The following is a 72,089-nucleotide window of genomic DNA, read 5'->3' as shown; positions in this document are numbered from 1 at the left end:
AAAAACAAGAGTTCACAGAAAAGACACACAGCTATTGTGTGGTCTAACATAGTTGCAATTTGCACTAAAGCAACTCTGCACTTCTGGTGAAAATCAGCTGTGGTAGAGAAATGAGTAAAAAAATTGCTTTGTACAAGATCTAGACAATTTCATTCTCTGACAATTTCCCATTATTAAAACTATATTAAAACTTGTTTTTATACAAACAGAAAACACACGCCTCATAACATGAAATGTCCATAACATTGCAAAATGTTATGGACATTTCAGAACAGTAAAATTTAGGATTGGTGCAACACAGAATTAAAGAAAAAGACACTGGAGAGAGTTAAACAAACAGAACAACTACAAGTAGCTGTTGCAATTTCCAGCGCAGCAGATAGTGATTGTGAACTTTTGCAAAGTTCGTGTCTGTTTAATTGTTTTTTTTTTATTTTTTATTTTTTATTTTATTGTCTCAGGGGAGTCTACCTCTATACTCTAATTTGGAAAGCATTTTATGAAAGATCCTAATGTGTTTTTCTTAATTTTAAACCCTGCTCTCATGTGAACTGGGGGGTGGAAACGAGGGAGCAGGAAAAATGCATAAATGTGAAAAACAAAAATCAAACTTTGAAAGTGAAAACTTTTAATTTTTTTCTTTTTTTTTTTCTTGTAGCTCAGTACGACTCAACAATCTGGAATTCTGGTTACTGCTTTATAGGATCATAATATGTCCTGTGATTTTAGATTTTTGTATAATTGGTTTTACCTGTGTGGTTAAGGCACAAGGTTTATTTGTTAGTCTTAAATTTATGTTGGACAAAAGGTGCTGCAAGCACAGCGTGTAAATGCATGGCGATGCCTGTTTCCAGTCATTGGTGGGCGAGAGGTGGGGGTACACAGGACCAGCAGTTCATCCCAGGGCAACACACAGAGACATGCAATCTTTCACTAACATTCATACCAAAGGGCAAATTAAACTCTCCAATTAAACCAAGATGCATGTTTTGAGGCTCTGGGAGGAAACTAGATTACTAGGAAACAAACCCACAGATGCAAACAGAGACCACACAGCAAACAGTAAACCGATAAAACAACGGAGCTAACATTTGTGTTGCACTGTGTGTGGATCATATTTACTGATGTTGGGACTATTCGGTGTACAGTTTAAGTTAACGCCTGAACATTATTTTATATATATATATATTTCTTTTAAAACCGGTAAAACATGAAGCTAGACATATTTATAAATCTCCAAGGATTTTACTGAATTTTGAAACTAACCCATAAATCACGTTTGTGTGTCTTACCAATATTGATAGCTACTGTTTAATGTTGTGTGTCGTTATGAAATGAAACTTACTTTTTATATCTTTACTACTGTTAGTAACATCACCTTACCATGAATGCTTTATTATATTTTAACGCCTTAGATTTAAAGCGGAAGCATGACATATAAAACAAAACAGTGAAGCAATTTTGAAAAAAAAAAGAAAAAAAAGAAATTGACAATATTGTGAACTTACATGCTCTGTTTTCGTAGAAGCAATGACTGAAATGAATCAAGTCAATTAGTAACCTAAAACCTATACCTAATGCTCCCTGAAACCTTTGGACCTAACTGGTTGATAAGAATTTTAAGAAGTTGAGCAAAGTATTGTTTACATAATTTAGAGGCTGCTGTCACATGAGCCGTTTTCACCTCACATCACTCCAGAACTAGCTCGATAAGGTGAAGGTCCCTACTCTCCCACAGCGCTGAAGGCAGGTCACATCACATACAGAGGAAACAAAATGACTCAGTTATCAATAAAAGGCTCCAAGATACCTAATCAAAACCACAGTTGCTTGTTTTTGTTATTTAATCTTGGCCTAAGTGATGTCATATCCTTTAAGTATAGTTTGCGCTCTGTATACAAACTGTACCAGACTGTCAGGTTGCATAAAAAAAGAATAAGTTATGATGTTCTGAAGTTTCTATGTGGTCACAGCAGTGTTGATAATAAAGTGACTTTTTACCATCTTAAAACATGCAAACATCGAATGTTTCAAGTACAGACATTTTTGACCGTATTTTTATAAACCTTTAAACTGTCATAATGTTGGTATGATTGATCTTGTTGGCATAAAACGCTCCAGAAAAAATAACCCCCCACCTATTAGTAGTTTAACATTTGTGGATTCACCTGTCTACTGATTTTTCTGTGGAACAAGTTACAGGAGGAAATGACCTGGCTGTTTGCAGATTTTTCCTCAGAGCATGTCCAAAAGACCCCATGGAAAATGCAGCTTAGGAAGCTGAAATATTTCATTTGCAAAGCAGCCAATAAATCATAGGAACTGATTTTCCTCGGCACTGATTGGCTGCGGCACCAAATGCTGAAATAAGGAAGATTGTACATGTTAGCATCTAGGCTAAGATCTCAATTATTCATAGATTTGTGCTATTTCATCTATTTGGAGATTTACCCACTGTATGTGGAAAGGATCCCATGTCCATTTTTGTAAGATTTTTTTAAATACAAATCTGGTGATTTTAATAAGAAAACTGAAAAACAGTCATAACTTGGTATAGTTATGACAATAGTTAATACTTTTTTGTGTGTGTGTGTGTTTTAAAACGTATGACCTCAGCAGGTCATACATCATTTAGGCTAGATACCACATGTACTAATGTATGTTATTTACACAAAATTAGAACGTTTACCTTCTTTTCTTATTCTCTTTTCACACACTTCCATATTGGGTTGTGTTTCCCATAAAATTCCCCTCGCAGAGGCAGTGCTATTACATGACAGGGGTCAAAATAAATGCAAAGTATGCCTTGATTAACTGGGGATTTTCCCCTAAGAGAAAACAGCATTAAAAACTCATTAATATCACCTTATGTTACTACAGGGCTTTTCACCAGCTCAGACAAGAAGAGACCGTAGATGTGGGCAAACTAAACATGAATTTCCTGAGAAGTGTAATTAGTTTGTACATCAGAAAGCCACAAAACTTCAAAAAAGAAAAAAAAAGTTAGCCTGTTGCTATGTGTTTAACAACAATACCAAAAAGACTGAATAAGTGATAAGGAAGGTTTAAAAAAAAAATACGATCATGGGTCAAAAATCTTTATTAGGATTTTGCCTAGCAATGTCGCAAATACGGAGAATCTCCTCCCTTATTCTGAGACAACAAAACTGAAACAAGTCCAAACTACTTTGTTCCAGTCCATGAGAGAATGCAATGTGGGAAACAAGGCCAAAGAGTGTACCTGATGATATTCAGCAGGAAATATTGTTCGGCACGTAGGAAATATTCCTGACTTTCCAGTTTTGGGGTTGCAGTCGACACGGGCGCATAACTCACGCAAATCTCCCTGTGGGCGTCAGCTTTTGTCTGAATATTGGCAGGGAACGGATTGAAAGAGAGACTTCTGCGTTTTGTTTTTTCAAGGGAATGTTTTTATTGTTTGTTCTAAGAAAAGTAGAGGTTGGGCACCAGGTGACCAACGTAGGCCATGCACTGGGATGCAAGCAACTGAAACTGATTCTTGTGGTGGTTTTAAGAGATTACTCACTAGTGAATCAGATTTATGTGTCACCTGCTGCTGCTGAGTCATCTTACGTTGTGTGTAAGTATGATTTATTTATTTATGTCCCATTCTTTGTCCTAAGGTAAAGTAAGCTCCCTAAATGTACATATTTAATGGTATAAACTCACTGAACAGCTAATACACAGTTTTTAATTGAAAGATCTGGTAGCAGACTGAAAAACATTTTGAATTGGTTCATAAATTAATTAGTCTTGACACATTTTGTAAATAGACTGATTGTCTTTTACATGTTTTCAAATCTTGGATGTGCTTAGTCACAAGAACCCAGAATAGAAGATGTTTTCAAATAAAACAACTACAAAGAGAATATTGCAACAAAAAAAAAAAAAAAAAAAAAAAATTGTAAAAAACCCCAAACTGGAATCATGTGTAATTTATCAAAATTTGTTGAATTTCTTTGTTACTAGGGTTTGCTTCAAAGAGCAAAAACTACTAACAGGAGCATACGAGATGCTTGAGGGTACGTAGCCTTCCCTGGATCCTAATTACTAATAGCAGCACTCTCTTCTGTGTTTGATTTCAGCTCCTCTTATCAGATAAACTCTGATTCTTAACAATCTTTCTTTCAATGTTTCTTTTTTTTACTAACGTTGTGTCCCTGGCACGGTGCTGCCAGGTCAATTGTTTGGTACCTCGAGAAGATGCGAGGTGGGTGGCTGAATGGCTTGCTTCAATTTAGACCACACCAGGCCGGAGGGGGGATCATACTGTTACCATGAGGACATAACTCTTTGCTTTCCGTTATGTAATAAACCTCAAATGTGAGCTCATGCGGCGAAGATTTTGATGGTGGTTATTCCAATAACGGGGAGGAAGTCAGGAAAGATGTCTAAAAGTGGCAGCTTGGAGACCAAACAGATCAACACGAGGACTTACCGGCACCCAGTGGGGAGTCCCACCTGGCCGTTCAGGACAAATACGGCAAATGAAATACTTCAACGTTTGCCAGGATTCGGATGGATTTCTTGTCATTTCTGCAACTGCTCTGACTTGACCACGTTGTTTGTCTGATGTACAGTACAGACCAAAAGTTTGGACACAACTGTGTTTGGACACACTTTCTAATTGAATTCAATGAGAAGGTGTGTCCAGACCTTTGGTCTGTACTGTGCACCAGCAAATTTCTCCCTGCAACAGTATCATTAAAATACTTTATACCGGGGTGCGCTGTGGTGGCGCAGGGGGTTAGCACACCCCATGTTTGGAGGCCTTAGTCCTCGACGCGGACGTCGCGGGTTCAACTCCCGGTCCTGACGACCTTTGCCGCGTGTCCTCCCCCCTCTCCTCACCTGCCTTCTGTCACAAAAATACGAGCCACTAGCGCCTCAAAAACTCTTTGGAGAAAAAAGAAAATACTTTATACCAACGAGCCATTGTGTAAAAACTTTTTCTCCACAATGCTACTCCGAAGAACATCATCCAACATGCCACTCAAAATCTCTGAGTCCATTACATCTCACAGTGCCTCACAATCATTCCCACCAGGGGATATATGTGGCAGCTTGAAGGATGACAAAATTGCTAATAAATAATCTGCCGTTCATTTGGCTCAGACACAGAAGAATTAAAGCAATTGCGTGTTGCGGCTATTTATCATGGGTGAAAAATTCACAAAGATTGTTCGGTTGGAGTGGTTATTGATTTGATCTCACAAGTTTGATGAGTGCGACAGAGGGCAACAGAAAGTAGAAACAACTGAAAAAAATAAAGTAATTTTCCTTCCTTAGGAACCTAATACTCACGAATGAACTGGGAGAACTGATGGAAACTGCATTTTTACATGTTCTTGTCTTGTTTTTGTGGTTCTCTGAAAACACTGACATTCTTTTTGTTTTCATGACACCATCCACACAAAAAGAGAAATCCTACTGTGGGATTTTTCTGACACGCAGCAGAATTTGTGGTTCCACCAATTACTTTAAATCACCAAGATCCTGAAGCAGCTAAGCAGTCTCAGACCCTCACAAAATTACCCCAATATTTAACGATCTGCTTCTGAAATGCTGCATTAGTTTTATGACACATTCCAAAAAAGTTTCCTTTTTTATTTATTTATTTTTTTTATTTTTATTTGCTCTCAAACGTTTTTGGGGATCATCCAGAGAATTTCTGGCGACTGTGTTCCAGTGGCGGTCTTTACCTCTGTATTCTCCACGGACTTTTAAAGTGGAAAGAAAATTATTTGGTGAGGAAATAATACTTCACAGATAAATAAATATGAATAAATAAAAGTCATCTTCTCCGTATACGAGCATTCAGGAGGGATTACTTTTTCAACACAGAGCCAGGGTAAATTGTCTAGCTGTTTGGCTTGATGAGCAAATTATTTATTTTTGTAGCCATCTGTACAACCTTCTTTCGAGAAGAGGATTTCAGGACTTGCTGACCCTTAGCTGGATGAAATACAAATACGTATGTGACCTTCTGATCAGAGTGCAGGTATAAAACTGGTCGACTGGACAGAACCGATCATTTCAGCAGTGAAGAAACTTAAATGCAGGGCAAAGATTCACTAGTAGAGTGCATGCAGCAACTTGCACATCTTTATAAATGTCACATTTACAAAGAGATTGGTTTAAAATATTTCAGATCAACCCTCCTACCATTACCGCAGTTGGTCTGTGGTATTTTTATTTTTTTTCTTCTTTTTAAATTTTTTTTTTTGAGCTTGACCAATAGATTATCATTGGATCAAGGGTGTAAGTGTAAGCTGCAGAATGCCACCATGTGCTTTCACACTTAATCTAACACACATTATCGCATTTTATAAAGTAGGGGAAACTGAATGGTGTAATTTATAACATCCCGAGCGATTATGACACAAGTGAATAACTTTTTTGTCGCATTATGTAACAAATTATTGATCACAGTTTCGTTTTTAAGCAGAAACTGCAAAATGGAAGATAAAATGGATGCAAAAAAAAGAAGAAAAGTTTGTGTCCTTTGTCCTATTCTTTATAATGCTATCAAAGGAAAGCGGAAACACACACACACACACACACAGAGAGAGAGAGAGAGAGCCCTTTTCTTTTCATCCCGAGAGAAAACACTGAGCCAGAAAGAGTGGAGAAGGACTGGGGGTCATCCGAGGTGCCGGCGTCCCAGAGGAGCAGCGGCCGTGTTCATGACACGGCAGCAGCGTTGAGGCACATGTGGCTGAAAAGAAGTTAAAAGACGGAGCCAGGCCGGGCGTCACAGAATCAGTTGTTATTCAGTAAAAGGGCCAAATAGAAAGAGTGCTGCGATTTATAAGCCCAGATCTTATCAGAGGAAACGCTCCCAACTGCGCTGGCAGCCACACTGACGAAGTAATCAATACGCCTTTCCAGCACATTGCTGTGGAAAAGGGGCATTGGACACAGACAGACACAAAACCTTACACACAACAGAGCGATGAAACGTCAGAATGATGCCTTATCAGTGTTTATTTGACGAGATTAATAGAAATGTCCCTCATGAAACAGATGAATCCGTGACTTTAGATAATAGTGTTACATCAGCTTGAAGCAATGATTACGCACGGCTGTAACAAAGTAAGACCAGGAATGTATAAGTAAATATTAGATAAGAAATGCTTTCTGCTTTTCTATTTTTTTATCTTTTTTAGCAGTGAACCAATGATCATAATTATAAACGTATGAATCTCTGCGCAACACTGCAAACTCAACTGAGTTACCATGAGCTCATTTCAATGACTGCAAAATGTGTTCCACAAATGATGTGACAAATCTTTTACAAGGAGTACATAAAACCTGAAAAAGGTGCAACAACCTCATCGCTTAAGTGTGGAAACCCTTAACCTAATGGCTTGTCAGAGCACATTTGACTCAGCTGTAGCATTCAGTCTTCCTCTCTCAGCATCTCAGTGTAGTTTCTGTGTCAGACTCACCTTCATGAATTGTGTCTCAAAGTTCAACTTCAGTTTCAGCAAACCAAACCAAATTCTACCTGTGTGTGTTTTTTTTTTTTAAATTGCATTTCTGAAGAAAATACTTCTATTTTACAAAACCATCTAGTCTTTTTATATGTTTTTGGAAAAGTTTCCAGGCTTCGTAATATCACTGTTATCCCACATTATCTATAGTTTTTTATGTTTTATTTTTTATACAATTTTTTGACATCTTTCTCTATTGTGAGATGGGACATATCTCTAATGGAACAAGATTATTTTAGTTGTTTGTAGCCTTTCTGCAAACTATAGCTTTGACGTGCAAAAAGTGAGCAAATGTTAAGAGGTTTCTACGACTTCATTTCTAAATTCATTCCTTTGGTAATGACGCACGAACCGTAACAACTTAAGAAAAAAGTCTTAAACCTCAGCAACTGAAGCACATTTTTTTTTGTGACTGAAAATGTAGCGAAACCAACCTTGAATTACAGAATATTCATTCCACTTGAACTTCTCCACATTCTCTCAATGTACAGCCACATACCACATACTATTATTGTTGTGACAGGACAAAATGTTAAAAACTTACATGGTAAAGGGTTCAAAATCAGCACATATTTTAAAACTTAAAATGCAAACTCAATTGTGAAATGCGTTATTTTAACCTGCGCTGTAAGAAATAACACATGCAACGTCTTAATGAAGCAACGCAAATGACCAATTAGTATTTGTCAGATGTTTTAAAAGAGCAATGCCTCTTAACGTAACCCAAGACTTTGCTTTGACAAAGCAAAACCAATGCCACTGTAAGCTTTAGATAGCACACACACTGGGTAGAGATAAACAAATCTCTGCTCCTAACATTCAAAAGGCGGTGGGGGGTAAAATCTTGAGATCTCAACGGCCATGGGGATATAGTCTGATGGGACAGCCTTAGGTAACATGGCTGCATCAAGTGCAAAGTAATCTGACAGCCATTTAAAGCAAACCAATTGAAGCAGCAAGGTAGAGGTGACCCAGGACGGGGATTTCCCTGACAGAACTCCACGGACAGAGATCGCTACACTACACCAGCAGCTTTAGGTTGTTTTGGACCCAACTCAGGATGAGGCTGCAGCTGTGAATATTTCAGCTTTGTGTCAAGTTGATTGTCAACTTGGCAAATTTTCAGAATTTTGGAAATTCTGAAAATTTGTGATCATCAATTTTCAGAATGTTGCAACTAATTCTAAGTTAATTTCAGGTCTGGACTTTGACCTGCCGATCCCAACAGGTGATTATGATTTGATCGTAACCAATCCAATGTCGTCTCAGGTGTTCTTGCAACCTCTGACAGATTTTCTTCCAGGTTCCTCCTTCCACTTGGACCATTTTACTCTCTCCCACTGAAGAAAATCATCACCACAGCATTAATGTGTCATCACTGTGTTGTATCATTGGAAGGGTAAATGAAGAATGACACACGGTGTTAGTTTTGCGATTGGTGTTTGGTGTTAAAAGGTTATGCCAAAATCCAGATCTCTTTTAATTTACAAATCACTAAAGATTTCAATGGATGCTCTTAAAGACATGTACCATAAAAATGAGATAAAAACAACTGAGAGACTTGAAGTGACCTAAAAGAGGAGGTGGATATCAATCTCACAGATGACTTCTCACCATCTTGTAGGTAGTTTTCCCTACAGGAGAAACAAAAATCATGACACATTGTACAATGAGATATAAAATAACACTCTGGCCCACAAATACAACAGCTGTAGTAAGTGCTTTGTGTGTCAAAATGCAAGAATACCTGCAGTTTCTCTGGTACTCAGAATCATCTTATCTGACCCCAACATTCAAAATGACAAAATACCTTTTCTCTGCCATCGTAATGTCCAGTGTGCTGTGTGACTGACTGATGTGATGACAGGAAATTGAACAGATGTGCATAACAGAGTAGCCGGAACGTGTGATATTTATATTGGTGTTATGATTTTATTAACATAGAAAACCATATGAAAATATGTGTGGGCTTTTCTGAAAACATTAACCTCAAAAAACAGCTTTCCCATTTCGACTGTTAAACCGCTGAAGTGTTAATCAGTAACTATTACACAGAGAAGAACACGCAACTGGGTCATGCGTGTGCCATACATGTGGAAAAAGAGCAAAGCAACGACAATCTGTATGTGGAACATTGCTTCGTGAACTAATATGTGTCATTTTTTGTGTCATGTACTCTTAAACTAGGCCAATATAAATAATTATCGGGGCCAGGGATATCAGAGTCGAAGTGAACAGTGCACTGCACATGTTTAAATGTTAAAGGGTGAAGGAAGGAAATGCACCTTAGTATCATCAAACTAAATTCTTATCGTATTAAATCTTTCCCCGGGTAACTAAAACCAATTGGATTACACCTGCTAGTAAGGTAAACATGCTGTGCAAGAGTAGTATACAACCGTAATCCTGATCAACTCAGCAGAAATAGCCCAGACAATCCTGTCACCTTGCAAGTATTTACTAGAAAACGCATAATACTGCAAGGATTTGCAGCTGACCAGCTTAGGTGGAAGGAAACAGATCAAAAGGTTAGTTATGTGCCATTGATCAAAGCATGAAGAAGTTATGTCTCAACCGTGTTGGGTATCCCATATGTGGGTGCACTGACCTGCTGACATCAGAGCATGTTTTCACCCGACAAGCTTCTAAAGACTACACAAAACATGTGACTGAGAAGGTTTAGTATTGATTTAGACCAGGTCAGGCAAACCGAGGTCAACTGCACAGACTTGTTTATGTCAAAGTATCTGTGCGACCTTTTAAGAGATATCCAATCATGAGCAGGAAGGGCTTAAAAACTCAGTGCTTAATTGATCTAACTAGCTGGCAGTTTGAATTGTCAATGCTTAATATACAAGTGAGCCGATTCTCGTTTCCCGAAGTGTTTGGAAATTTGAAGGATTTCACAAGGTTTTGCAAACCAGGAGCAGAAGAAAAACCTAATCTAAGAAGAATGTTATTTTATTTCTAAGACAAATGTTATCTTCAAATATTTGCATTTTGCAACCTCTACTGTTTTAAGTTTTAATTCAGATTTGACTTTAACTCAAATCTGCACGCTTGTCAACAAGTTAATATCAACACTGAAGGAAATATAATTTATTATCTGCTCACAAGAAAATGTGGATAGCTGAATGTGTTAAAAGTTCTCCATCAACAGTGGCTGACTCAGTTATTTTGGTTTGATAAAAAGTTACAATCTCTCTTGCAGCCGCCAGAAAAAAAAATATGAACATCCCTATAAATAATAAGTCCTTCGTTCACAGTTTAGTAATTGTCGTACATTGCTTAGAAAGGAGATACTTCTAGATACTTCTACATTCATATGCTTTTTGTGTTTCCACCAGATCTTGTAATTCATCAACACTCCCATAAATTTCAGTGACTCTGCTCAAGTTGACATTATCAATAAAAAAAAAAAACATGTAACTCTCAATCAAAGTCTCAATATCTGCTAATATCAAAACACATTTTGAGATTGCACAACTAAGAGTTGATTTCTGCCAAGAGCCGCTGTAATTCAAGTGGGATTTTCACAAAACCAAATTCATAATTTTAATTGCATTAAATGCTTTTTTTTTTTGAAGTGAATGAATACCTTCATGAACACATACTTCTTTTTGTCTAATGAGCGGGAAACCTCTTCCATTCATTCAAGAGCTGCCGTTCATGTGGATCTTTGTGACCTAAAGTAACATAAAACAGTGGAGTCTAGTTTGTGGGAGCTGAACTTTGAGCTACTTCTTGGCAGGTGTTGCACAACACTTGGAATATCACTTGGGAAGGAGTTCAGTTACAGGCTTATCTTCTTGATTATAAGGATGTTGAGGTGAGGAATATTAGTCACCAACTGAAATGCTGTGGGGAAGACTCTTCTGACAGTTTATTGTCTTCGGTTTTACTCAGAACCGGAAAGAAACGAGATGTGCCGCTGTTAGACGGTAAATGTTTCTGTCGGCTTGTGTTTCAACAAGTGTGCCAAGAAAGAGAAAAGCTCGAGGCTCTCACAAGAAATGTTTATTTTATGCATACGCATTCTGACAAAAATATTTTACTTTTAATACCTTGGTTTTTTTTTTTTTTCTTTTCATATTCTTTCTTCCATGCATGTGTACGTCTGAGAGACGTCTCACTGTCTACGTGACAGCAGAACGGATTTCAGGGAATGGGGCAACGCTTCACCAAATGGTCAGCTAAAGCACTGTTAAATATTTCTACGATGACTGCGGTGTTACTCAAAATGCTCCGGATTTCCCTTTTGAAATGCTGCCAAGCGTTCAGTCTGGTGTGTCATTATAAATTGCATAAACTATGAGGCTTCGTCTGCAGTTTTTTTTTCTTCTTTTTTTTTTTTTTAAGCAGATGTTCCAAGAAGTTTGATTCATCCTCATTTGTGAATGAGTGGCCGTGTCCTTTTGATTTCGAGATGAGTGTTTGTACATTGTTTTCCAGCTCTGATCCCTCCGCCCCCTAACGCGCCTCATGGGGATTTTATGACCTAAACTGGTACATTTTGTTTGGAGCAGCGTTGCAAAATACTGTCCAGCCAGTAACTTCTCGAGCATCGTCACTGGTTGACTGGTGGTGTTGGGCTAATTGGCTTGTTTCGCATCTACCTGTGCCAACACGGATCAAACGGTTTACAGTGACTAACCTCAGCCAGCATGAGTCATGTGGAAGTAAAAGAGGAAGTAAAATACAAATTCATCCTGTTAGAAATTTCAAGCAGCAGCTATAGTTTAACCAGCTAAGCTACCCCCTCTGTTAACTGTGATTAATTGCTTGGCTCCATGTGCCATTAAGTTTATATGCTACCATTTGACTCATAACCTGGAGCTGTCTCAGCTTCACCTCTCTTAACCCCACGTCTAAAAGTGCATCTTATCAGCAGCAGCAATGTGCGGAACTTCAAAACAAGCAGGAAAGGGCAACGATTAGCAAAGTCTCTAAGTAGAGAAGAGAAAAAAAAACAAAAAAAAAAACCAAAAACCAAAGCGATCTTGTTGAATTACCCTCTTTAATTTGTTCCTGTCTCTACTGTTTGTCTGGCTCATGATGATACAAAACACATGGAAAGTCTGTAAATTACTTTAAAATGGGATTTTTGCAATTTGCTGCCGCCCTAGAGAGTCTTAGCTGAACTCCATCGCATATCGACAGAATTAGCCTTTTCTGCAAAATTATTCTAAAATATCATTTCTGATTCATGTAAGTGACAACAAATGCACCTCTAAACTTTGCCCTTACGGAGCATCAGCTTTGTAGAAGCTAATTTTAAGCCTTGTATGCCGTAGAAAGAGATGGCGAGGGCAGACGACCCGGCGTACAAACTTTGCACCATTGTTCAATGCTGCACAGCAACTAGCAGGTCAGAGAGGGACACGTTACATGATATACCCTGTGACTCATTCACCAACTTGTTCCAGTAAGCCAGATTCCAAGTTACCCCCATTAAGTAAGGTGCTAACAAGCCGCCCACATAGAAATAGCCGACCAGAGTCCATATTTTCGTCATGATGGTTTTCTGGGAATTTAAGATGGCATCAGTGAAAGTCACATGTGTGTTAAGACAAACAGGAAATTTGATATCATATTTGCGATGGGACTGTGTATTAACAAGACTTGTCAGCTATGTTTAGTTTTGCAGCTGAAACCAAGCCAAGTAGATTCATACGACACTCAATAGGCCAGAAGTTACAAATATGTATGCAATCTGACTGAAGCATTTAGGCAAATGTATTATTTGTAGAATACTTAATTAACCATTATCACTAGAAAGGGTCATGGCAGTGTCTTCTTCATCTTCTGAGAATAACAATAATAAAAGTGAATCTTAGCAGTGCTTGGTGCGGCAGGATTAATATGAATAGGATACATTGAAAGAAGTGAGTAAAACTCCAGTTTATGTCTCTGTCGTGCAAGCTTGTGTCAGAAATGCAGCCCAGCCATTCGTTACAAGAAGTCAAATAAATAGAAATCACAAACTCACATGAACCTTCACCTCAAACGTTGTGGGTTCCATTTATTCTGTTCACCACTTTGGACATATTTTAGGGGATAATTACTTTCCCCCACTCTGCTCAGAAAGTTCTTAAAATTGGCTCTCCACTTAAGGTTACTTTAATGTCTCTCTAATAGCAAGGACTGGTAATAAGGAATATATGTTTGCTGACAGCGTGGACAGACTTTGATGATCCATACTTTTTCAACTAAACTGTGTAGCAGACAGAGAAAGACACAGGCGTTCACAAAAGATAATAGGACAATAGAAAAGGTGTATCATTTTTTTTTGTTAATATTCCTAAATATGTGAAATAGAGATTTATTCTCAGTCAATGAAATGAGCATTTGTTGGCATTAGAGTAATTAGTGCAAACCAAAACTCCATCTACTTTCATCTCCTTGCGTTGTTGTCATAATTACATCAGATTGCAAATAAAATTAATCTTTAGTTCTTTCAGAACTAAAATTTTTGAGAATTATGTCATAAATTCCTCCACCATTTGTTGCAGAGGAAGTGCTACGATTGCCCAAAGCATTTCCAGGTAAGGTGGTCCTCCTACATGCGTGGACTTGTCTGTCATAGTAAAAAGAAAATTCTACCTACTTCACACCCGTGTTTTGTAATCCTCCCCCTCGGGGCAAACTACCTTGCATGCTTAAGATGTTTTTCACCGTCAACACAGCTAATGTAAACGGTACGCTGATTGTGGAGTTTCCACTGACTGTCCTGCGGTTCAGGTAAGCCAGTGTGTGTTGGATCGGGTGTGTTGAGTCGGGTGTGTTGGATCAGGATTTAAGATAGAGGATCCCGACGTCCAGGCTCGATTTACACCACTGTATAGCATGAAAACACAAGAAAAAAATCCCAAACCCCTTGTATTATGACTATCATTTCTGTTGTCTTTCAGTGATCCAGTTCGTCTTGTGGTCCAATGTGAGAAGTGTGAGCTGTTAGCGAGGGCAGCGTTTAATCTTTCACAATCTTTATTCCTTCTTGGACCTTTTCCAAGACGAACCGAGGCCCCTCCGGAGGCAGAATCAGGTCTTTATGTGCTCTCCAAAGAGCTCCTGCTGTGTTATAGCAACTTTAAAAAATTAGCTTGAAAATCAGGCCTGCTGCACATAGAAAAAAAAAAAAAAAAAGTAGATATCAAAGCTTTCCTGCAGTGTGCAACAACTTGTTTTGGAAATAAGGCAGCAAATGAGTCATGACATGTCAAACACATTACGGCACCCATCTCTCCCCCCTCCTGACCCTGTTTTTGTTTTGATCCTCATGAGGGCAGAGTGTCCTGGGTTTGAGGACGTCAGCTTATACCTTTATGACCGACTGACCTCAAATAACTCCGGGCTTGCTGCGCTTAAATATGTCACCCTGTTTGAACCGTGCATAGATCCCCTGGACCCGGAGGGCCCCACGCCGAAGGATCCATAGTCCTCCACCAGACAACAAACATGAAATTCTCATGGCAAGTCTCCATGGTGGAGGAGTGAGACTAAGCCAAAGGGGGTGGTAAAGGTTTTTATTTTCAGCGCAATCAGTGTTGAAACAGTAACAAGAACCACAACATGGCTGTAAAACCGCTCAAAGCTGAGGTCCTTTGTTCGGCTTCTGTAAAAGATAATTAACAGCATAGTTTAGGTACATGTGGAGACCTCTCTTGTTATGTAATTGTCCATTCCGTGTGTATAGGAGTGGAGGGGAGGGTGCTTATGCCAGGTGGTCTATGAATGTAATTAATTACTGTGGTATCCATGGTTCCACACAGGCAACATGGCTTTGCCTTTCCTGTCTTCTCGCCTCATCCTCTGTCCTCACCTCTCCCTTCCTCTCCCGCTCCTTTCATCTTGTGTCTGCTCACATTCTCTCCTTGCTTTCATTTCCTCTTGTCTTGTCCTCTCATGACCTTTCGCTTCTTATCCCGTCCCCGCACTGCTTTCCTTCCCCTTGGCTTCGGCCCCACAGTTGGTTGAAGAACTTGCTCTGCTTCCTTGAAATTCCTTCACACAACAAAGCGCACAAGATTCGGCACGCGTGTAATAGATTCCACGCACACAGGTATGGATCTTAGGGGAATAAGAACAACGTTCTGTGGTAAACAGCAGACAGATATCCTCTTGGATGCTTTTCTGATGTGTTGACAGGAGTCATTGAGAAGCGATGGTCTGTTACAAATGAAATAAGAACTTGCTCATACCCTCGCAAACCCGCAGTGCCGGTCTTTCGCACTCCAGTAATTCTCACGAATGGGCAGGAAGATTTTGGACCCAAAACGGGCTCTTTGAGCCAACAGAGAGGACATGACCCAGTTGTTAATTCACTTGTTGATACTGATTTCCCCCCCATTGATGCGTCTTTCAAGTAATGTCATCACGCCAGGCAAACAATTCACCTGAACTGACCCTGAAAAGTACACAAACAAGTGAAACACAGTCACACTGACTAAATACGTCACTGGGAGTTATTTGGAGCTACATTTTTCGATGCTCATTTGAAAGTAATGGTGAATTAAATTTTGTGGCTGAGCCAAATGATCACTTAATTGGTGACTAACAATGTGTGAAAAAACAGGGGGATCTGAGGTTGATGTGACAGTGAGTGTATTGTAATGGAGGGTGACTGGTGGCTGCCCTCTGTTGGATTGTCAGAGGAGTGTGATGTTGGGGACAACCAGTCGCAACGTTTGGAATTTATTTCACACCAAATCAATAGTCAGTGCTTAGCAAACTTTTCATTTGAGTCACAGTTTTCCGTAGATAAAAAGTTCACATGCAAATTTTGTTAACCCAAAATCACAGAAGCTTTGAAGTACAATTATTTCCATGGTATGGTACATGATGTGTTCCCTGAGGCTAAATATTTGGTTGAATGCCTATATTCATCCCATCCCAGTTTTCATCAAATTCTATTTTTTTCATTTTTGCTCTTACATTTTCTTGTCACTTATGTGTTTTGGCAAGCTTTGAGGTTTTTATATGCAGTGTTGTGAAAAGTATTTTCTTTCTTTCTTTCAGATTCCTCACAAGTAAATGTTTCAGATGAGGATTAAGGATTACCTTTTTGCGAAGGGAAAAAGAAATCCCAACCAAACAATCCAATCAGCAATCACCGGGAGGGACCACATGTTCGACTCCTGGTCTGATTACTGCCAGGCTGTAAAAAAAGAGAGAGCAAAAATCAACAGAAAACCTGCCTGACAATATGAAGTAGGCCCAAAAGCCAAATTAGAAACAACGGCTCTGACATTTTTCAGTCAGGAAAAAAAAATGACAAAGTCATTTCTTTCTGTGAACACGACTGGAGAGAACGTGGAACAAGCGTTGACCTTCCGACTGTTCCAGATGAGCGCATCATCTGGAAGAGATTAAAAGTAAAGAACATTTTAGTTTCCAACTCACCCAGTCAAATTCTGGACTTATCTGACTGAGCTGCCTGAAACAGGCTGGTCAAGACTGGAAGCATCCCAACATGGCTGAAAGAAAACAAGGTTTGGACCAAAATTCCTCCGCAGCAATGGAAAAGACTCGGCTTTCACAAGGGATCGGCGACAATCGGTGTCCTTCACTAGTTTTTCACAGTCCTGCTTAAAATAGTAAAAACAATTCAACTATACTGTGGGCATTAAAGAATAAGAAAAAGAAGAAATTCCTACTTTTAAACATTTATAAAAAAACAAGAAGCTATCATAAATGAACTGTTTTATGTGTATTTTCATTCGATTTTAGTGCTGAACATCCGCATAGAATGGCATAGATTTCTGCTTACCTACAGTAAAGTCTGGGCCGTAATACAAATCTTGACCTAAGTGGGAAATGCATTCACACTGAAGGACATGTGCAGCAGAGAGTGCTTTTAGCAGCACTCTCTGCTGCTAAAAGATCAACAAGTTATATCAGAACAGAAATCAAGCTCAGTTGTATTTTCACTGTCTTAGAGTTTAGTCTATTTTATTCCCGTCCAGCTATAAAAGAAAGGCACTATATTTATGAATACATAAATATAGTGCAATTTACACTATTCACCTGAACTGACCCTGAAAAGTACACAAACAAGTGAAACACAGTCACACTGACTAAATACGTCACTGGGAGTTATTTACAGGCTTTGTTTACTGTGTTGCTGCTTAGAGCAGATGTTAACTTTACTTTCATGATCAGTCAGTGCCGTCCAACATAACAAGATGTAAATAAAAGTGTAAAACCTACACATGCCTTGAATTTAAATTTATGCCCAAAGGAAAGACTCCCATCTGTCTCTTAGCGTTGATCAAAAAGCAAAACATCCAGTATGGAAAACATATGTTGAACATATAAACATATATATATTTTTGTTGTTGTTTGTTTGTTTTTCTGGGGGGGGAGATGCTACGGTGAAATGGAGAATCCGATGGTGTCTGATGCACAAGCATCAAAGAAATATTTGAAGAAAAGGATTATAAAAATATATAAGGTGAAAGAAGATGCAATGATGCTGGTTTGGCAGGAAGCAAAAGAACGTAAAAGCAGTTCAAAAACCCAAACTAAAGATAACCAAACACACAGACAATGATTGTAACTCACACAGAAGGGAGCACTTTATGCTCTGTGGGCTTGTAGTCAGTGGAAACTAAAAGAAATTATTGATTTGTTGAGAAAAACACAAGAAAAGATCAAAGCTGTTTCATGTTGCAGGAGCCACATAGCAATGCACTGGTCAGAGCTCAGCTAAATGTGGCTAATTCACAGCCATAAGCAGTGACCCAATTTATGTTTTGTTTTTTTTTTGTCAGTAAACACCTAAGCCTCAGACCTACATCCGCTTAACAAATGCTTTAATTGTGGGGATAAACCTATTTGCCCAGACATTTTGGTAACCCAAAAACCTTCCTTTTATTTACGTCTGCAAATTAGTCCTTTCGGTTTAGCAGCCATTAATCTAAACTGTTGTGACATTTACCGGCACGCCACCAAAACTCCGCACAATCTGGATTTTTATTTATTAATTAATTTTTTGCTTGCTCTATTTACATCCGAGTGTTGAAAACAGTAATAGGGGGACTTTTATTCAAACTCACCGCTAAGAATATCTCCCATTTTGGCCCCTTTGTGTTTCATTATTGATGCAGTTAGCAGTGCTGCAGCCAGGTTTCTGCAGTGACCTGACTCTGCTTTTTTTCCCTGCTAATAGTTAACATGAAACAGGAAAAAAAAAAATCCTTTCTGCAGAGATTGAAAGTTACACAGACAGTAGTAATTATGTAAAAATGGTACAAAATAAAACAAAATAAGTAAATACCAAAAAGAACACTGTAACCCAATGAGTATTTTTATTGACGACCTTCATCTGTGGTGTTATTCACAGTTGCCTTTGTTGCGGTTTTTAGGAATTTGTGATGTCAGTTTTTTCTGCACCATTCTTCCTTTTTACTGTCAGGTTCAACCAAATTTAGCCATTAATGTGCTGTTGCTGTTGTTGTTTCTGCTTTATCTTCTACTTCTACTATTTAGTCCAGTTACAGTTAGATTAACGGCTGATTATTTCCCTTTTAATAGAGCAACATCTGACCAACCTGATTCTGACATTTTTTTATATGAACGCCTGTCTTCCGGTCATGACCGGCAAACTCTTGAACCTTACACAAAACAAGCTTGGAAAATAGATGAGTAGTTCATTCACAAGAAAATAATGAATTTTAGGAAATAAATGTCCCCCTGAAAGTAGCATCTGATTCCTCAAAACTACCTTACTGCATGTCCTGCTTTATATTTCTTCTTCCACAGCAGGTCAGGGGATATAACAACATATCTCTGCACTTTATAGGTTCTGAACATATGTTTTTTTTTTAATGAGGCTTGGGTTGGTGGTCTTCTAATGGAAAAAAAATAAGTGGAGTCACATTGTTGGCAGAGTTCAAGCTTAGAAGTAAAAGCCCTGTAAGTTCAAATGCATCTGCTAGACAAGCAGCAACACAGAGGTTAAATGAGACAGAGGTTAAATGAGAGAATCTGATGCAAGCAAGCCTAACTAATAATTCAGTCTAAGTCAATGAGTGTTGCTTCTACTGTTTGTTGGTGCCAAAACAAAACGATGGCGACAGTTAAGATTCACCCCCATGTTTGTTCCCACGATCTTACAGATGGGAAGCTGAAATCTGTCGAAGCGGAGCGAGAAGTGGAAGGTTTGAGGTGATTGGCGGAGAAGAGACTTAGCTTAAAATTTGCTGCCCGTTTGTTTCCGTGCAAAGAAAAAAGCAGCGTCAGTTTTATGATGCAGGCCTGCTGCTTGGAGCCTCTGTGGGGGGAAAGTCTACTTGTCTGTCTTTGAAGACCAGCCGACCTGAACCTTTGTGTAACAATGTGCAGAACATGCTGCACATTATCCTTCGTATGTTTCTAATGAGTGTGTGTGGATAGGTCTTTTGTTTATTTTTATTTTATTTTTATTTTTTTTTACAAATTTTGCTTATCGTGATTGATTTGTAAAGCAATAGAAAGTGCAAAATGACCAAGGGGGTGAAAACTTTTCCTAGGGACTGTACATTAGAAGATTGATTTCTTTTAGGTTTATTAGGCATTTGTTTTTTACAAAGGGGTGCCAACATGTTTGTCAGTGTTTGTATTGAATTTAACGAGCCACAGTTACATTTGTTGCTATTGCAATAAATGTTGGTTTGTTATTATCATTGTATTTCTTGTGGTTTTAATCTTTCAGCTCCTCTCCTAGGCTGTCCTTCTCAGTCTTCATCCTTTTGAATATCTTTTCATATTTGCTTTACCTCACGATGAGCTTCAGAAGAGCCTGTTTGTGGCAGAACACAGAAAAGGCCTCTTCGTCCTCTCGAGATATTATTTCCTTCTCTGCTGTGCCAGACATAATCTTCTGACACACTCATATATATAAGATGCTTCACGCTCAGATGTCTTTTTATTCGGTCATTGTCTCCATCTCTTGCAAATTCAGCTTCAACATACACACTGGCTGTTTCGGTGTTTAACTGCCAGACATATTCAGTAAACTTATAATAAGGTAGAATTTTAATATGGTTTAATAAAACATGACCTAGTTCTCCATAAATCCCACCAATGGTAAGCTTTTGCAATACCGCAGGTTGCATTTGCAGGTCAGTATTTATGGTATTTTCTGTGGAACTGAACTCCCAATTATTTGTTTCTCAAATTGTTTCGTACAGCATATCTAGAATATTTGAAGATGTAAGATGTGCAGCTGAAAATACACATGCAGAAAACACAAAATTTATTTGTCTTTCAATTGTTTGTCACCTTGATCTCTGCTGGACCTACTTCATACTTTACTGCGAGATGCCATGATGTGTAAAGTTATTCAGGCAAAAATGAACAGCAGTAATATGGGCTATTTCATGTTACTTATTATTGTTTTTTCACAAATTCAAACAAAATATTTAATTTACAAGCCAAATTTTTAGCTATCTGCGAACAAAATATTTCATTTGAAGCCAAGTATTTAGACCAGAGCTAAATATTTAAGCAATGTGCAAATTCACTTGCCTGTGGGCAGAAGTGGACTACCAAAATAAAAGCTGGGTCTTGCAAACATCTTCATAAGCTGCTGGCAAGATTCAGGAACCTCTTTATGATAGTTTCTTTTGCTCTTTTCCCAGTCTCCAGAGCTAGATGCACACAGACGTGGCGGATGTTTTACACCAAAAGCCCTTCCTAAGACAGGTGATTATAAGGAAAGGGTTTCAAACCAGATAATAAAAATATCCCTCATCACCCTTTCCCACATTTGTAAGACATGAAGAGGCGTACCGGAACTTATTTTTTCCACTTTAACCACAGGGTATTACTAAGCATTAAGTTCTGTATTTAAAATGATCTTTTTAAGATATGATTTTATGAAACAAGTTTACATTACTAGGAAGTGTTTTTTTTTCTCTTAAGTGTGCTATCTGATGGGATTTGCCGTGGAAGCTAATCTAAAACGCTCTCCTTATAGAAATGCAACAAGTTAAATGATGCCAGCACTTTCTCTATAAAATAAATTGCCCCATTCTACAGTTCTTACAGGTTTAGTAAATGATCTCCGCACAAAATGGACGGATATCGCAAAGTTGTGACATCCTTTTTGTTGAGGAAGTCAGCTTCAAACGAAAGTCTGAAACTTCAGTGAAGCAAACAAAAGGCTTAGGCCTCAGTCAGCGTCTCAGTCGGATACAACACTTCCTTTCTAAAGAAGCCCAATATCCTCCTGAGCAGTGACAGAATTAGAGGGTTCATGTAAGTGCAGCAAAACAGCCCAAAAATACTTCCAGTCCTCCATGGTATTTCTGTTTTAATTATAACATTGCGCCCTGAGTCAAAATGTTTTCTTTTTTTTTCCCCGGTTTCTCTTGTAGCGGGGTTTTTTTTTTTAAACAAAGCATAAAATTCATTTATTGAAACAATGTTTTTCCAGTGTGGAATGATTTTTAAAAGACATGGAACTGAAATCTGCTGCGTTTTCTGCTTTAATTAGCATTTCTTGGTGATTCATGGTGTTATTTGTTATGAGTCAGAACTAGAAATAATTATGACATCGTTCGCCTGTTTAGCAAACCGCAGGAGTAAGATGTAAGTTTATTAATGCTACATGTTTGTCGAGTCAGTAACTTAAATAGAAACATTTTAATGCTTTAAGAAATTAATTTTACCTGAAGAGCTAGCTTATTTTTAGCTCGTTCATAACTAAGATCCATTGGAATATGTGGATGATTGAACTGAAAAGATTTTTTTTGTTGTTGTGAATTGGTGCTGTGTAAATAAAACCGAATTGAATTAAAGTCTGCACCTAAATAAGTCAGAGAGGGTTAAATCCAGATATCTAGATATACTGCCTGACAGTAAATCAGACAAAATTTGTCCTGTTTAAGAAAAATGAGGAGCTGATATTTTCTTTATGACTCTTTCAAATTCAGAAGTTTTCATACGTTTTGTTAATATTTGGTAGAATTGTTTTTCAAGCTCTTCGATTTAGGTCACAACCTTCTTACAATTGTTCGCTGGAATTTGATCCCACTGTCAATTTGAAACTCCCATTTGTGACCAGGCTTTAACTCCTTGACCAATATATCTAATGTCACAACATCTTATTTTTATTCATTTCTTATCAAGTAATTAATTTGGCGAAGAGCACCAATCTCTGAGCAGCACTCCTCAAAAGCATGATGCTGCAATGTTGCCAAACCTGTGTTTCCAAGCACCATTTATTTCACTCAGTTTCAAACAGAAAGACATGTTTTTCTTCAATTTAAAGGCATAATAAAAAAATCTAAATTTTCTTACTTTTAATTGACCTTAAAGGGGGCAGAAGGGTATTATATATTTTCCAGGGTGTCATTTTATAAAACAATCAAGTAACTCAGTTATATTCAGTAGTTATAAAATCTCTGTATATATCAAACGCAACTTAAAATAAATTTGACTTTGCAGTTTGATGACTTAAAATTGGCCTCTGTCTCTTTAAGAAGCTCCTACACCTTCTGTAGCAGGTCATTGCAACAAAGTTTATCCAGGAGGCCAATTATTGCCGTTCTCACAAGCGTTGGACTGAAAAGTAGTTTGCATGGTCCAAGATTTCTCAAAACAGCAGAAAATAATCAAAGCCACTCACCAGGTGTGTTTGTGATGAGGGAATAATACACAAAAAATAACACAAAACAAAACTCAAAAAATCTATGCAGTTTAAAACTGTGCATGTTTAAAACATTACGTAAAGTTGACTTTTTTGATCGTTACATTATGTTCTAGTGTCATTCCCTTATCAAAAAATAAAATAAAATAAATAAATACCTGGTGTGTTTTTTCACTCTTTTATCCATGTATGAAAAATCCTTTAATTTCCCATGGCAACCGTTTAGAGTTGCCTTAAGGTTTACTCTCACCAAACCTCCTCCTTGGAGCTGCAACCTCCAAACTCAGTCCAATTTCTTCTAAATGATGTTTGATAACAAACAGCATTTAATTAAAGGTGACATAGTTACTCGATTGTGTTATAAAATGACACTATGTGCCTGCAAAATGCATAATACGGGCCCCTTAGCATCTTCCTTAACCCAGATCAGCCTTGTTTTGAACAGCACAACTCTGGTTCAAGCACATACTGTTCAGACTTCATCACCATAAATGTATCATTGGATTCGACTCAATATAAGCAAATGCTGACGTTAATGCGTCTGATAAGTATCTGGAATTTAAAAAAAAAACAAAGAAAGCTGGATGATTGCAAATGAGCAGGTGCAGCCTTTAATGTTACTGAAAAGTTGATGGGGTGTTAAATACAAATACAGAGTGAGAAAAACTCTCTTATTCCAAAAGCTTTTAGTGTTATTACAGCCATAAAAATCCCAGAGCTGTTTGTGTCGGTGCATCACAGCTTGCACGGGTATATCCAGCTGTTTCGTATCAAAGCATAACAGCATATGCGCTTTTAACTCAGAGCAGATGCTGTTTGGTAAGTCGCGTACGCAATTGTTTGCTTGATTAATATGCTGACAGTGATTGATTGAAATGTTTATCGTCACCTTCTTGTATTTCAAATACTAACCAGGCTCTTCTCTCTATCGAGACCTTCATAGCGTTCTGCCTCTGGCAGCCGGTTGCATTATAAAACAAATGTTTGTTTTTGATTCCTGGCTCTCGCTGCCTAATTATAAACTCCTTTGATTCCTGCTTTTGCTCACATGTATTTTCTGAAAAGAGAAAAATATAGCCACATGTATTCCTGTCTTTTTTTTTCCTTTTTCTTTTTTTTTTTTGTGCAGCCTGTTTCTACGAAAGTCAAAACGTCCAAATTTAGCAAATACTAATTTGTGATTTAGAGCATTACAAACTGAAGTAGATGGTGTGTTTTCCTAATGATATGCACAGATTTATCCCCCCCATGTTTTCTCAGTCATATGGTTGAGGAGTGTTGTTCTTGTCAGTCTAATTATGGATGGCACACGTCCCTAAAAATGTGGATTGTACTTGTTTGCTTGAACAATTCACCCCTCCACAGTTTCCAGGCATAAATGCAGGCTTTTGACATTTCTAAATACTCCGAATATGTTTTGGAACATGACCTTTTGTTCCCGTCTTTGTTGTAAGGGAACTAAAGAGGTCTCTGCCTAAATACCATTTGATTAATAACTGTGTTGTGTAGAGGCTGTGCTGTACGCTATGTTGAACAACTCTTGCCACATTCTTTTTCTGCCTCGACTGCTCGTGCTCAATCTGTTTGCTAATCCTTTGGCTTGTTAGCTGCATACTTTTTCTGTTTTTTTTTTCTTTTTCAGCTTGACTCTAAACTCGGGGATAAATTGGGAAAAGTCTACGACGCAGTCAGTGTTTGGATTATTGTTTGTTTTTTAATGAGCGCCTGGAAAAGCTGAAATCTGAAAAGCTCACATTTGCTCTCGGAGATATTATGAGCAAATAGATGCACAATTTAGTCAGAGATGGTGAAATAAGGAGAAAAATAATTTTAGAAATTTTGAACCTACTGGCTAGTTGAAGACAAAGTGTGGATCCAGATTTTCTTGACCTGGATCCTGAAGTGAAAGGCTGGTTTGAGAGCCGTAAACCAACTCCAATTTCAAAATGTCTTAAATATTAACATTTAACATCCTGTTAAGATGATTTACATTTCCACGTAAAATAAAGATTGAAGATACCGGTGAGCTTCCTGAGAAGCTGCGGATTTATGTAATGCTTTTGTATTTTCTGTATTCATGATTTTCAAATCCTGAAATATCCATCTCCGTCTTTGCTGGCGGGTAAAATTTGTGGCATTTCTGAAATGTCGACTACATTTTGGACAGCCCTAGTTTATAGGTTCAGATTACGTGGGTTTCTGGAACTGCTTTGATGTTTTCGAGCCTGGCAGAAACCGCTGCTTTAAACTTCTTGTAAACTTCACCCTCCAGGACCAACTAATCCTAAATGATTACAGCAAGAGAGGTATTACCTGCAGGTAAGATGTTAACTGCTTATAAACTTTCAACAAAACCCCACTTCAAAACTCTTGCACCATCCCTTTAAAGCTAAACTTGTGCTCTCCTCCTGCACAGAACGTGCAACAATTTGATTTCCAGCTGATGAGGAAGGGGGCAGAACTTTGCATTCAAACGTCTTGTGTTTCCATCTCGTTGGGTTTTTCCTGATAAGATGGCATTAGAATCAGAAACTCGGTCATGTGTTTGTGGGTGGCTGACCCTGTCTGAACCCTCGCCTATTGCACCAGACTGTCAGAGTGAGCAGGCGATTACAGATGCTGTTATAAAACTTGTTGCCAGGCTCTCTTCTGTTGCAGGGCCACATTTTCCTCCACTCTCCCAAACACGCAGAGCATTGTGAACAGCATGAAGTCGGTGTTCGCTCCTCGTCAGAATGTCAGCTGGTTATTTTTTTACACGTTTTGTCTTATAAAATATATGCTCTGGGTGGCAAAAATATAAACTCCATGTTAAAACGTCGGGGGTAAATAAGTGCAAGTGTGGTTTACCTGAACTGCTTGCACGATGTTCTTTGGTTGGTTTTTGGGTTCGGATTCTTTGCAAAACCTAATTTAAGCAGCTTTAGCGAGGGAACTCCATCGCCCTATTTTATCCTGATTAGCGTAATACATTGTTTTGGCGTGAATAAAACTAATGATTGAGCATGTGAACTTAGACTCATGTGCATAAAGTTTCCCATAAAACAGGAAAGCTATGCTGAAATTATCTTGTCGTGACACGAGGTTTTCCATCCTGCAACATAATTTGTCCAGTCAAAGTCCTGCATTTGTCACATTATGGCATCAATATATATGGATACATAACTGACAAATCAAATTATTTTTTGTTAATCAGTGATCATATTTATTTATTAATCCCACTCATGATGTAATGTAAAAATACACAAACAAACCTGATCAAACAAAGAGGCTAACACAAATTCTGCAATCAAGTGTGGTGATGGAAAAGGAAGATATTTATTTTTAAGAAATTCTTTTTCAAACTATTATCTAAGCTGATTAAAGCTTAACATTATCAAAAGTTTTCTACTTTCTCAGGAGTTTTGGAAAAGGTTTTGACCGCTCAGAAATCTCGAGGTCTAATACCTCAGGGGCGGAGAGTTTGGGAAACTCAGGCAAAAACACAAGAAGGCAAATCAAAATGTCAAACCACCTCCACATTTCAATTTGGAAAACCACCTCAACATAAAAAATAAAATAAAAGAAAAGAAAAGAAAAACAGAATGGAGTGTCTTAGTCTTCTTCTTCTGCCTGAATCTCTTCTGGGCAACCTGGTGTCACAAGCTGCTGATCAGCCAATCAGAGGTGGACTTCAGAGAAACCACACTTACGTCCACACTGTGGTCGTAATTAAGTTCCAACATGTTGATAGAAATGGCATAATTAGCTTACCTCTTGGTTTACCCTGCTGTCATGTAATGTAATGCAAATGAAATTAACATCTAATAGATACTAAATTCTCATTATGTGTTTTGACGTCTTTGGGAACATTAAAAAAAAAAAAACACCTGGATGATAATGGATGATGTGTTCAGGATGCCTCTTTCTGTGGCCATACTATATTTTTCCAGAAGACAAAGAAAGGAAGTGCTGCTCTGATTTTAAGTGAACAAGTATTTTAATCAGTCACTAAGGACATCTTGTTCTTTAAGAAATGTTGTCATGGTTGTCGACTTAACAACTTCATAAGATCTGGTCCAAATTATGCTTCAGTCCCGTTCTGGGTTATTGTGGTTACCTTTAATTATTAGTGACCTTAACATCCAGACTCTGTTTATAATTAAAGGAAAGGACCCATATTTTTCTGTGAAATATACCCAACTTAACTAAGATGTAGTGTTTTTAGTTATAACACAACCGGTCACAGTCACTTTTTCTATTTGTCATGCTCATTTATGGTAAAGCATGATTTCACCAATTAAGGTGAATCTGCCGTTCTAAAATAACAAACTCCACCTGAACATGGCCTGGTCACATTACAGAGTTCTTTTCAATATGGCCATTTTTTTCAAATATATTTTAACCAAATATCTGTTTCAAAAGTATTTATTTATATTCCATATGGCTTCACCTGCAGCCAATACCATTAACAGCATTCAGGTGAAAAGAGGGACGTCATTATGGTTCGATAAAGGTTTTTTGAGTTGAGACGAAGCGATTGACACGATGCTTCTGTACTGGTAACTTATAACTATTTACGGTATATATGAGTAGAATATAGCCCTTTGTTTTTGTGTGTGATGAATATGGCCAGGGGCAAATCAGATTTGTTACGGTTCATGTCTTAGGTGTGGCCCCAGGACTCACAACAACTTGAAAGTTTCACAGTCGATGTCAAAATTTGTCAGAAGTCACTCAACCACCAGATAGTTTACAAATACCAGCTGATTAGCTTAATTGCTGGGCCTCTTGTGACGACATCAACCTAAGTAAACAAAACTGATTTAATTGTTTCCTCAGTGAGCTTTTAAAAACTTTGGATATTGAGAAATCCTGCTGTAGAACTGTATTAATCATTATATAGTTGTGTATTTATTTTGAATTAATTAATTTATTATTATTATTATGGGGCTGCACAGTGGCGCAGTTGGTAGAGCTGTTGCCTTGCAGCAAGAAGGTCCTGGGTTCGATTCCCGGTCCGGGATCTTTCTGCATGGAGTTTGCATGTTCTCCCTGTGCATGGTGGGTTCTCTCCGGGTTCTCCGGCTTCCTCCCACAGTCCAAAAACATGACTGTCAGGTTAATTGGTCTCTCTAAATTCTCCCTAGGTGTGAGTGTGTGTGTGGATGGTTGTTTGTCTTGTATGTCTTTGTGTTGCCCTGCGACAGACTGACGACCTGTCCAGGGTGAACCCGCCTCTCACCCGGAACATTAGCTGGAGAGGAACCAGCAACCCTCCTGACCCCATTAGGGAAGAAGGGTGTACAGAAAATGAATGGATGGATTATTATTATTATTATTATTATTATTATTATTATTATTATTATTATTATTATTATTATTATTATTATTATTATTATTATTATTATTATTTTCTACCAATAAAATCTGTGAAATAAATGGCATTATAATGTTCTGCTTTAAAATCACTCTGAACATATTTTCATACAACATTATGTATATTTTACACAGGAGTTAACTTGCTATTAATTACATTAAAATTTGATTATATGTACGTTCCTCTCCATCCATCATGTCCGCTGTTATTTTTCTTTTACTTCCCTCCATCTCCTCCTTTCCCTCCTCCTCCTTTTTTCCCCATGTTGATGCCATCTGAGGTTGCAGGCCCAGGCTATCGAAGCTGCAGATTTACCCAGCAGCACACGTCACTAAAAGGGGAGCGTGGAGCTCCCGAAATAGCCCACAACAGCAATTGGTAAAACAGGGTCCAAGTGGTTGTTACCGAGGACCGATTCTGATAAGAAAGTGAAGCCTTCCAGGAATTTGTCAAAACTAGTTCAGTGGTTCAGCCACACAGGTGGGCTGATTGATTGATTCGTTGTATGTTTCAACCACACCGTAGGCAGCCGTAAGAAATAAAGATTTTATTTGAAAGCAACATTTAGATAAAGATGTGCTGCCTTTACATTTTTCATTTTTCTATGAGTTACAACTTGCTCAGATTGTTTAGTTACTGGCACCGTGAGAAAATGAAATTGTTTTTCCTTGACCTAAAAATATAAGGCTTATGGCAATTAGGATCGAGTAAAATGATCATCTGGGATAAACCTGAGCACATTTAACGCCACGAAAGTAGGATGCAGCTCAAAATATTAGATCATTATAAAAGTAACAAAAACAGAGGTATGTACAAAAATAAAATGTGCTATTCAGTAAAAAAATGTGAACAAATACTTCATGAATGACTGACACGACTGCTTTTAGCATTAAAAGGTGGAGGAGCAATTTTGTTTCTGTTAATGAACCATCACATAAATAGTTTAAACTCCTCAGATCTAATCTTTAGCTTTGTGAAGGTACCTTCACTGAAGTTTTTATTTTTTTATTATTTTATTTTAGAAAACTCTCGTCATAACTTGAGATTAACTTCTTCTCTTGCAGACAGTGTTAGAAAACCCTCAAGATAAAAATGTTTTTAAGATTTTCCTGCTAAAATAGAAAAAAAAACCTGATTGTTTAGGTGTTTCTCAATATCTGTCAAAAGAGCCCTTTAACTATGCCTGATCCTATTTGTTTTTTAGAAGATGGCATTTGGCACACAAAGGTATTCCTCCTTTGAATCCTTCATTGTTTCTTCTATACCTTTTCCCCTAAAAGCTACAGTCAGATCCCATAACTCAATGTTGGGTTGTGAATCCTTTCTTTAAACCCAAAGAGAAACCAGAAATGCTTATAAAAGAAAATTGTCCAAACGTTATTGCGTTTTTGTCATTTCATACCGACCAAATTAATTTTTTTATTATTTCATTTTTCATTCCGAAGCAGGAGACAGTATTATTTGAAACGTCGCATTCTGGCAATATTCTGGCAATATTCTGGCAATATTCTGGCAATATCACGACAGTAATCAGAAAGATTGCGGCCATAAAATCTAAACACATGAGCGTCGCTTGTCTACAATCACTGCTCTTTCTTTTCTTTCTTTCTTTTTTTTTTTAATTCCCAGATTCCCTGGAATCGAACGCAACCAGAAATCTATTAAAAAACAACAGCAATGAGGTGTCTCTTAGTTCTGGTCATTTCACAAGCAGTGAGCCTGCAGCTTTATTGAATGAGATCTCTGGATGCTTGTATAATTGTGGGCTGTTTTGGATCCTGAGAAACGACATGGAGGGTTTAATTAAAAGCAGCTAACAAAGACAACATTGAAGCGTTTTTTCCCGTTTCACTGTATGCAGTGCTGTTCCTAGAATCTCAGCAAGTCTCCCATTGTGGAGAAGCCTGGTTTGTGGATCCCAGCGCTGACTTGGAACTGCAATAAAGGCGCACAACTCAGCAGACCCTGTTTCGCTTTATGTATGGCCAAACGATTAACCCTTGCACATGAAAGCCTGTGAACTACACATAACCTCCTATAATTGCTCTTTTAGGTCACTTCTAATTAACTGATGGCAACCATTATCTTTCTTACTTGTGAGCCATGTCTTGAAGTTGTGTTTACAGTAAGGCTAATGAGTTTTACATGTGTAAAAAGGAATTTGAATATGCACAGTATCAAACCATGAAAGACACTATGTTGTTTTTTTAAATTTATTTTATTTATTTATTTTTTTTACAACATTTAATCCAAAAAAAAAAACAAAAAAAACCCACCCCAGAACTAGAACTCCTGGGCTCTCTCCTGACATGACCCTACCTCATCCATTTGGTAAATCTGTCGTTCAATTAAATCATTACAGTTGACTTCTTTACAATAGATCTTTAAGGCTCCCAGGGTGGGATAAACCATGAGCCAATTACAGATGTAAAACAGATGAAATCCTCACTTTAACACATATTTCAGGAGACGTCTGTTCTCACGGGTTCTCTGAGAAAAAAAAAAAAGACAGATGAAGTTTTTGTTGCAGTAATAGTGTTTGTGGTGGCGGTTTCATTAAATCAGCTCTTAAAAATGTTTCCAGGATTCCCCTTGATGTTGCTTGTGCTACAGTGTGTTTGAGTTCAGTAAATAACAGGGTTGTTTGTCTCTCTGTCTCAGTTTGGGAGAAACTTGAAAAGATGACGGATGGTTCTAGGAAAGGTGAAACTGATGTGATATTTTTCAGCTGTGCAGTCCTAAGATAACTTAAAAGCTCAGCTCGGCATCCCCCCACATTATTGTTCTCCTGGTTAGGATGCAAGGGAGACTTAAAGTAGATTCCCATTGTCTCATAATTTCATCATCCTCACTGTGCAAATTGAACATGGCTCCATGTCCAGCCTTGTTTGTTCAGTCGTGTCAAACCTCTTATTTTTGTTTTTTGACTTTGGAGAAGCCTGGTCTGACTGCAGATGTAGGCATATCTTTGCAGGCTTCTCCTGATCTGATTAAAAATCCCTGGCAAAAGTATTTGGCTACATTTTCTCATGAAATAACCGTAGAATTTTACAGTTGGAACCAGAAGTTTACTTATATTAAATAAAAAGAAATAAAAAACACATTTAACTTTTTCCCCCCCTTATTTTCAGAAGTTAATTCAGACAAAATCTTTCTTGTTTTATGCCAACTGGGACCACCGGAATTATTTCTGTTTACTGAATGATTTAATAAGATTTATGAATGAACAACATCATGATAGGAACGTTTGCATACAGAATGATTGCTATCTCTTTAAACAATGAGGGAAAGTCCAGATAACGATGGCATGACTTTGGAAACTTTCCTGATTGGCATGGTGAGAAAATCAAAAGCAATCAGTCACAGAATCAGGAAGAGAGGTGAGTCTGGATGGGAGCAACATCCAGATGGCTGACGGTGATTCATTCATCTGTTTAAACAATTGTACCTAAGGATAGAGACAATGGGGACATCCAACCAGTTCTGTGTCTCAGAGATAAATGTGTTTTGATACAGCATCTTGATACAGGGAAGCTTTTCTTCAGCAGGCACAGGGAAAAAGGAGATTATTTGAGATAATGTGTTAGATGCTGCCAAAGACTGTAGACTGGGGTGTAGGGTCAGTTTAGATTATGTAGTCAAAGTCTAGACCAAAATCAAACTGGAAATGTGTGGCAAGACGTCATGTCAACATCACGTCTCTATTCAGTCTGAGAGATATACTCCACAAGACCTGCAGCTGCAAATATAAATACTTAACATAAACCAAATATAAACCCAATTGACATGGAAATGCATGTAAAACAAGTATTTATTTATTAGGCTGACTGGTTTGAAATGGCAGTAGCGCAAACAACCATTCACTGTTGAATACCAGCGTTGAATGCAAGTGCAACTTTTCTGAGGAAAACAAAAAACCCTGTCGGCCCAAACAGGTGAGAAAGCCATTGTCTTTTCCAAGGATAATTGTAGTTAATACCTGTGGAAAATTGTTGCATTATTAATTAAAAACGACTGATGTGTGCTATTTTTAGTGAACTATTTTATTCAAAAAGCCGGATAAAGTTAATCCATATCTGAAGCTCAGTGGCAGGCTTGTTACAACTAACAGACATCTTAAATGTTTCTTCAGACAAGACATGTGGCATAAGAAGAAAGATCACTAGTTTGATATGCAATTAACAAAGCAAAAATCCTTCATAAATGTATTAACTATGCTGTAGAATAAAATGAAAGCATGCAACCTGGAAAAACGCACTTCAGTCGCATTTCTTTCCATCATGGTTACTAATTGTGTGTTGGCGTGGCTCAGCTGCCTCTCCTTTTATCTTCTGACTGCAACATATTTGATATTCATAACTGCAGAATCTCCAAAGACAAACTAAGTGTTTCCCTGCTAAATATTTCAATTGCTGCTTGCTGACATTTTGAATGAAGTGTAAAACTTCAATGCATTCTTCCGATGCATTAATAAAGAGGTTCGCAAAGTATTGTCAAGCTTTATTGCACAAGACAAAATCAACATTCATTGTAGTAATAAAAAATAAATAACAAGTTACACATTTCCAACATTTAAAGAACCCTGGCTTGCCCCTACCTTTGTAACAGAGTCCATTCCCTTACACCAAATAATATATTACTAATGAAAATATTAATACATGAGTTTAATCCATTGATTACACCGCAGATTTCCTTATTAGGCTTAAAAAAGAGTAAAGATTTGCTGTTAAAGTAGAATATACGCTCCTAATTTTAATGTAGTTCAATTTATTACACCCAGTTTGAATATGTCTGAGTCACTTGTAACATTTTGTTTGCGAAACAGTAAACAGTAAAGCATAGGGCCTGTTTAGGGACGGATGTCTAATACTGTCCAAACAACGACAGCTGATTCAAGTCACTTAATGGTTGTGAATGAAGTTAAATATGTCTCAGGTTGTGGAAGATTGAGAACATGTGATGCTCTGCAGGCATAAAGCAAAAGAATATGTCGTAACAATCAGGCCGAGGGTGCCATCTAGTGGCCAGACGGAGACACATACACTCTGTCAACAGCAACACTACACTGATGGAATTTCCCAAAAACACATTAACTGATGTTTTTTGTTGTTGTTGTTGAAAGGATGATATGTAACAGTTTTAGTGATCATTGGGGAGACAGTCACTCGTGGAAAACTAAATATTGAGCACTGGATCAAAAGGAGGTTTTCCTATTCCAGCCTTACATGAGGCGAGTTGACACTTTCCGGTCCAGTCCGAAGAAAACCAGTGAGAACCTCGTACGTGAAAAACACCACCATGTTCACTGGGAATGCACGCAGGCAGTTGATGCCCAAGCTCTTGAAGAAAACCGCAGCTCCCTCGGTTCTCGCCGTCTCCACGATGCAGTGGAAGAAGCCCTTGTACTGCTTCGGCCCTCGCACTCCGTCCATCTGCAGACGAGCTTTTATCACATCCATGGGCGTTCCGACAGACCATCCTGCCATTCCTGCCACTCCTCCAGCCAGCATCACACCAGTCCAGTCTTAGGGAAACAAAATAATATCATTACATCTTGTTTTTTTTAAGCGTTCCTACATTTTGATGGGATTCTCGGATTTGAAATGCCTAACAAGGTTGGAAGAAGCTGCTGCCTTTCACTCACGTAATTTCTTATTGCTGCCGCCTGACATCCACTCAGAGACGGTCGCATAAGTCAAAAAGTAGGTGGCGTACGACGGGCCGTCTCTCAGCATGAGCGGCAGAGTTCCTCTGTAGAGCCCCTTGAGGCCCTCTTCTTTGACGATGCTCAGCAGGCAGTGAACCGGGCCGCGGTATTTTGGTCGGAGCTTGTTGGCTCCTTCCCGCGTCGACTCTGTCTGACACTGTAGACGTACTTTCACTATATCACCTGGAGACATGACTGACGTCTGTAGGAAACACATCGGAGGCACAAGCTTCAAACACCCAAATGAAGCTACATTTGTTCAGTTTGTGTAAGGATGAGTTTACTAGTAAGATCAATAAGACGCAAGGGAGGTTGGGAACCTGTTTTTTGTTTTCTTACCTGAGCTACACCGCCAACCATCCCAGCCAAGAAGATTTCCAGTTTGGTGTTTGGACTCCATTCAGCTCCCCTTGCCTGCTTCATGCACTGCAGGCAGTTCCTGTAGGTGCCAAACACCACTGAGGACGTCAGCGAGACTGTGGTCAGGGGAAGCAACATGCCTTTGAAGAAGCCGTGCACCTGATCGAACAACGGACGGAGAAGAAGTTTGTTTGCGCTGCTTTGGAATTTTGCTTAATCGGGGTTACAGCGATTTACTCCACTTACGATTCAAACTCAGAGGTTCACATACACTTCTTTGGTATTTTGGTAGAAATACATTTTAAGTTACACGACTTTGGTCGAATTGTTTTTGCAACTGTTTCAATATAAATTTTCTAAAAAAGATGGCCCACTCTTAATGACAAAACTGGCGTAGAGTAGCCAGAACCCGGCTTCATCTTCTTTACAATCAGTATCCCGTTTTCTCTCTCAGGATCTCTTGATACTTGATTGAATCCATTTTCCTCTTCATACGCTCGATGTTTTCAGGACAGAGCAAGTACAGCTGTCCCAAACGCTTCATAAAACAGAATCCACAAGTTGTTCTACTTCAAGCACACGTGATGTGCAAATGTGTGCTTTCAAAAAGGATTTACAAAATAACTTTGAGTCTCCAGGATTTAATGTTGAACTTGAAAAAAAAAAATCCTTGTAATTAAAGAGTTATTTTAGTTGTTAGTGTTACTTAAATATGCAGGTTCTTGTGTAAGTAGTTCAATTAAAACACCTCAATCTCATTTAGATTTTTTTCCAGCTTACCAAATTTGCAGTTTTAGGTTTAGGTCCAAGATCTTAAGGTGTAACTGCAAATGTAGTTGCTATAATCGATATCTACAATTAAGAAAATAATTGTTGCTTCTTTTCACAAGCAACAATTATTGCTTGTCGGTTTTAAATAAATAATTTGTACTGCTAATGAATCTACAGGGTGGGCCATAAGTTTCCATACAAAGGAGAATGTAAAATGTATATTTCTTTTATATTGCAGATACCAAAGAAGATGCGTTTGACAAAAGAGCAAAGAATTGAAATCATACTGATAGCTGGCTCGGGAAGCAGTCGCGTGGTGGCACGAAACTTTAACAGAAAGCATGGAACGAGAATCACACACATGACACTGTGGCAAAACTTATGTGCAAGTTTCAAAAACTGGAAATGTTGCAGATTAACCACGCAGCGATTACACAGAGTCCCACAAAAAATAAAAACTGTTGTCCAATATAAAATGTTTGTTTTTTCTATATATGGAAACTTATGGCCCACCCTGTATATAGGATTTTTGTGTAAATATTGCTATACAGTAAATTAACAATATTTCGGACTCAAAGAGAAAATCACATAATGGCCTACAGAGAACCTACAAATCCATGCCATTATCAGATCTACTTAGATTTACGCTAATCCAATCAATTTGTGTGTAAATGTCCTGGAAATAATATACTTACCCCTTCTTTTGATATGGTCTCCAATACACACTGATACACTCCTGTGAACTGTTTCTGGGTTTGGATTCTGACCTACAAAGGTTAAGAATAACATGAAAATGAAAAAGGTGTAATCTAGAAGTCATGCGTGTGCCATCCGTGACTGTTTCTGAGCCTTACTGTACCTTCACAGTGTCCAGAGGGAAGCCCACAGTGACCCCACATGCCCCTGTTGGTTCGGACCAAGGACAGCACACAGATGTATGAGCAAGGTCTTGTTTTTATTTCTAGTTTTCCAAACATCGCAATCATACGAAACAGATGCAAAGGAACGTGCACCCATAATGGCAGAAGCAACAAAGGTTTTCCATTTGGAATCAAGCTGTTATTAACTCAGCTTAACAGAAACAGAACGAAATGTTGACTGACAGATGTCTGCATTGTTATGTCTGCCTTTAGGTAGCGAAGCCAAACCTGCACAGGTTTAAAACTAGCTTTAACACGAAGAAAGTAATTTTAAAAAAGACGTCGAGTCATAACTAATCTGATCATTGCATATGTCGTTACATGTTTATCACACGCTGAAAGCGGCTAGCCATTTAGCAACTGCAATAAACGCTAACAAGCCAGCGTGGCGAGATTAGTTTTATCCATTACCTGCAACAGATCCGGACACGAAGTCCACGATATGCATCTTGTCGAGTGATCAAGCCATGTGTACACTGAAACTCGACCGGTAACCTTGACTGCTTTGCTGTTACGTGACAGCCGGTGTAGTGTCGCATCAAGCGTCGAGATGTTTCCAAAACCATTTGCGCTTCTTCGCGGTATTTTACGGTTACTTTTTAACACCATGGTGCATTCAAGTTACATTTTACAATCCAATCTCCGGACTTGATATCAAAAATAACCCCCAAATCAAATAAACTACTATTTAAATTGATATCACTGACCATCTAATTTGTAATTTATTTATTTATTTTTACCTGGACAAATTCAATCAGACCAGGTCAGCAAATTTCAAAGCATCCCTAGAAATGTGGATACAGTTGTCCAGGCATTTTGCATTCAGTTTGTTTTGTTGCTGCTGAATAGTACTTGACCAGATGCAAAGATTTAAACAACTGAATTGAATAAAAAAATGACGTTGTTATTAACTTGATATATTTCCTACTAATCATGACTAAAAAAATCTGTTTAGTTGGTCAGAAGGAATAAATAGCATTGTGTAGACTTTACATTGTTCATATCAAGTCTTCTGAAGACCTAACCTGACGATATCCATCCTAAAGAGGGCACAGTAGAGACTGTACTTCGTGGTGATTCTCAGGAAATACAATTTGAGTACTGAGCTCTTGCTGTACTGAATTGCTGCTCTATGGAGTCACTGTTGTTGAGTCCTGGTGAAGTCTGCTCTGCTTCACCAGGACCAGAACCAAACATGGAGAAGCAGTATTTAGCGATAGACATCGAAATATTAAAGTCTGTTCAATTGTTGATGGTGTCTTCTTTATAACTTGGTAACTTTCCGATTTTATTATGTGAAGCACCTTGAACTGCCTTGCTGCTGAGACGTGCTATACAAAGAAACTTGACTACACTGGCTCCTTAAGTTCAATGAACAATATATGGATGAAAATACAATCCAAGTTTAGCTCCTGATGTCACTGCTGATGTTTTCTGCAGGTGTTTGGTTTATATAAAGGCATTGGATCTCCCATGATGGGCCTGACATTCGCCTATGGAATTGTGTTTGGTGTCCAGGGCAATGCCATGCATCTGCTTGGAGAGGACACCCCTATGCACCAACTTATCACTGGTGCTGCTGCAGGTACCATGCAGTCCGTCATCTGCTGCCCCATGAAGCTAGGGTCTCCCGGGCATCAACCAAGGAATGGTCACCACGCTCGTCCGTGAAGCGCCTGCCTTCGCGTGTATTTCTGGACCTACGCTGTGCTGACACAGAGCCTGGGCAGTGAGCCCAGCGACAGCTACATGATCCCCAAACTGCTGTTTTCTGGCGGCATGGCCTGCCACATTGCCTCGTGGATCGTCAACTATCCAGTAGATGTGATCAACAGCCACCTTTGCCACCATCAGTCTGGTGCTGATGTACGCCCGCGGTGAGGAGGAGGGCCCTGAAGACTGAGCCGGCTCATCCCGACCAACACACACACACACTTCCAGGGTGTAACTGCAGAGGTTTAACCTTCAGCCAAGGCACCTTAAAGGGTTAGCATTACGTATTTTCTTCGCACATACTGCCATTGTATATCACAATAGCCCCATTGAGCCATTATGCAATAAAATAGCAGAAGTTGTTAAGGAGAACATTGCTCCTCTATTAATCCTTTACCAATCTTTTTACCAATGGTTCACTGGGTTTTTTTCACACCAGATAGGTTCGACTGAGGACCAAAACTGCAGCTTTTGTTACATTTTCAGCTGCTGTGGTTCACATTCACACTGCACTGTGTCAAACGATCCAAACTATCTGAAAAACCTCATCAAACCACGACTCATACACTTTATGAAATATGCCATCCTATTTGATGATTGTTATGAATATATATTCAAACAAACAAGCCAATTTGTCCAGTTTTTGTCACTTTTTAAAGGTTTAAAAATTACAGCAGCTGCAGTGGGCCACAGCAAAGAGAACAATATCTTGTCCATTAATAAAAAAAACAAAGTTCAGTGGAAAACTGTTACCAGATACATATTTATGCACAGCCACATCATCGTTAGCAGCTTTCAATTAGCTGCTCGGCAGGAAACGCTCCCCGAGTCCTCTCTCGGGTTATGTAAGCCTCCATATCATCCTGTTTTGTATCCGAAGGTCAACCTCTCAAGACAGAATAAAGAAGAAGCCCTCTCAGATATAAACATCTTTTTGAAAGCAGTTGGCCATCATCCTGAGAGAACAGCTGAATGCTGACCAGCACAGTTGAAGGTTGTTCAGTGTGGCTCGGAGAGCATTTACTTATTTGTCAAAACATGGTTCTGTAGATAGAGTTTGAAAATCCTTAAAAGACTGATGGGAGTATTCAGAGTATTAATAATTATCATTATTCAAAACAAATACAGACAAATCAGGTTGTGTTTTTAAAGTATCTTTGGACAGTTTGCAAGATAACATTTTCTATTCTCTAATGGGCTGTAGATTTGGTTTTGTTATCGTAAATAAAAGTTAAGTGAGAAACGTTGTAATTTGAGAAAGACTTAGCATTGTTTCTCATTTTGATCTTGAATGGAATCTGCGGGGATCAGTCCTTTAGAAAACGCATTATACACTAATTTAACTCCACGAATACAATAATAGAACTAGAACCTTTCGAAATTATGCCACAACTCTTTTGGATTGAAAAATCTACCGGAAGGAAAAAGCCTAATCGTAAATACTAAATCTGATCTTGAAGGCAATGTAATTGCAGTTAAAACTACATATTTAGAACATTGTTTTCTCACTGTCTGAAGTTATATCTGAAGTAATTATCTGAAGTAATTGAGAACATAATTAATCTGATGAGTAGTTAAGTATTTACCACAATATACAGTGGTTAGCTATTAAACAACAACTAGCTACTACAAATCAAATGCTAACAAACCAATGTGGCGAGATGACGTTTATCCATTTCATGGAACCGACACAAGTGCATCTTGTCTAGTGATCGAGTCATGTGTAGGCCTACACTGAAACTCGATCAGTAACCTTGACTGATCTGCTGTTACTTAACAGAAGGTGTCCTGACTACCTGTGTTAGCGTCAAAATGTTTCTAAATTATTTGCACTTCTCAATTGTATGTTACGGTTACTCTTTGATGGTGCATTCAATTTAGCTCGTACGTTTTAAATCCAAATTGAATTAACCCCCAAAATCGAATAAACTGCTATTTAAATTGTTATTACTGATCATTTCAAATTGTAAATTGTTTTCAACCTGACCAGGCCCACAAATTTTAACACATGCCTAAAAGTATGGATGCAGGCATTTTGAATTCAGTTTGTTTGTGTTGCTACTAAGTAGTAATTGACCAGATGCAGACTTAACGGGATTGAATATAAATTATATTTTGATTAACCTGATACGGTATATTTCTCTCATAAACATGGTTGCAACATTTGTTGAAATTTCCGGAAAGAATAAGTGTCTCGGTTAAGTTTGTCTGTCTGTCTTTGAAAGAAAATCTTAGAAGTATTTCATAATACTTCAGTATGTGAATGCACCATATAGTATTCTACAAGGTACTTTACGGTGACACGTTTCCATAAAACACCTTGTAGAAGCGCAATAGTGTGACAGCAACCGGTGCGGAAACATGTTTTCATATTAGAACTTACTACGACACAACACCATGAAGATTGTGAAACTTATTTTTCTCTCCATATAAATGTTGCACATTTTTTGTCATTCGAGCAAGAGATTTGAAAAATAAATAAAGTGTTTCAAATTTATTAGTTACCTCAAACCAAATTGGGCAGTACTAGACCACATCCTTTAGATAAGACGTGTGAGCCAATAGATGACAAGTAATACGCCTCGAGCGAGGTGTCAGCGTTTTCTCTTCGCTCTGATTGGACAGAAACTTTAACCTGTGTAATAAGATCCGCCCCTCTGGAGTTACCGCTTCCTGCAACAAAATCTCTGTAACTGAAACGATTCGCTTTGGCTACCAGCAGCACAGCTGTTTTTAGAGGCTGTACAGGTTATCATTTGGGCTTTATCTGAAAAATCTGAGGACAAGAGATCAGAAAACGTAGCTGTTATTGCGTCCGTAACCCATTAAAGTAAATCCTTAACCAACTCGCCGTTTTTGTTGGCTAACTGGCGGTGTCAGCTAACGTTGGTTCATTAGCTTTAATAAACATTCAGGTATCAGTACAGTAAGGTTAACATAATAGTTGTCAGTGTTTGATTAAAACATTATATTTAAAGGTTTTTGATAGTTTATGCCATTAGCAATAACTGACAACAACGTCCTCAATAAGCTGCAGAAAGATGATGGACTTCGTGGCTGGATGCATAGGAGGTAAGTTACTACAGCTAGGATCCATCCTTTGGGCTGTCAGCTGCTCCTGATGTAAAAGTGGGTTGAAACCACTGATTTTATTCATTAAGTTAACAGTAAAGTTACGGGGTCGAGTAAATTTTATTTTATATGACTCCTATCTGTTTCATGAAGTGCTTTATAGCCATGGATTGATAATTATTTGCTATTTTAATGGTCAAAAGTGAAATTAAACTCTTGGATAAATGCACTTGTTGGACACTTTTCTTAAAGTGACAGACAAAGCACCCTCCTCCTCTTGTTTTCTCAGCTCTTCATTAAGTTCAGGTCACTGTCCATTCATCAGTGTATCCAAATGAAAGAAACGTGTGTCCTGTACCTAGTTTACTGAAGAGACCCAACTCTGTGAGGCTTTCCTCTACAAATGTGTCACGTGACAAAACAGGTGATAAAATAGGATTAACTACTGTTTATTTACAGTGCGAGTCATGAGTGAGTCTGCCAAATAGTTGTGGTGCATATAAAGAGAAAATAATGCACACACAAAAAAAAAGACAATTAAGAGACCACAGTTTAGGTTGTGTACTGGAGTATTTAATATTTTTATTTTAATAACTTGAGGCATTATGTTGATGTATAAAGAGTTACTACTTCTTGTTTCATAATCATAGATGTTTGATACAATTTGTCACTAATAGTACTGTATAAAAGTACTTGCTATATGAGTACAGTTTTCTGTAGCTTCAAGCCTTTCATTTTGCCTTAAAAATATTTTTAAAGGGAAAGTAATCAAAGTTTTGTTTCATATATGTGAAAATTGAAACTGGAAAAAAAACAAAAAAAAAACAACCAAACAAAAAAACTTGTGTTATACCATTATCATATGGTGCACAGGTGTGTTTTAAGTAACATTAGAAGCTATGCAAATGAAACGTACAAAGAAAAACTTCCTCATATTTTTTCACTCTATGAAAATCTAAAGAGTTTATTTGGATACTATTTGACATATAATGTAATGCGAAGTGAAATATTTTTTTTTTAGTGTTTTTCTCTATTCTAGGATTTCGTTCTGACAGAAATGCCTTTAGAATCAAACGCTCCAAATCGTTAATTTCTTTATATATTGTCCTTAGGCGTTGCTGGAGTTTTGGTTGGACACCCGTTTGACACAGTAAAGGTAAGAAGTGCATCATTTTCTTTACATATATTTAAAAAAACAAAAAACAAACATGTACATCTCAAAACACCTAATTTCTTTATATTTAAAATAAATCCATAATGATATCTAGATATCACATGCTCTTGAATCACATTTTGTCCTTTTGTTAACTTAAAAGTAAAATTCTTCTCATCCAGGTCAGGCTGCAGGTCCAGAGCGTCGATAAGCCGCTTTATCGTGGAACGTTCCACTGTTTCCAGTCCATCATAAGACAAGAGTCGGTAAGTCAACTCAGTTCACTTTATTTCTCAAGTTCTCATGTAAAATACTGAAAAGCAATCATGGCTATGATAAGAACCACATGTGTTTCAGAGGTTTTACGTCCATGTTATCAAATTAGTTGAATTCTCTGGTTCAGGATAGGGAGTGTTCACAAATTGAATTATTTGGTTCTATAATTTCAATTAACAATATATGGATAAAAATACGATCCAAGTTTAGCTCCTGATGTCACTGCTGATGTTTTCTGCAGGTGTTTGGTTTATATAAAGGCATTGGATCTCCCATGATGGGCCTGACATTCATCAATGCCATAGTTTTTGGTGTTCAGGGCAACGCCATGCGCCTGCTTGGAGAGGACACTCCCACACACCAATTTCTGGCCGGTGCTGCTGCAGGTACTTTACAGTGCGTCATCTGCTGCCCCATGGAGCTAGCTAAAACCCGTATGCAAATGCAGGACACCGGGCAGAAGAAGTCGTCTTCTAAGAAGGTGTACAAGAACTCCCTGGATTGTTTGTTGCACATCTACAGACGAGAGGGTCTCCCGGGCATCAACAGAGGGATGGTCACCACGCTCGTCCGTGAAGCGCCCGGCTTCGGCGTGTATTTCTGGACCTACGCTGTGCTGACACAGAGCCTGGGCTGCGAGCCCAGCGACAGCTACATGATCCCCAAACTGCTGTTTTCTGGCGGCATGGCCGGCATCGCCTCGTGGCTCGTCACCTATCCTGCAGATGTGATCAAGTCTCGGCTGCAGGCGGACGGGGTGGGCGGAGTCAACCAGTACAGGAGCATCGCAGATTGCGTACGACAGAGCGTGAGGAAGGAGGGTTATATGGTGTTCACGCGAGGCCTCACCTCCACGGTGCTACGGGCCTTCCCCGTGAACGCAACCACCTTCGCCACCGTCACCCTGGTGCTGATGTACGCCCGCGGTGAGGACCTCTCGCCTGTAACTGCAGAGGTCTGACCCTTGGCTTGGGCACTTTAAAAACGCATGAAATGACAGGTGAAGACCCCATTAATGCTCTATGACTCCGTTACTGTAGATCAGCCATTCCCAGCTGCGAGTCTTGGAATATCTCATATAAATATGCACTCTTTTGAAGAAGGGACAGGGAGATGTATTTTATTTTTGTTAACTTATGTTCTTGTTTGTAACTCCAGAAATTAAGAAACAAACAGAATGAAATCCCCTCTAATGAGATTAGAGATATATATGTAACAGAGGTGTAGCTTATATTCTTATAAACTTAAAAAAATGCAAACTTGATGGTGTTTCTGGGTCGTTTGTACAGTTTGACGTCCCTTATATATTTAGCATATCTTGAGATGTGTGTTTTGCAATGTGTCTATATACCAATAATTCTACTATTTTTATTTATTTATTTTTATTTTCCATTTTTGGAAACATTTTCCTGCCTTATTGAATGTTTTTTATCTGGCTCAAGATGTTGCTCAAGTTTTACATGAGCTTTGAGAAACTGTAGCAAATAATAAATGTGTGGAACTACTTTTATCTAACCAGAACAACATCACAGCTGTAGTATCATCATCATCATCATCATCGTCATCATCATCGTCATCATCATCCCTGTGTCTCTGTTGACTCTACAGTAGTATCCACTGTAGACAATATCCCGCCTGGTATTAATGACCCTTCTGGGTTTGTTTTGATTTCCGTAGATGTTTGGTGTTTGTTACATTTTATGTTTCGTTCTACCTGAAAATGTGAAGATTTCTTACTGTAATTCAGCTGCTGTATCGAAGGTCCATATGTGAAATGTGGAACAATGCACTGTCCATATTTATTTTTTATTTTTTCATTTTGTTCAGTAAGTTTACAGTTTAAAATTTGCACACATGTTTATGTATTTATTTGTTGTTGGTAACCGTGGTGAAGATGTGCAGAGAAGCCTTTAAGAAAATGGATATTATGGAGGCTCAGTTTTGATTATCACATTTCCAGTTGTTCTTTTTTTTTTTTTTTTTTTAATTAATGATTTAATTTTATTCTTTTATTTTTATTGTTTTATTCCTGATTTGCAGATCTACACACATTCATGTTACTTGAGTTGCATGTTATTCGGTCTTTCCCTCTGTATCACATATTTATACCCCGGAGAAACGGGAAGTCCCAATTACTCACTGTAAATCATTCATCTTAAGAGGATTGTTTGGGTGCCATTGGAGATTTCTCTTTATGTTAAGGATTTTCACACCTCTTCATCAGGGCAAATAATCAATTCACTGCTTTTAAGATCTTTTACCTGTTTAACTTTGAAAAGTGTTGCATTTTTATTTTGTTTCTCCTATATATCCATGTCAGTTTTGACAGGCTTCCGTTCCCTGTTTTGTTCCCACAGCATGCCGCTGCTGCTACCATGTTTCAATGGGCGTCTTGTGTTCAAGGTGATGTACACTGTTTATTTCCTGCTATGCATCGCATTTTGCATGCAAGTCAAAAGCAAGAATGTTGTCAGAGTTTGATTCTAAGAGACAAGAAATAAGACGTGCAGTAACCCCTTATTTTGGGAGTTTTCTTCATTTAAAGGCTCTTAAAAGTCATTCCTGTGGGCTCAGATATAGTTCTGTTTTGGGTCATGACATATTCTGACAGGGAAAAAGGCAGGGAATGCCAAATCAAAAGGTTAAAAAATACTTGAAGTTTGAATTTTCAGCTATACAAAACTGCTGCACTTTATCTGGATCAGAGATTAAATCACATTGCAGTTTTTGATCTGTAACAAGCACCTGAAAGTTTCATTGAAGAATGGCAACTGGCTTCTATCTTTGTGTGCCCACTGTTGCATAAATTATTGTTTGTATTTAAAATGAGCAAATTTTCCTTTCAAAAGGCAGGCCAATGTGACTCTGTCAGATTGATGGACAATCTGCTTGCTGAAAAGGTTGTTTGAAGTTGTACGGTTTATGAAATGTAAAAGCACTGCTGCCACTTGTGTGTGAAACGCTCCTGTTTGGGGATTAGAAAGTCCCAGCTGCACTAAAACCTCAAGGATGTTGAATGTAAGTGACCTGTATTCACACACAGTTGGTCCTGGAGGGTGATGTGAATATTTGTACATTATTTTGTGAATTTCTGACCTCCGAGTAAAAATATTACTGTTTAATTTTCTTAAGTGCTGCTGAAATGCTTGATTTTTAATCCCAGCTCATTGTGTTAATGAGGACAATGAAGAAAGCCGTTTCTTCTTATTTCCACCTCTGTGACAATAATATGTTGGTATTGTCGCAATAATGACACAGAGCCAATCCAGCCGATGTGAGAGAAGCAATATGTACAGAATTAAATAGTAAAATATGAGACTTATTTTCAAGTACGACATATCATTTTCCATGAATGAGTTTGGTCAGTGTGAGCTTCCTCTTGTAGATGTTCTATTAGACACTGATGACATATTTTTGTCACCCAGAACCTGTTTGTCTCTGAAAGAGAATAAAAACAATTAACCTGCTTTTGGTGCCTCTTATTTCAACATTCATTTCATACAAAAAAAAAAAAAATTCTACCTTTTAGTTACCAGCACTAATTAGCAGAACATGTTGGTGTCGTCTCCAGTGTTCATACACAATATGGAAGATGTTTATAGAGTCAGGTGTTTTTCAGACATACAGTACCATGTTGGGTCGAAGTTACTTCTATATACATCTCGTATTAACTTTTACTGTGTACTACTCAGTGATGTAATTGTTGTTATGCATACAAATGTTTGTTGGTATGGTTCCTTTTTCTCTCTCTCTCTCTCTCTTTCTGCAGGTGTAGAAGCAGACTTTGTATTCTCAAGTGGGGCATCATGGCAAAAACCGTAACGCTCCACTTGTGAAAGTAAATTTGCTAGGCCCCAGTTTGACCCTCAGACAACGATGTCACACAGCTGCCAGGACATGTAAAAAAAAAAAAATGGACAAATGTGTATTTAAAAATTTATTGTTTTGTGCTCCCACCATCTTTTTTTGTACCATTTCTTTCTTCATTCCTTTATTTTCCGTGTGCCTTTCTTTCTTTCCTGCTCTTAGTGTTTGTCCTTTCAGTCCTTGTGTCACTTGTTCTTTTCTTGCTTGAATTAAACCTTTTTTCAGTGACCTCCTCATTTCCTTTGCTGTCTTGCATCCTTCTGGCCTTGCATTCTTGTTTCCCATCGCTTTCCTTCTGTAATGTCCTTTGTTTTTGCAGATTACACATTTAATACCCACCTGTTGTGCAAATATTTGCCATAAATGTATTGTTAATTTTAAGACTTTTATATTTTAAGTTGAATACAAACAACTGGGAATGACTAGGAATCTGCATAAAATAAATTTGTTTTACATAAAAATGTGTAGGAAAGCTAGAATAATATCACTGTACATTATGTTTTTATGTAGAGAACATATCTGGCAAAATTATAAGTTATTGATTAGATACAATAGACTTTTTATTATGACTTTTAGTCCTTTGTTGTTTTTAAACAAATTTTGCTTTGATACAAGTTCATTGAAAATGCTGAGTAAATTAAACTGTGAAAAAGTGAACAGCAGCTTGATTTTTTTTTTCAGCTAAATGCAAATAAATCTTAAAATAAAAGAAATTCTCATTAGATGAAGTGGAACTTTAAAGAACAGATTTTCATGCAAATATTTTTTATACAATATGTGAATCTTGAACGCCCTCCATAGATAAAAGATGGGAAATGAAAAACCACGTTTAAATACTAAATAAATAAAAAAAAAAAAATGCTGTTTGCAGTGTAAATGTAGGCAAAAATAACTTTATAAGTGTACAATTTAAATATTTATTTAATAATTTCCACATTTGGTTATTTTGATTTGTATTAAATCTAAAAGTCGATTGAAGTTTAAACTTAGTTTAAAACTTTTTAGTTTGAACTTTTATTAATAGACACCTGCCCACAGAATCTTTTAATAAAAAACAAAGTTCAATTAAAAACCGTCATCAGATGTATCTTGTTGCACAGCCAAAATCATCACCAACAAAACATCTTTTGATGGCAGGAAACGCAATCAATTGGATTTACTTACGTAACCCAAGTCCTCTCTCGGGTTATGTAAGCCTCCATATCATCCTGTTTTGTATCCGAAGGTCAACCTCTCAAGATGGAATAAAGAAGAAGCCCTCTCAGATATAAACATCTTTTTGAAAGCAGTTGGCCGTCATCCTGAGAGAACAGCTGAATGCTGATCAGCACAATTGAAGGTTGTTCAGAGTGTGGCTCGGAGAGCATTTACGTATTTGTCAATACAAAACGTGGTTCTGCAGATAGAGTTTGAAAATTCTTAGAAAAAGATAAGTAAGAGAGTATTCAGAGAAATTGAAAGGATTATTTTTTAACCTTTGTTGGTTTGCTTTCAACTAAATACACTTTTGATGGTTTGCAAAGTGAAGGAAACACATAGAGTCTAAGATATCAATTGCATTTTACAGATTGCACTTTTTCTGTGTTCCTTGGACGTCATGATTTTGTTTGTTGTTTTCAGAGTTAAAACAAGTGGAAAAGACGTATTCCCTTCTTTCCACGTCTCTCACATCAAACTGATAAGATGTAAACATGCTCAAAGAATATTATTACTTTAAATGAACACCAATAGGCATTCAATGTAGGACTTATTTTGATTTAGATTGATTATTTAGATTGTTTATCATCTACAGTTTTAATTGTGTCACACAGATGTTTTTTACTCTATGATTAGTACATATTTTATCTAAGAGTATCTATAAAAGCCAACAGAATGTGCCTTACTTACTCAGTGCCTGTTTTACAAGGATTAGAGGTAACAGAAAATTGCCTGGTCTAAAACATAGAGATCATGTTGTAGTCCTGAACCACTCCATCATAGAGCATGAGGGCAAAAAATGAAACACAATAAATTAATGATATCAGGTTTCGCCTGCTGCCAGTGCAGTCAGACCACTTGAGGCTGAACAAATTTGAGTATTTGATCAGTCTGGTCCGACAGCAATCTGTTGTTCAAGCATTTACAAAGCGGGCGGAGGGGGTTAAAGATTGCGGCATTGTTGTAAAACCAGACAGACTGAAAAGCACTGGACTGATTTCACAAAGGGCTCTCCTGAGAGTTGGGTCTTTAATCACAGTTTTCACTCTTACCGTCGTATGTGCTGCCAGGAATCAGGAGTAAGATGTTTGTTTACCAATCTGTTTGGCTCAAGTTTCATTCGGTGGTAAACACAAACCACTTCAGCAAATATGCCAAACTAACTTTAAACATGAAGTACACTCTTGGCTCCCGTCCTCACATCTGTTTGCTCTCCCCCCTGGACACACACACACGCACACACACACACACACACACCTGCGCACACACAAGCACAGAGCCACACACAGCCACAGCAGGTAAGAGACTGCCGGAGCCGGTCCCAGTGTTACCCTATTTGCATTTTAAATGCTTCCAGCAAGCCTACTACTGTGTTCACAGTGTAGCGCAGCACAGCTAATCTACACACCTAAGGTGAGTGATTGGCTATAGATAGGAGTCTGCGGGGGTTGAGGCGATGGAGCTGAGTCGGACAGAAACATGGGATGAACAGTACAGAAGATATATGCCTGGGTGAGTTTATGCGGAAAGCAGATTCTGGTGCTTTCGATTAATAACTGGAACATAAACTTCTTGGAAAGCAGCCAGGGAAGAATCAACGCAGACTGAACTTGTTGTTTAACAGAACATACCAAGAAGCTAGTGTTCAAAACAGCAGAAAAGTCTCCGTTGGATATCTCTGAAGTATTTTTAAGATTATCAATGATGTGAAGACAAGGAGCTTTTCCATATGAATTATGTAACTTTCTTATATCATTTAAACCTGTTTACATTTAAGCTTGCCACCTCAAACTGCACTGATCATCTGACACAAAGTGGAGAATGGAAAACCCATGTTTTTCAAAAGGTTCTATAAACAAGTATCTGATCTGGCAGTGCATTCAGGCCTCAATATTTTGATACCCTGAAATAAAACACAGTGTTAAACAGTTGCCCTTTCAAGTTAAAATAAAAGTAAATAAATCCATCACTTAATACGTGAAGGCTTCATCTACAGGTTAGTTAGGAAACATTAGGGAATAGGCACGATAAAGAACAGTTGCTCTTAAGCTTGTCAAAATTAAAGTGATGGAGAAGTTTGAAGCAAGTTTAGGTTATAAAAGAGCATTCCTTTAAACACAGAGCTCTGTTCAATCCATGATATACAAACAGCAAGAGTGTGACGCATCTGCAAATCTGCCGAGATCAAGTAGTAATCAAAGAGGGAGTAATCTCAGAAGAGGCTAAGGGTCCCGTGGCAACTCTGGAGGAGCTGCAGAGATCCAAGAATCCTGTTGACAAGATGACTATTAGTTGGACACCCCACAACTCTATGTGCTCATATAAGACTGTCAAGAAGACAGCTATTGTTGAAAGAAAGTCTGATGAAGTTTCATTTGCAACATATAAGGGGCAATCATATTAAAGAAGATTCTCAGATCAGATAAGACTATAAGTAAACTTTTTGGGCCACATGCATATGCTACGTGCCTCAGAATACCAACACTCCACATCATTCTGAAAACACCATCCTCATGGGGAAACATGGTGGTGGCAGTGTCATGATGCGGATAGGCAGCTGGTTACAAATGGGAATTTGGATGGAACTAAATACAGGGTAATTAAAAAAGAAAACATGCTGGAAGCTGCAAAGGACTTGAGAGTGAGGCTGACGTCCACCTTCGAGTTTACTTGTCAACTCAAATTATAGCTCAAATTATATAGCATCAATAATGGTTTGGATTGAAGCATATTAAAATGGCCCAGTCAAAGTTAGAACCTAAACACAATTAAGAAACTGTGGCAAGGTTGAAAATTGATGTTCCTTGACTAAATATTTTGCAAAGAAAAACAGGCAAAAATGTTAGATTCTAGGTATGCTTTAAAAGACTAAAAGTTGTTATGGGTGTAAGACAAACTAACTATCAAACATGCTAGCTATGTGTTTATGCTAATTTTGTAATTAGCATAAACACATACACAGGTTGGAGTAATAGTCATCATTTATGTGACTCAGATCTTTGGAACAGCTCAGAAAGATGTTAGAAGGATTCATTTGTAAAAAATGTTCTGACGCAGCTCAGAACAAAATTTTGGAAAAGACTCTTATGCTTCTTTTGTGAAGAAGCATAAGAGTCTTTTCCAAAATCTTTTCATTCATTTTAGAATGTAAAATGAATATATTTGCAAGATAAGGCGTACAAAATAATTGCCATCTTTTGAAGTCTGAGTAGGAACTGTGTTCAATCAAACCTCACAAACTTATCTTCCCCAAGGAAGATAAGAAAAAAACGACATCATCATTATCTCCAAAAGACAAAACCTTCATCCAGCAATTCCAAGTTTTTTATGAAGCCCAAGCAAAATCCGACAAGGGTGTTGCAGCAAAGCCTTGAACCCTCATGAACTCAGGCACCAGTTTGTCTGCCAAGGCCTTGGAGAGGGCCGATCAGTGGGGGCCAAATGTCCCTTTGAGTGTAAATGTGTGCGTGAGAGGGTCTATGGTGGGGGGCTGGGGAAAGAGTCGCTGGGATTGTTGTGCATGTGTGGAACAAAAGGCGTTGATTAGTGAAATCCTGCAAAAGGCAGGAGAGGAGGTGTCAAAAGTGATACAGTAGAGAAACCCTCTGAGCTGCAGCTCAGGTGCCTTCCTCTTGCTCTCATAAAGCTCGTGCCCACACCCCGTCTGCACATTCGTTCTTCTAATCAACAAACCGGCTTTCATGCAGCTTACTGAGAACAAACTAGAGACTGTGTTTAAAAGAAGTACTAACATTAAGATTATTATTTTTATCAATATTTGTGGTAATGTTCACTTTAATAGTCATAATAAGGGTTTATGTTTCTAACAGAAGCAGAGTCTGTTTTTAATGAGAGATGTGGCTTACCATCCAGGGGGCACAATTTAGAAAAAAATTACCTGACAGATTTGGCAGTGGTCACCTCTACCTACCTTGCTATCTGAACAGCATAATAACACTCCTAAACCTCTATTATGGCTCTTGGTTTTGGTCTCCTACTCTCACGATTTTAAGAGGCCCATGCTTTTAAAAACGTTCTGGAAGCACTATTGAATAAGACATTTAGAAACATTTGTAGAAACTCATAAAATTTCTTTCTTTTTTTTTGTGCTAATTTGAAGCTTTATAAATCACTGTACATTGAGATAAGTTTCGAAACTGTATATTTAGACTGGTCAGACTTAGAGTTCAGTAAAGTTACAGTCTCTTTAAGTTCATTTTCGTATTTATTTATTTATTTATTTATTTATTAAAAATAAATTACTACTTTGCTGTTTTGTTGATGAAAGAAAAAATTCCACATCATATGGCGTCCAGGGTCAGAATTGCCACTGAACACAAGTGAGCAGTGAGTGAACTCTGTTGCTGAGAATTTGGCAAACCTTGGAAGCGACCTGCTGACAGCTCTGAAACAGAACAAAAACAAAAGTGAGTTGATATAATCACCAAAAGCACCGATACCCAAACCCCCCCCCCCCCGTCTCCTTCCACCTCCTCTTGTTCCTGTGGCCCCTAACACATTCGCTTTTGTTAACACTTCACATTGATATTGACCCTAGTTCAACGTGAAGAGACGGGAAGGAGAAGGACATGCACGAGGAAGAGGGCGGAGGGAGGTGTTTCACATACAGAGGTAGAGAGAGAAAGGGCTGAAAAAAGTGGGACAGAAAATGCGAATCGGGGATTGACAATTTCCTGAGGTGAAGTTCCGCCTATCAGCCCGCCTGTCCACCTCGGTCAGGATTCCCCGGAGTTAGGCGCAGGCGATGGACTAGCTCACAGTGTCAGATCACCACGACTCGAACGGTGTAACCTTCCGCCGTGATTGAGCGTGACTTTGTTTGAGACTCATGTTGGTCTCAGGACGCCCAGGTAAGAAATTAAATTCTTTTACTAATGTTTTAACCTGTTAAATTACGTCGACTGATTCGGATTGAACAACCAAAATGTAAGCAGCTCCTGCAATAAAAACGATGATGATTGCCTTGCTATAGATTTGGATAAACATAATTACCCCACATAAAGTATCAATGAGTCTTCATTTACACAGCACTTTTCATATACAGGGGGAAAGACAGACGGCTTTATATCGAAATAAAACAGGAAATAAAGAAAAGAAATACAAAAAGGCAAAGAAACCAAAAAAAAAAAAAAAAAGAGTTAAAGGTAAATGTAAATGAAAAATGAAGCACTTAAATAACTCAGTTGTTCTAAAGAAGATGATTTTAATGATAATGATGATGAGGTAGCCTGGATAAGGATGTTAAAATTAATATAATAAATAAAGAAGAGGAATGAAAATAAATTACCATTTAAAGCTAAACTTTTAGTTACAGTAAGTTATTGGATTGGTATATAGGTTATCAATGAAATAAAGAATAAATAATATTGATCAATATGAAGCTAAAATCAAAAGTGAAAAAATATACACACGCCACACACACACACATATCTCAAGGCCTTGACAAGGAAATGATGCCTAGATGATTAGATCCCTAATGATTAGAAATCATTAGGGATCTGGGTGGTTTTTAAAATAAATATTGATCTGTTGAGTATACAAGACTGTGACCTACTTTTTTTTGTTTGTTTGGAAAAACAAGAAAGCAAGACTTCACTGCACTCTGTCTATATGTTCAGGTTAGACACATTCATTAAAGTCTGGACTGAAAGAGAAACTCTGGATTTGCTCTCCTGGTAATAAAATGTGTTTTTTAATTGCACGTTTTAGATGTGATAGAAAAGCTAAACTTTATTTATTATAAAACCCAGGTTGTCAATTTGACATGAAGAGTTCTGGATTAGTTTAAGTTTTTCATCTATGAAGGTCTTTACTAATTATTACAACTTTAGTTTTATCCTGTTAAGCTGAATAAAATCCTCTGCCAGTTGTGGAGATATAGCTGGGTGTCATTGTCATACCTTCAAAAATTTACGCCATCTATGACAGCAGCATAGTTTATGTCATAAAGTTAGGATTTGATAGGAGCATTTTTTTCTTGCTGTGTTTTGAGTGTACTTTCCATATTTATAGAAATTGTTCAATCAGATGTTGAACATGAGTTTATTTAGTAAAGCGTGGTAGTCAACTGCACCTTCTTATTTCAGGCAATGCCTCCAATATTAGTTGTGAGAGACACAAAAATGGTAAGGAAAAAGAATCCTTCAGTATACGTAATTGACTGTCTCAAATCCATTGATAAGTGATAAAAAAGTGCTGCAGTTGGTGCTTAAATTGTCATGTTGACAATGAAATACTGTCTCCTTTCTCCTTGCAGCTCTCCTCAAACCTGCAGGTATGATCCAAAGGAATGAGGTTGTGCTGTCCGTCCTGCGAGAGCTCCAGGAGGCCACAGAGAGCGCCGGCCTGGATGCTGTGACCAGAGTGGCTGTGGATGTAGAGCGGGCCCTCACTCCTTTTCAGCCCCCTAAGGCCCCCTGTCAGGATTTTGCAGAGTGGGCGCATGTGGACAAAGCAGCCCATGCTTTGTACCCTGCTGATGCACCTGGGGGACTCCTGCCTCTCAGCTGTAATGGAGAAGGCAACTTGCTGTTTGATGCTGTAAGTACACTGCTTGTGGGCAACACCGGACTCAGCTTGGAGCTGCAGGTTAGTAGGCAGAACTACATGCATATGATATAACCTGCTGTATTGAGTTTTTGTAGCTTTATAAAATCAGATTTAATAATATTACTCCCTCCCAGGTAAGGACTGTGGTGGAAATGGTGCTGTGGAAAAGATACTACTTATCAGGGATGATTGATTCTAAGATGATGCTACAAGCTGTTCGATTCAGTCTTAGTGCAGAAGAGTCTGAAGACATGCTGAACCTGCCTGTAGCTGTGCTGGAGGCCATCTTTGATGCAGATGTGAAAGCGTCCTGCTTCCCTGGCTCCTATGCCAACATGTGGCATGTTTACGCCCTGTCGTCTGTCCTCCGGTTCAACATCTATTCCATCTACCCCATGTTCAACCTCAAGATCAGACCCTATTTCAATCGACTGATACGCCCAAGAACCTGGCCTGAAGACTCGGAGCCACAAACCATTCACATAATGTGGTCTGGGGACATGCTGTCTGAGTGCTTGTTCAGGCCCAAATACTTTGTTTCCCTGGTTCAGGCGAATTTTCTCATGTGTAGAAGCCCTGAGAGTGAGGAGACGGTGTCTCCGCACAGGAGCGAGGACCAGCTGAAGCAGAAGTCGCAGTTTTCCTACCCAAGTCTGAAGGATAAGTACAACATCACCAAGAGGACCTTCTACCGCTGGAAGAGGCAGACGCAGGAAAACTGCAAAAAGTCCGCGGCGAGGTATGAGGCAAAATTCTTCCTCCAGGCCTGCTTCTTGGAGGGCAAGCTCATTCCTCTGCACCAGTTTAAAGAGTTTTTCCCCGAGATCTCAAGGTCCTCGTACTACAACTGGAAGCACGAGCTCCTGAAAACTGGAGGGCATTTCTCCACATCCTCCTCGACTGGAGAGATAAGTCCTGGAGAGAGCACGGAGCAGGAGGTGTGGTCCTCACCCGAAACCAAGCAAGACGAGCCGGACCACCACGACAGCGTGGCCAGCATGTTCGGCCTTAATCTGGGCAAGCTGGATGCGGAGAGGGCTCAGAATGTAGCACACATGCAGGAAGCTAAACGCTGCCTGCAGAACTGCATTGCCATGAACACTTCCTTCCCCTTCAGGATATTCAAGAGAAACTTCCCAGGAATTTCGCGATCAACCTACTACAATTGGAGAAGAGAAGCTCTGCTATTAAATCGGGGGTACAAAGGCACCGTCGGCAGCAGTGAAGAGAGCTCTGATGCCGACAAGAGCGAGAGCCCAAAAGGCCAGTTGCTGATGCTGCCTGGCTTTACTCAGCCCACCGTGCCGAAGATGAGGGTCTGGGGACAGAAGCACAGAAGATTCAGGCTGGCTTATCTGAGTAACAAACAGTTAAGAGAAGCTGCAAAGTTGTATGTTCAGAAGTCTAACTGGTCCTTGACAAAATTCAAGCTCAAGTTCCCCTCCATCTCCTCGTGCTTCTATTGGCTCTGGCGTGGGTGCCAAAACCACAAGACAAAGAAGGTGATGACCACCCAGGGTGCAGAGGTCAATGTCCCAGAGAGCACAGAAAGTAACGCCAACAAGACAACAGAGAAGCAGGGTGGGCTCCCATTTGTCCAAATCCCCCAGTACCTGCAATGTTCCGCCGTGCCTTCTTTTGACGCCCCGCAGCTGAAGCATCCCTTCCCCAGCAGGGCGCCCACGGAGGAGCAGATGTTTTCAGTGGATGTCGTAGCTCTCGCCAACTTCAAGGCCAAAGCCAAGCTGTTCCTTCAGCAGCGTTTCGAGGAGAAGTCCTTCCCCACATTCAAAGAATTTCGATCCTACTTCCCATTCACCGCACGCTCGACATACTACATGTGGAAGCGAGCTTTGTATCATGGCGTGTCACTGGTTCATGGGTAAATCAGTATAAGCTTGAAGTAATCTAAACTACCTGTAGTGTTAAATCCATGATAAGTAAAATGGCTTAGCCTTGCCTTGGATCATTTCTACCTCCTGGACATTTGCACGTGTGAAAAGAAACCAAGTTACGGGTCTGTTAAAACTCCGCATTTTGTCACTGAAGGCAAAAGGCAGTCCAGGCCCGTTGTTTGATCATTTTTGTTTTTTTTTATGAAGCTTTTTATCTTCTATTCCCTAGAATGTGACTTTTGTACTTTGGATTTTTTTTTTAAAGTAGCTTTTTATTGTTGTGTTTTTGCATGTAATCTCTGGACTGATGGCATCAGTTGCAGTTTGAAAATTGTATTTGTTTCTTTACAGCTAAAATGTAGCAGGTATTTGTTTGTGCAGATTATTCCTCTTCGTTCAAACATCCGAGCCCCATTTTTATCTTTAAGATGCAGAAGGCAAACATTCACATTGTGTGCGGAAAGCTTAACGGCTTTTTCCCTAGGTTTTTGGTGTTTGAATGCCTGTTTTTCAGGAAATCCTCACTTGGTTTTGTCACTAGATTTGCACTGAACTGATACCCATGACAGTACTGAATGTATAGTATTAACCATTATGCACAAGCTTGTTAAGTGGTTTCAATCTGTTTTTTGAGGGGAAGAAACTTGAATCTGACTGTAGTTGTTATTGTTTTTTTTTTTTTTTTTTTTTCTATTCTGTAGCATTTTAAAACTACCTATTTCACCTTGAAGGGTGAAAAATTTGTCTGTATAAGCTAAGCTTTTGTGCTGGCCTTTCCACAGATGGATGTTTTCTGCCAATTAATCAAACCTGAATTGTTTCATTTTATAGTTATAATGCATTGATTTATGTTTTTTGCTCATTGCATGTCCAAACCACTGACATTAATTTTTGATGGCTGGATGAGTGGTATGTAATCTTCAGCTGTTTGTCAATAAACAGTCGGCATGCATTAACATAACTGAATTTTTATTATTTTTTTTATTTACTTCTCTATAACATATGTTTAAGTATTGAAGCTGAGCGTTTCAGTTGCAAAAGCGCAGTATGTTTGATTTATTTCGACAAAGAAGAGCGGTGCAAAAAGAAAAAAAAACACATAAACAAAACAGTAAAATCATAACTGGACAACAAAATGTGGTGCATAACTGAAAAGAGCAAAATCCCGTGATAACCTCAGCCAAAGCAGGTCAAATGAAGCCACTGGCAACAGAATAGCTGTGAGGGCTTTTGAGTTTTTCTCACCGTCTCCTCTCTGTTAAACTATTGTGATTATGTTAATGGCCAGGAGCTGTAGGGAAAAGGGAGGAGGGGCTAATTGTATGTATGCATGAAGTTAGAAGTGAGATAAGGCCAAGAACATCCAAGAGTTTTGGAGGTGGAAGGAAGGAGGGAGGGAGGGGACTTTGAGGTATATAGAGCAGAAAAGGGGGCTGGGGCTGTGTGTGTCTTTTTGTCTTGATTCTGTTAGAAGTACTGGGGTAATTTAGTGGAAGGTATTGCATAGAAATTTCTAATAACAGTAAACAAATAATTCAGCGAGACTGAAATGATCTTCGATCTCTCAGGCTCACCAGTTTCAGTCATACCTGTCATTCCGGACATTTCTCATTAAAAGCTTTGATTGGGTCTGCTGAGGGCAATTTGGAATTTGTAGACCACATGTGTCAAACTCAAGGCCCGGGGGCCAAATCCGGCCCCCCATGGCTTGTTATGTGGCCCTCTAGACTGTGAAGGGACACAAGAGCTGTGCTTAAATAATAATAATAATAGTTATGAATTGAATCAAAGAAGTTTTTATCTGCATACTGTCACATGACATTGTCAAAATGTACTTAATTTTAAGAAGTATTCATTAAATACAGAGACATCTTTTTAATATTTTAACAGTTGGTTGGGTTTACCGATACAACTGGCTCCTTTGAGGACATTCATGATCTTGATTTGTCTCAAAATGAAAATGTGTTTGGCATCCCTGATGTGGACCCTGTCAAAACTGACTCATGACACACAGGGTGACGTGTTACGACCCTCAACAGGCTCAGATGTGAACAGATTTCAACAAAAATTAAAAAAATGTATATTGCAGTCATTAAAAATGACAAATCAGGGATGCTAGCTATATTTAAATATAGGTTAAACTTAAGAAGTTGGCAGATGAAGAAAGTTAGTGGAAAATTGAGTGGAAGGAAAAGGTGTAGATGGAAATGCACAAGCAGCCGGGATAACTGCAAACTTGAAAGGAATTTGAAGCAAAACCCATTTAGAGTTTCGGGGACATTAATGAGATAAAGATCGGCTGCAATTTGGCATTCCTCCCATTAGACCACTCCTCTGAAGCACCAGCAGCAGAGGTGTTGGACAAAAGAATGGAATGTTCAGTGCTCAAATGTTCTCTTTTCGAATGCAAGCAAATTTGCATTTCGTTTTGAAATCAAGATCCCAGAGTCTGGAGGAAGAGTATCAGTCCAGTGTTAAGTTTCTACTGTCATAGAAGGAGAGTCATGTCATCTGCTGGTGTTAGTCCACTGTGTTTTATAAGCTCTGATGTCAGTACAGCGATTTGCCAGGAAATGCTAAGAGCAGTGTATGCCTCCTTCTGCTAACAAGTGTTAGTGAGATGCCAGCTTCATTTCCCAGCAGGGGTTGGCACCTGCCCAAATGGGCAAAAGTACCAAAACTTCCTTCAACAGCAATCTGACCAGACTGACAGAGAGAAGCAAAGAAATGTAGTCAACAAGAAGATGAGAAATGCATGAGCTAACAATGCAGTTGCTACTAAAGCAACCTGTGCAGAGCCTGAGGCTGATCTCCTCCATGCTATGCTGCAACAATGCAGTAATTCATGCTAAAGGAGCCACAAACAAGGTTTTAGTGCATGTGCTGTGCAGCGCATGGACATGTTGTTTAACAGACTAAATTTCTACAGTAAATCTCCTTTTTAATAGATCTCATGCAATATTCTAAAACTGGATTGAAGTTTTCTTTTTTTTTTTACTAGCTGTGACCTATAATCATCAAAATTAACTCAAATATATCCCTCAAATATATATTGAGTGTAATCGACTTACATTCCAGTTTCACTTTTTTTGTATTACGTACATATAATCTCTTCAAATATATTTGAAATTAATCAGATGCAACTGTAGGTTCAGTGTGGGTGCTTTGTTGTACTCTTTTGCTCATTTCCCAATAATAAACAGAAAGCGTATTCACTTTTGGATCAAATTCACAGAAACCTTTTACATAATAACGCCACAATCAGAATTTTGCTGTGCCATGAAACAGCAGTTTCATCCTCATTTATCGTTGGGGAAACCATCATTGACACAAGGAAATCCAAAAGTCCTTGTCTGATTTCTTGGATTGGATTTGAACCAGTCTGAAAGTTCATCTCTGTAATTATATATAAAAAGCATTACATTGGCAGTGAGCTGCCTTCTGCTTTTCATTTCTAAAATAGCATGAAAATAATGAGGGTTGGCAGGTGGAAGCTGAAGTGCTTATGGATTAGCATACTGCCTTCAAGAAGTCAGAGCGATAAAGGGAGGAAGGCATCTAATGGTTGCCAGGTTTCCTCACTAAGCCAAACACACCTGAACAACTCTCAAGGCGTTCAGTTAGCTGCCAATTAACCTCTGACAGGAGGAAAGGAGCTGGGAGCAGTCTAAATGTAGTCATGGATGACGCAGAACGAGAGGAAGATGCACAAGCTTGATTTTTCATTCCGAAGCTTCAAAATGCCGTCCAAAAAGTCGGGTGTCGACAAATTAACCCAAAGAAGGCTAATAAAATATGTCAATCATTGCCTTCAATTTGAAATTTTGTACAATCAGGAGGCGCGGAACCGCTGCAAAAACACGCATTTCAGCAAGTTGTCCACTGGGTGGCAGTGGTTTTCCTCAAATGGTTCTCATCCTGTTTTGTTTTGCTCCCTTCTGTGTTCACAAATCTTAAATGATCCGGTTGCTGCAGAGCTCATGGTGTGCCATGCTGATTATTTTTGTGATAACTTTATTAATAAAAACTAATTGAACACCGCTGCCAGATAAAACAAAAGACAGATCGTGACTGGGACACAACAAAGAAAAAAAACAACAAGAACAGCAGTGGATGGAGACAGAAATTCATTTACAGTCTGTCTTTATTACACATTTAATTTCGAGACATGCCATAAAATCTAATGATATTTGCCCTAAATCCCTCCAGTTTTTGTTACAGAGCTACATAATCGCTGTAGTGGTAAAAGCCTTACTTCTCACAAAGATGCAAAATCTTTGTGCATGCTACCAATATGTAGCTGCAAAATGTTTAATGGGTAAAATATTTTAGCTGTAACAAACAAATGAAACAACACAAAAGAGAGCATGGTTCTCTCAACCTTTTGGAGATTCCCCCATTAGGTCAGTACATTTTATTCTTTGTACAGATCCTCTTTTTTCAGTTACAGGGAGGAGACTGAGTTTAGGAGACCAATCTGACTTTTCTTAAATTAATGCTTACTTGAGGTACCCATTGCTAGGCAGCATCCAGTCAGCAGCACCAAATATATTATGCATTTGGATAAATCTTTCTAGATACTCTCAGTTTGTGGAAGATCTGAAATTTGAGGATTCAAACACTTTTAAAAATGACATGCATCTTATTTTTCTGTTTGCAATAGCAGAAGGTAAAACAATAGACACAGGTAGTAAGTCACAATAGACTCACTACCTGTGAGTCTTGTTTAGTATTTTCAACAGCTAGTTGAGTTGCACGGTACTCATTCACATATTCAAGCCAGCGTTGGCGCACCTGGGGGAATAAATGGGGGTTCGGCTCCTTCGCCAAGCATGGTTCCATATGGATGAAGTGAAGAAACTGCGACTTCAAATTCTCATGGAAAGAGAAGGAGCATGAAATCTGCTCATTTAATAGAAAACATTGATCAAAATTCACAATTTTGAAAAAAAAAAAAAGTGATAGTAAATGCTATGCTTCCGATCAGAGGTGCACGCCATGAACTGGCATGAACAACACAGCTATTAGGTCTTTAAAGATACGTTTGGACATTTTCTTCCAAGGTGATTTACGAAATACAAATTCAATAGGAGTAAGCTTAAACACTGTGACTCTCTTCAGAGGAAAAGAAATTGCTAGGGAAATGGTAAAACTCAAGTCTATCATTACCTTGAAGACACTGGGCGTCTGTTTTGCTGCAGGTGGAACCCATGCATTGCACAATGGGGATGGAATCATCAATATGGAGAACTATTTACAATTTCTTCAAATTCACTTCAAACTAAATCAGTAGCATGACCTCAAACACACATACAAGGTGTGTTGGGAAAGCATGTTTTAATTAAGCAGGGAAGCTTTCACTTAAATCCAATTAAACTATGTTTAAGACTATCAGTTCTGGTTGTGACTGGTCAAATATTCAAACAGAAGCGTTAAGATTCTTTTATGAAAAAAAGAGGTTTTGGTGCAACTTACTAAAGGACATTTGACCAAACAATGTGTGGTGTATGCACCTAAGCTTGTATGTTTAATTTTCTGTAAGTATTAGATGAATGATTCCTCAATAAATTTAAACTGTTGTTTTTAAAAAGCACTGAGCCTGAATGCTGTAAAATTCAGCACTGCTGTAAAATCATTCCACAATGTAAAAGGGTGGCTCTAATGAATCATTAACAGCTTAATATTAGCATAACATTCATGCTTGTATTTAGTGTATAAAACTTCTGATAAACTGTATATCCTTTAATGTGATGTAGCTGAATATAACAAACCACATTTAGCAGAAAGCAAAACAGTTTAATTAAACCCATAAAGTTTTAGTGACAGTTAAAAAAAAAGCCCGGATAAATTAATTTCTGTGAAGGTGTTTGTGAAATTTAGGACTCAGTTAGAGAGACAAGGACCTCTTTTGTAAATTTTCCATGAGTAATGTGTGTTTTCATGCTTAATTATGCAATAATGTTGTTCCAGAGCACGTTCACTTCCTGAGGGCACGGCGTGCAAAATTTTGTTAATGCGAACAGGGGAAGGAAAACATTAGTTAATTCAGTCAGAATATTATTTATTTAGTGCTGCCGTGTGTGACGGGTATAATTATTTCCTTCACAATTATTATTGTGATGCACTTCAGAGCCGTTGGTGCACTTACCACCTCCTGTTTTATTTCTAAAGGAATATACTTCAGCTGCAGAGAATAGATTTCTAAAAGCTAGGTCCTCCTTCAGCTATTTCACTCTTTGCCGGCAAGGAATCATTTGTTCTGTGATACTTTTGTAAATGTTGAACAGTCAAGAGGGCACCGTGTTACTGTGAAGAACTTTCAGCTGCATGTGCTGGAACTTTAATCCCAGTTTCTGTAGTTACACCAGCCCACATGATGGCAGAGAGTAATTGTTTGGTGGTCAAATAATCCTTTTTGTTTGGCCTGTGGTCTTCTAACACTTATACAGATTTAACATTTCAACATAAGCTGATGGGTCGATGTAACTTCTGAATTGTGTAGACATGCCACGTTCAGTTAAGTTGGTTCCAAAGAGATGTAGTTGCAGGAAAGGATTTATCTGCTTCATGCGCGATCAGCCATCCATGTCAGAACCATCTGCAGGTTTAAAGTTCTGGGAATAAGGAGGGAAAGCAGGTTGAATGTTCTTTATTTGCTTTCCCGTTTGAGTTTGGCATTGTCAATACTTCTGTTGAAATACAACCTCTTTTTTTCTTTTACAGAGGAACTGAGAGTACAGATGAGAAATGGGAAAACTTAGCTTTATTAAGAAACAGTGATTGGCAAAACAGTGCAATGTTAAAATAGGATTTGTTTCAATTCTGTCACTGTAAAAAAGAAGCATTTCTTTGAAGAGTAGGAATCTAAGTATAGCAATGTCTTTTGCTACAGAGGGACTTAGTCTCACTACCCAGAAGCACACATCATTAGTTCAGGATCACCCCAAGATCAAAGCTAATAGTTCTTAGACACACCTAATCATTAGTCCGTTAATCCTATAAGAGTTCATTTTAAAATATTCAGATATTGAATTGTGGCCTTAATGGATCCTTGAGGAACCCCAAGTTTCCTCAAGGTTCAAGCTGCTTCTCTATTTTGTAAAGCTGTTTTTATTTGGTTATATGTCTATTTTTATAGGTACCACTGCCGCTCTCTGCACCTTTGTAATTATCCCTGGAGGATGGATTAAGTTGAATTGAAGTAAAATTTGTAATTGCTAAATGAGACATGTTACCTATGTACCTGAATTTTTGACAGGTTTTTAAATGTTCACTCGGTTTGTTATTGCCAAGCACAAAATCACTTAAAAAAAACAAATAAAAAAAACTGGGTAACATGTTACCCACTGATCCTCACAAAATAAAAAGAATACAGTGCAATCTGTTAGAAGGGGATTGTTTCTATATGAACACATTTGGAAACAAGCAGATTTCAACGAGGAAGCTGCAGCTGTCTGTGTTGCTAATTATAGTCCCCTCTTCTTCCTGTAGGTTTGAACTGTGTCAAATGACATGAAGAAGATCACTTCTTGTAGTGACCCAAAACAGATTACAGCATTGGGGGAAAAAAAGAAAGAAAAAACAGTAGGCGAACTGAAGAGATAATTATGTCACTGTTATCAGTGTATCACTAAGAACATGTGACGCATACGTTCATTTAATGTCCCGCAGGATTCAATGTTTGAGCATCTGCCTTGATGCAGCCTTGAAAACCCCACTCATCAACATGATGAGAAAGCTGTCCACTGCTGCTGCTCTCTTTTGATCCCTGTTGTTAATAAGAGCGCTTTGTTAGCAACCACAACCCCACAAGATGAACGTCATCTAATGACCATGTGGGGACTATTATGAACTGGGTGAGTTTAAGCACAGCTGCACGCCCCTTCCCCCCTTTTCCCTCCTCATGGCTAATGTTCAGGGTTGTGATTAAAAGCCGTGAACCATGAACTCATTTCCATGCCACCTATTGTCTGCAGAAGAAGGAGATAAGAGCTAATTGCCAGATTTTTGTTTCAGTACAAGAAAAGGCGACTGGCGTCCAGGGGAGTAACTTTGGAGAGGAGACAGGAAATTAAGGCAGCAGTTAATAACTGGGTGTCATCATCAATAACTCAGAACAAATACCTGAAATGAGACGTTTTGATTTTGTAATGACACCGTTTCTATTTTAATGGCACACGTAGCCGTACTTGTGAATGAAAAATTTATAATGTTTTATAAAAAAATTTAAGGAAAGGAAAAAATGATGTTTCAACTCAAAAATTACGTTTCGTTGGCACTGCAATTGACCCGAACAACTCGCACTCCAACAATTTACAATAAAGTGACCTTATCAGATGGGAAATATAATTTCCTCTCCAGAAATTTTTCCTTTTCAAGAATGTCTTAGGTTGTAAATTGTGATTGTTACCCCCATTATCCTTGGATAATTGTACAGTAGATGAAGTGAACTGAGACAAAGCACCCAAAGGTTCCAGAAGAGTAAGGATGTGACAACGTGAAGCTTAACTCTCCCAAATGACTTCAAGCCAAAGCTGCACATGTTGCGGTTGGAAGGGAAGTTAAAATAAAAAATCTGGAGTGCAGTCTATCGTTCAGTTGGCTCCTAAGTGTGTTTTTACACCAGCATTTTGTTCATTTTAGTCAAAATTAGGTTGAGTTTTTCTCAGAATGACCCATAATCTCCACATATGCCTTGCATTTGTTCATGATCCATGCAAAGAGTTTTAATCTCACAAAAAAAACAAACACCTTTCCAGGCAAACGGTACCAATCCCAGTTCCAAGGATGCAATAAAGTAAAAAAACCGACACTGTAATAAATGTGAATTCTTTCCAAGTCCTGTGGCAGCTGTGGGAATCACGTAATCCCGTACGTCAGTTTAACTCTTTTGCTTGAATTATTTCTGCTCCTTTGGTAGAGGCCTAGTTTTGCTTCTCAAGTTTTACCCAGACTGCTTTGAGGTTAAGAGTGTAATAATTAAATAAATTTCCAATGCTAAGATCTTAGATGTATGGTGAAGGAAACACATTTTACCCAAAATGCTAAGCCTTTAAATCCGTTCCTGTGAGAGGATGAGACCTTGAAAAAGAAAACTTTTTAAATAAAGTAAATTCAAAGATTTCTTTGATAGTTTTCACACATATTTGGTCACGATTTATAAATATAAAATGTAGGTATAATATTTATTTAATAAGGTATTATAATTACATGTTTAGGTATTTACTGAGCATTTAAACAAACTGATTTGTGACTATGAGAAGTAAAGTCTGGTCAGCAGTATGAACAAAAAGTATGCAAACCTTCATTAGCCTATTTCATGTTAATAAAAATAATAATAAAAAAAGATTAGCTTTAACTTTAGTTCGTCTTAAAATGCTCTGGTGGAAAATATAGAATATTCAAAGATTTTTTCAGGTAAGCTGTACACTGTAGTTTATTTCATTTCATTTCATAACACCAGCATTGCAGGTCATGAAATCAATATTAAAAACATTCCCAACTATCTAATTAATCTACCGTGATTTAAAAACTGCAAACTTATTAACTGTGGGTTCAAGAAAATGTTTGGATAGTTTGTTAGTCCTGATTATCTTCCCGACAGGCAGTCCAATTACGGCTGATTTAATTCTGTTAGTCATGCCCGTGTAAAGATTTACTGTATAAAATGGGGAGAAAATGAGCGCCACGATCCAAATGCACATATGGTCCCTGTGTGTGTGCATGAATAGGAATGGGTCTTCTTGCCATGCTGAATGATAGCTTTGTCACTTTTAATCAGGTGTGTAATATTTCACAAAAAGACACTAAATTTCTAAATCCATTCATCTGAGATCATTTGTTCACTTGCCTTCCTCCCGAAAGCAGAGGCTCAATCTTTCTTCATATCAAAGGGGAGAAAAAAACAACAAAAGTTTTTCTTTTATGTGTAGAAAAGGTAGAAATGGGTATATTATGACAGAAAAAATCTTATTTGAATGGAGATGTTTGAGCAAGTAGCCAAAACTAAAATATAGTTTTCAGTCAGTCTTGGCTCACTGAACATATTGGGTTCTTGTTAATACAGACGCAGACCAATTGTGTATTTATCATGTTTAATGAGATACAAAGAAAGTAAATTAGAACTGAAAGTGTGTGAACCTAACAACCCATATCAGGGGCCCTGGAACCTTATAATCCACCAGGTCATGTTTGCTCAGCTGGTTTTACTGCTGTATGCGCTGTACAATGGCTGCTGGAAAAGACAAGTGGTTTATTATTGACTTACCATCCAGAATTCAGTTTCTGCATTCTTGCTGAGTGTATGGTTGTATATTTGTGTATTTCTTTGAGGCCATTTTTACGTTAAACGTTGAGTTCAGGGGCATGGAGAGCAGCAGCTTACTTGGATTTAAAGTGACAAGACGCTCCAAAACTCTTGAAAGGAGTTAAAAATAGACAGAAAACTAAACTAAAATCTTATGAGATTTTACGTAAAGATATCTAACAATGATTTTGTGCAAAACATATTTAATGAACATGTTTTGTGTAGCTAATAGACCTATTCTAAACTGTCCAATGAAGCATGTACCTTGTACATTGAGCTAAGTGGGTCAGTTTTCGATTGGGCAGATGAACAAAGATGCACTTTTTGTTCATCTTTGATATTACTTAACTGTTGCAGATTGTTCCATTTAACTTTTCTTTAAAAACAATACTAACGCTCAGTGTTATGACCGAAGAAGACCCCAAAAGAAATTTACCTCCAAGTGAAGAGGAAAGAATGTTGAGGAGGAAAAATAGTCCCTTTATTTTCATTTGCTCTAAATTAAATGGCATTTTCCCAGCGGATTGGAGCTTCAATCTGTCTTGATTTATTAGCCCTGGGAAACAAACTCGGGGAGGAGCGAAACAGATGACCAACCGATCCCCGGAGTCCGATCCTTCATCTGAAACGAACGGGTTCAGCTGTGCTGGCTCACCACTTGCACAATCTGAACAAGCCTTATCTGTCCGGAAAAATATTGACTGCATTACTCAAAGTAAGCAACACGTCCCTGTGCTGGTAAACACACAATAAGTGAGATAGTTTTCTCAGAGGAAGAGTGGCTAAAAAGAAAAAAAAAAAAACCTTCAGTAGCAGAGGATGCTTTTTTTTTTCCTCTGTCATGCGTTTCCCACCTGCTTCAATATCTGTCACTGTGTAACTTGATAGCTTTTTAATTTACCATTTTGTAACCCATCAGGTCCTATCCTACGGATATTAATTGATAAATAAAATAATATCTGCCCGATTGAGTCAAAATCTCCATATGTAGTGCACATAATCATCAGATTTGACCTTTGACCTGCAAAGCATAATTTTTTTAGAAGTTTCTTTTTGCTTGCGCAGCGTGACATAGAACCAAGATCTACCTCCGCTTGACTGATCATCAGTCTCTTGTGACTTTTCCTTTATTTGGAAGTTTTGCAGCAGAAAAGCTTTTCTGTCTTTGGAGTCAAACAGAAGCAGGGAATCCATCGAGAAACCTGGTCAAAATGGATCTCATCACCTACTTGAGATAAGGTTGCAATATACCGTTTTGTTTGCATCATACCTTGTGTATTATTTGTCTAATTTTCTGCAAAACTATCAAAGGTTTTGATTCTGGTTCTTACCTCAATTCTGAGTGTGAGTCACTTAATGACTTTCCTGAAAAAAAAACTTCTTTTTGCATCGATTCTGGTGATAAATGCAAAGCGAGGAGTCACAGAGGCAACTAATTAAGTGAATTAGAATTGAGACAAATTAACACAAATTAAAATGATTTGAACTTCCATTTCATGAAATTTTTTTTATGTTTTTATGCATGTCATCGATTCTATATTGAAGAAAATGAAAAAACATTTGAAAGTATGTTTTTTTTCTCATATTTTCTTACATTTTCTTGTTTATTTGCTACGAACATCATTACACTGTATGCAGAAATAATTTTCTAAGAGTTCTGTTCTGTTACTTTTACATTGCATTTCAAAAGTATTTGCTAAATTGCATTTGTTCAGCCAATAAAAACAAGCCAAAATCTAATGCGTCTGCTGTCTGTATCTACAACCTGATTTCCCAGCAGGAATCGGTGAACATTCATCTCGACTTGTCTCGTCTTTCACCTGCTGAACCACACAGACAATCAAAGTGAGTCTGGGAAAAATGCCATGACGCCCTCTTATGAATTTTAATAAAAAAACAGGGTAAAGTTTCCTTTCATCCTGCTTCTTTTTCCATTTCAGATGCCTGTCAGACGCCTTTGTACCAACAGAGAAATCACAATCTGCTTATGAGCAAGGAAGCAGGAAAACATAATTAGGCTCAATGCCACACAAGCCCTAAAATTAGAATCTGTATGGGTTTTTATTTACATTTGGTCTTTTCATAGTCCAGATTTGAACCATTATAGAAAGGAAGGTGTCCATGAGGCATGCTAACAACCACCACTCTGGCTCTGCTGCCAGTCTCATCACCTTATGAAAGAAGCTCACAATATATATATTACTGCAGATGAAGCCCAGATCTATCATCTCCAGAGCCAAAAAAAAAAAACAAACGCTTTGCTAGAGGAAATATCTTAAACCAGGATTGAAGGAAGCTTTATTCATCCAGCCTTGGCATGGAACTGCAAAGGACAGAAACAAAGATGTTCCTCAGTCTACATGTGGATGTTGTCATTTGTACATGAAACGACTCAGATTGACTTTGTTTGTTGAACAACATTTACTGTTTGGCAAATTTACAGACTACACACTCAACTAGACAAAAAAAACCCCAAAAAAGATAAAAAACAATTAGGGTTTATTATAAGGTTTTAGAGAGTCTCCCATTTGCAATTGTATGTGATCTCTCTAACTTGGTCTGCCATCTCCAGAATGAAATGATGAATGTCTTTGCACCTGCATTTTCACATTTTGATCTGACTTTTTCATGCTTCTTTTGGAGTAATGACTTCTTCCTTTCAGTCCACGTTGCGTTTCGGAGCAGAATATCTGTACCTGTGCATAACTGTTTGAAAGGATGAACTTGGGACCTTCAAGCATCTAGAAAATGCTCAGACTTGAGCTCTGCAACTCTTTTGCTGAGATATTTGCTGATTTCTGTTCACTTCCCCATTATGTCAAAGAAGAAGACACTGTGTTTAAAGGGTTTGTAAAACACAGTCATAGGTATGCCTCCAAATAACCCAAATGTGCTGGTCAACATCATCATCTCGGCATTTCCTTATTTTTATTTTTTTTAAAGAGGTAGCAATATTGTATGCAAATGTTTGTTTTTGAAGATATTAATAAGTAAACCTTTGACATATTTTTCTTTTATTATTAGCCCATAAGAAAAGATAGATAGATAGATAGATAGATAGATAGATAGATAGATAGATAGATAGATAGATAGATAGATAGATAGATAGATAGATAGATAGATAGATAGATAGATAGATAGATAGATAGATAGATAGATAGATAGATAGATAGATAGATAGATAGATAGATAGATAGATAGATAGATAGATAGATAGATAGATAGATAGATAGATAGATAGATTCCAACTGGCTCCTCAAGTCTGGACAATTTATATCTGCTATTTTCAATTTCAGATGGTGAAATGTTGGGAGGAGAGCAGAAGTAAATTGATCCCAGATTTGATGGAAAAGTCCTCTGTTGCTCAGGGGTGTCTATCCATCCTGGATACAGCAGTGCTGCTTAACATTCACAAAGCAGCTCACCATGAGAGAACACAAGAGTACAAATAACAGAATGTTTCATTTCTTTGCCTGCAAATTACCACAAACACACCTCTATAAAAAAAAACAAAAAAACAAAAAAACAACTATGCACAAAGGCCCGAGGCATCAATGTGGGTCGCTAAGCCTGGACCAAGAGACGGCTGGGTGCTTTCCTAATTGGCAATCAATTTACACATGCAAAAGACTTTGAAAAATATTGTCTTTTTTTCCTGCTGTGTCAGTTTTGATGGAAACAGTCAATAACTCCACTGTAGTGGAGAGTTATTAAAATTCACCAAACAGAAAGAGTACCAGGCCTGCTGCGCCATCCCATTTTCAGATACACTCTTGCATTCTGTGCATATCAAGATTACCATGTGGCATTTTCACATTTCACGCATGGAATTACAAACGATTGAAAGCTGCCAAACGTTTGATTAACACAAATTCCAACCACATATTTTTTGAGCCTTCCCTAATCAGCTGATGTGTATTTTCCTTTAGGAATATATAAAAATTTTTTATATAAACTCCCACAAGTGTGCACCTATCTCACCCACTCAGGTTTAAAAGGTGCAAAATTGGAGCTCAACACATTTGGAACGGAGGAGGGAACCCCAGAAGGAGGGCTTAGGAGAAGCACGCCGCTTCTGCACTGAAGCCAGACAGGTATTGATGCATATGGAACCAGCTACCTGTATATAATCTCCCCTAAAGCTCTCGACACCTTCGGCTGTTTACTTTTCCATTTGCCTTGTTATTCTTCCACACAGGCAGATAACTTCCTGGAATGACTGAGGCCTTTTGGAAAATATGTTTTTGACAATGACTGGGGCATTTCATCTTGTGTGATATAGGAGGAAGGAATGACTCTAGTTCCAGCGTTTATTTCTATTAGTCATCACTCACCACTGCAAAGGAATGACTAATGTCATAATTTTCTGTCTGGGCAAATTCAGTTGCAGTATTTCTATTTCATGAAGCACACAAACATTCATCTTCACCACAGTGCCTGTTGAAAGTTTAATACCCCCTTAGATGTTTGACCTTCTAATTGCTTTTAGAATGAAAACCAAAATCAAAATACCCAACATGAAAACCGATTTCTGCAAAAGCGATAACAAAAATTATCGCTTTTGTCCACACAGGCATCTGTTTCCCGGCTTTTCGCGATTAAGACATGGTTTAGACTGCAGGGTTAAGTAGTTAGTTTTAAGTTAAACTCCCATCTGAAATTTTTATTAAACAGTACGGCTTGAATTTTGAGTTAAAATAATAATCACAAAACAAACGGAACTGCAAAAAGACTGTCACTGATATATTGACGTGTTGGACATTGCTTCTTTTTTGTGTGTGTAAAAGCAAAGAGGAAAAGAAATCTGTACGAGAATGGAATAAAGCAAATACTTTTCCATCACTAAATGGCTACATTGGGAGCTGCCGTCAATTCCAAGGTGCACAGTGTGTTTTTATCAGGGTAGGTAAGGCAAGTATTGACGGCATGAGGTTTTAGCACACAATTCACACAATACACCCTCCTTACACCTTGTCACCACGTGTTTTTCCACTTTCATATGGCTGCTGTCCAGATAACTGCAAATTCCTGTATCTGTGATTAGATACTTTTTTAAAGAAATAATTAAAGAAATTGCTGTCAAAACACGGCTACAAAAAGGTCTTGAAGGTGTGCATAATTGAGGTCAGGAAGACAAAATCATCTGTTCTCAAGAAAAACGTTGCAAAACGTGCAGCAATGAGACATTTATAGAGTGAGGCTTATGTAGATAACAGCACTGGGTCTTCTTATAAACAGGCCTTGTCCCTGGAGATATTAATGATGTGGATGGCTCAGGGAAGAGAAAAATTTCAATGCCTTATGTCCAACAAAGGCACTTTTTGTGAAATGGTGATCGTTTACATTTTCCAATGGTGATCATTGGTGATAGGGGCACTGCCCAGCATGGCATGTCCTGGAGGGCTGGAAAAAGAACTGTGTGCGCACTAAAGATCAACCGCTAACCCTGCAAATCTGATGTTAAAACCAACCTTTCACGAAACTCCCTAAAACTCACAGCGAAGTGAGACAACCTCCCCACCCCCCAAGAAAAAAAAAAAAACAGAACTGCCTCACACTTGGATAAATCATCTGTTCAAAGAACGTATTTTAAGCTCATCATTCACAGCGGGACAACTGTAGATGAGAGCTAAAAATATACAACTGGAGACTTAAAAAAGGACAGTAACAGGAAAAGTACTAAATAAACCGTAAAGCAGAAAACCTAAATGCTTTCAAGCGATTTTATGTCTGACCGATGCACTGGCCGCTAGTTTATTATTGCGTGACGGC

General features: G+C 38.2%; 3 protein-coding genes and 1 pseudogene across 4 annotated transcripts; 3 read left to right on the top strand and 1 right to left on the bottom strand.

The window, feature by feature from the left end:
* Positions 1-32,530: 32,530 nt before the first annotated feature.
* slc25a47a (solute carrier family 25 member 47a) lies at positions 32,531-37,734 on the bottom strand. The gene is made up of 6 exons (XM_044106907.1): positions 36,680-37,734; positions 36,208-36,251; positions 36,044-36,115; positions 34,557-34,736; positions 34,155-34,419; positions 32,531-34,034 (listed from the first exon to the last, which is right to left on the bottom strand). The coding sequence occupies exons 1-6, from the start codon at positions 36,714-36,716 to the stop codon at positions 33,721-33,723; spliced, it is 912 nt and encodes a 303-aa protein (XP_043962842.1). The 5' UTR covers positions 36,717-37,734; the 3' UTR covers positions 32,531-33,720.
* LOC122825479 lies at positions 37,704-39,697 on the top strand (annotated as a pseudogene).
* Positions 39,698-40,636: 939 nt separating this feature from the next.
* On the top strand, positions 40,637-46,610 carry LOC122825461 (mitochondrial basic amino acids transporter-like). Of its 2 annotated transcripts, XR_006369648.1 has the most exons (5): positions 40,637-41,053; positions 42,166-42,209; positions 42,389-42,472; positions 42,724-44,885; positions 46,252-46,610. XR_006369648.1 is itself a non-coding variant. In XM_044106886.1 (4 exons), exons 1-4 carry the CDS (start codon positions 41,023-41,025, stop codon positions 43,441-43,443), a joined length of 879 nt encoding a protein of 292 aa, XP_043962821.1. In that variant the 5' UTR covers positions 40,637-41,022; the 3' UTR covers positions 43,444-45,949. The 2 variants fall into 2 exon arrangements, 1 of the variants encoding a protein (XP_043962821.1); XM_044106886.1 differs by lacking the exon at positions 46,252-46,610 and having other exon boundaries at positions 42,724-45,949.
* A 5,502-nt stretch (positions 46,611-52,112) lies between these two features.
* vrtn (vertebrae development associated) lies at positions 52,113-56,972 on the top strand. Its single transcript, XM_044106955.1, has 3 exons — positions 52,113-52,417; positions 53,824-54,155; positions 54,251-56,972. The coding sequence occupies exons 1-3, from the start codon at positions 52,396-52,398 to the stop codon at positions 56,000-56,002; spliced, it is 2,106 nt and encodes a 701-aa protein (XP_043962890.1). The 5' UTR covers positions 52,113-52,395; the 3' UTR covers positions 56,003-56,972.
* The last annotated feature ends 15,117 nt before the right edge of the window (positions 56,973-72,089 follow it).

The sequence above is a fragment of the Gambusia affinis genome, linkage group LG22, assembly GCF_019740435.1.
Source record: "Gambusia affinis linkage group LG22, SWU_Gaff_1.0, whole genome shotgun sequence".
NCBI classification, from domain to species: Eukaryota; Metazoa; Chordata; class Actinopteri; order Cyprinodontiformes; family Poeciliidae; genus Gambusia; species Gambusia affinis.
The sequence above is the reverse complement of the archived record's forward strand: the minus strand, read 5'-3'. Positions and strand labels throughout refer to the sequence as shown.

Bases quoted from the DNA above. Each gene is read 5' to 3' on its own strand.
- slc25a47a (XM_044106907.1), bottom strand. From the start codon at position 36,716: ATGCATATCGTGGACTTCGTGTCCGGATCTGTTGCAG. The intron at 34,737-36,043 runs GTAAGTATATTA...TTGTTCGATCAG, and splicing joins AGACCATATCAAAAGAAGGG to GTGCACGGCTTCTTCAAAGG. The intron at 34,420-34,556 runs GTAAGAAAACAA...TGTTTCCTACAG, and splicing joins TGGTTGGCGGTGTAGCTCAG to ACGTCAGTCATGTCTCCAGG.
- LOC122825461 (XM_044106886.1), top strand. From the start codon at position 41,023: ATGATGGACTTCGTGGCTGGATGCATAGGAG. The intron at 41,054-42,165 runs GTAAGTTACTAC...TATTGTCCTTAG, and splicing joins CGTGGCTGGATGCATAGGAG to GCGTTGCTGGAGTTTTGGTT. The intron at 42,473-42,723 runs GTAAGTCAACTC...TGTTTTCTGCAG, and splicing joins CCATCATAAGACAAGAGTCG to GTGTTTGGTTTATATAAAGG.
- vrtn (XM_044106955.1), top strand. From the start codon at position 52,396: ATGTTGGTCTCAGGACGCCCAG. The intron at 52,418-53,823 runs GTAAGAAATTAA...TTCTCCTTGCAG, and splicing joins GTTGGTCTCAGGACGCCCAG to CTCTCCTCAAACCTGCAGGT. The intron at 54,156-54,250 runs GTTAGTAGGCAG...ACTCCCTCCCAG, and splicing joins GACTCAGCTTGGAGCTGCAG to GTAAGGACTGTGGTGGAAAT.